The following is a 60,948-nucleotide window of genomic DNA, read 5'->3' as shown; positions in this document are numbered from 1 at the left end:
TGTACATTTTATGTAAAAATATATATAACTCATTTACGTACATTTTAAAAAAAATTCCACAATTAATATTTTTTTCTCTTGTTTATTGCTTGCAAATGTTTTCCAACAATGTGAAATTAACCCCTTGGAGGCCTACACTATTTTCAGTGTAATTTATTTTACTACCTTTACTTATAAGCACTTATCTTGGTCATTGTAAGGGGCCAGCTACATGCTTTCATTTCATACACCTTTTCATCAGGACAGTCTAGGCTACCCATATATCTGGGAAAGTATGATGTGAAAATACTTGCTTATGATATGTGGACATTAAAAATGCTTTTCCACACTGGGCACAATTACGGGGCTTCTCTCCAGTGTGTATTAGCATATGGGATTTAAAAGTTGGAAGGTTGTGCAAAACCTCTTCCACAATGGGCACAATTATGGGGCTTCTCTCCAGTGTGTATTAGCATATTGGATTCAAGAGTTGAAGGTTCTGTGAAACCTCTTCTTGAGGTTCTGTCCAGTATGTGTAAACATGAGACGTTTAAGAGTGTTCATATCTCGCGTATTGTTATTATTGATATCTCGCTTATTCTGTTGTTATTGTTGATATCTCGCTTATTGTTATTGTTGATATCTCACTTATTGTGGATGTCACATAATAAATGTTTTTCCACAGTGGACACACTTATGACGCTTCTCCTCAGTATGAGTGTACATATGGGTTTTAAAGAGAAACTATGCAGTATTGTCAATTTCTTTGCTGTTTTCTTGGTTTTCGCTTCTTTTTCGCCGGCGTGTATGTGTATTTAAATGCAGCAAAGCAATTCGTTACACTCGTTATACTTCCTGACAGTGAGGCCGTTGGCCGCCCCAAAGTTGCAAGGGTGGTTTTTCCACTCACAGGCGCTAGGGGGAAGCGAGACGGCCACCATTCAACCCGAAAAAAGTCATATAACCATTCCAATGACTCCGAAGCTGTTAAGTTAAGGTAAATTAAGCTAAAAAACCTGCATAGTTCGCCTTTAAGATTTAAATTTAGTGTGAAACCTTTGCCACACTGGATACATTATGAATTATCCAGCATGTGTTAGTGAGTGTGGTTTAAGATCTATGGCTCTTTCAAACGCTTTTTCACACCGGGGACATTGATGAGGCTTCACTCCAGTGTGAAATAGCATGTGATACTTAAGTCTTAAGTGGAAATTAAAAGCTTTCTCACACTGGGCACATATAAAAGGCTTCTCTCCCGTGTGTAACAACATGTGAAGTTTAAGTTGTGAGGATGTTGTAAAAGCTTTTCCACACTGGGCACATTTATAAGACTCTCCAGTGTGTGTAGGCATTTGAATTTTAAAGGAACACTCCACCCATTTGCATTAGGCTTTGCATTGTTAGAAACCCAGTCATACTTTTGAATGGTCATGCAACACTCTCTCATTTCCCCCTGAGACGGGAGAATTCCGTGTTCACCTCTTTACACTTCCTTCCACAATGACGATTACGAAAATCGTCATTTTGTGTCATTGTTGGAGGAAGTGTAAGAGGGGGGGATTTCTGTTGAGACTACAAGCGCTAGTTCCCACCCTTTCAACCCCGCCCATAGGGGGTTGGACCTAATGCGCTAACAGACCTATCACAGATCAGTGCCAGTGCATTTGACTTCACTGGCGGAGACCTGCAGAAACCTGCAGAAAACATGGCCAAAGGTAGGCCCTACCGAATACACAGACAGATGCAATATGGAGGATTGGGATTTTGAAGAAGTTATGGTAGAAACGGATGTTCGTGGCTTTATGAGCCACAATATAGCGACGAGCAGCTGAGGGCTATGGAGGAACTGGAGGCGTCTGATGCTGCTGCCACAACAGCCGAGGCAGACAACCTGCCTGCCGCGGACGAGGAGCCCGACGAGGGGCGGATTGGTGGTGCCTGTGCTCTCACTGTGCGCCAATGGACACAGAACAAGAGTCTGTCTGCTGCCAAGAATTCCAGCAGTGCCGATTTCTGCTGGACGAAATCACGGAATCGGAGGATGACACGGACGTGTGTGTTGTTGATCACCCCATTCTCACCCCATGGATAGTGGTGTCCTGGAGACCTACTTTAGAACACCTAAGGTCAACTGGAAACGGCAGCCAAAGCTACATGGACGTCTTTCTGTAAAGTAAGTTTATTTTCTTTGTTACTATGTCAAGGAGTAATCTTGCTAACACGCTAACGTGGCATGTTCATTGCACAAATAGCATGCAGTTATGCTAGCTACTGTGGCACGCTAGACCATCACTCACTTTGTGCTCAACGTTTTGTCCAGACAATTCAGCCTACCGGCACTTTCTTGAGTGGGTCCTACAAGGAGAGAGATTGGGCAGAGGTCGTCGTTACCTGCTTGTGTTGTGCTGGCTATCCGCCAGAAATACCCAGCTCCAGACGGCCAGTACTGCGGGCACCAAGAAGCGGAGGATGCTCAGGAGGATCTATAGTTTCATTGTTTGTATATAGTCATTCAACAGTTGTATTGTTATAGTTATTTAATTAAATGCTTAAAATTTTTTAAAATTACTTTCTTAGTAGTGGTGCTCCAAGTGTATTCAAGTTATTGAACGACCAACATTTCAAAACTGGAACTACCTAGCTACTGTTGCCTCAGATGACAAAGATAACAGAATGGTGGTCATACCTTTCAATTTCTATAAATTATTAAGTATTACAAGTATACATTGCATTATAAGTTTGATGCATATCAGTTACCTCCTTCAAAGTTTATGATGCTAAACTTTGTTGAAGGCAGACAGGAGAGCAGGAGTGACATTTTGTTTTTACTTCACAAAGAAAGAATTGTGTCATGAACATCAAAACGCACAAACAAAATTATCCACACTATAAAAAAAGAGGTATTGACCCTGTAATTGAGTATGTATAGTAAGGTGCTCAATGGCAGTGCAAACAGGTAAGGCAGTGCAAGGACAAGGTCAAAAGACAGGGGCAATGTTAGATGGCAAAGGAGGTTGTGGTTGGGTGAGTGAGGCAGTTGAGTCCTTGAATGTTATGTTTGGGTTGCGTCTGTTTTCTATGACCTGCTCAATTAGTGTCTGGATGAACTTGGTGGTGTGTGGCTTATAGATTTTCTTGACTATCCATTGCTTTGACTTTTTGCAGAAGACCTGCTTGACGCGTGGTTCTCCTATAAATGACAAGGATTATAATGATTACACAGATATTTGAATGAAGATTTGACTAGTAGATGTCTCTCCACAGGAATATAATGAACTTTTCAGCAAAGTATGCATTTTGAAGCTGTGAACATGCTTCTCGTGCCACAATGTTCTCATTATGTTCCATGATGGTGAGGTAGGCTCATTCCCTCGTAGGAGAAGGACTGGCGTTTAGGGAGGTACTTCAGGAGAGCTCTGTGAAAGATCTCCAGTGGCCCTGTGTGAAAAGGAGAATATATAGTACTAATTAAACATGTTCAATAGGATATGTTCAAAACATCTGGGTAAAAAGGGTGTCAGTTCTTACCAGTATGTTTGAAGAGGGCCATCTTCTGAAGATCTTTTAAAAGCCTTTTATCAAAGACGAGCGACGTCAGGTCCTGATATGCCACAGTCCTTCTTCAGCCACATCCTCTTCTTCTGCTCCTCAGCTGTTATAGGAGCATGGTCACAGTGATGCCGCTTTCCATCCGTGTCAGTCCATCGGTGTTCATTGACCACATGGTGTGGAATGCACTTCCACCTGTTTTGTAGTGCCTTTCATCTGTTCATCAAGAGGTGGGTAGGCTAAACTGCAGTAAGGAAAAGTGCTACTGGATGTTTTTAAAAAAAAAAAAAAAAAAAAAAAAATACATAAGACATTCAGAATATATGATAATAGTGAAGATTACTGTTTACTAGTGGTATGGCTACTAGTAGTAGATAGTTCCATGAGTGTATACACTCTATTAGGAAGTGCATTCAATGTGTTGAGTGGTGGATAAACTCTATCAAGAGGTGGATAAACTATTTCTGAAATTCAGTGGTGGGTAAACTGTGTTTACTTGCGATTAGCTAGGGTGACCAGACGTCCTCTTTTGCCCGGACTTGTCCTCTTTTTGAAACCTAAAAATGTGTCCGGGCGGAATTTCAAAGTCGTCCGGAATTTTGTTTATTCTCAACACGTAGCCTCAAACGTGTTTACAGCGAATTTGCATTGCTCTCTCTTTCAGTCATGTTTCATTCATGGATAGCCTATATATCTATGTCTTTCATTCACATACTAGTCACACCCTCCCCCTACAGTTCGCTTTGCATTGAGTGGAAAGTGTAGGGTGTTGAGCCTGACCTTAGCTACCGTCATTGGTCGATAGTAATCTCAAACATTTAATTGGTCAGTCAGTCACCTCAATAGCGCAAACTTCCTTGTTTAGTGTAAGTTCACTGACGAATTAAAACGTAAATTTCCATGTTTTTGTCTCGGTCGATATCAACATGAAGCTGAGTGCCTGACCTGCAAAGCAGGCACTTGCATGTCGGTCGCAAATAAAGGTGCCAACGACCGACCTACAGGTAGGCTACACAATATTCAGCAAAGCATCAAACGGCAGCGAGGGGTGAGAGCTCATCAGCTAAAGTGACAGAGTTTTTCGACCTTAACATTACGTCTCCAAAAACATTTTGATGGCACATCAACTCATAACCATAGACTGTAAAAAATATAACATGACGAACACTTCTGCCATTGTCTGAGTGGCCTTCTCTGGACGATTGCCGACCTAGCAACTTTCTAGCTTTGGGTAGGAAATTGCACTTTGGTTAACTGCCTTTAAGGGATAGCCTGCACACTGACAACAGCAGATGTCAATAATCCTCTATCTAGGCTACTGTAGCCTATATGCAGGTGAATTAAATATGTTGGCATAACATAGGGGATAGATGTAGGCCTATTTCTTTACAAAACAAATATCTAATAATAATGGATTGAAAAGAGGTAGGCCTAATAATAGACCAGACACGATTGAATAGATATAAGAAAATGGACAACATATCCACATCAGTCCCCATCAACACAACTGTTTTCACAGGTCAGGATTATTAAGCTCTAAAACAGATTGTTCAAAATTATAGAGCTAGGCTACTGTAAAAGATTCAGTTTGTATTTTCAGAAACACCTTGGATCAAATTTAGTTTCAAATTTTTCAAAATATTCTTTTGAGGCAGTGTTTTTCTGTTAGCGTTGGGCCGGCCAATCAAGCTCATTATCATACATAGTCACTATGTCAAAATTTCAAAATATTTTTATCAAATTTTTCAAAATAGTCTTTTGAGGCAGTGTTTTTCTGTTAGCGTTGGGCCGGCCAATCAAGCTCATTATCATACATACCGGTAGTCACTATGTCTGTTGACCCCCCCACACACACACTGAAGTGTCCTCTTTTTCACAAACCCAAATCTGGTCACCCTAGATCAGAGTCCTGCACGGGTTCGGGTACCCGCGGGTACACTCTCAAAAATGATGTGTTAAATAATTACACATTTTTTGTGTTATTACAATTTTAACACAATTTGTGTTATTTTGTGTTGTTACTGTGTTATATTACTGGAATATACTGCCCAACACAAAATGTGTTAAATTATTGGCCAATCCCTGGTGTCCTGGATGAGCCGTTACCCTGAGAGGTTCTTTTCTCAGCACTTCAATTTATCTTGGCGCACTGGAAGAAGGTGCAAGTGGCACACAGAGTGGATGTAAATGTCTGAATAAAAGGTAAGGTAGACCCATGTCTTAGACGTATTTGTTATGTTTATTTTAAAGACGGTTGCAACTTGCAATATTGTAAAGGTTAAATGATAATAAAGTCCAGCATCTATTTTTAGCCAAGTAGCTCTAGCAGCTAGGTTATTGATTAGCAATCGTTATGCTAGTCCATGTTAAGTCAATCCTGACCTTACATTAACACACTCTGAAAAACACTGGCATACATGTAGAAACTAAAATATTCTAACGTTACGTCATCTCGTATTACTATGTGGGTAAATCCGCATTTTGGGTAGCTGCTAAAGTTTTAGCTTTGGACAGCTAACGTTAGCAAGGTTTGTGGGAACTGGTATGACCTTGTAATGCTAACAAGGTAGCTGCTATGAAATGCTAACCTTAGGGCTCAGGATGACCAAACTACAAACTTCTATCTACGTTACACTAGGGCTGTCACTTTACGTTCGAAAATCGATTGCACAATCGATTGGACCAACCAACACAAGTTTCGAAAACTAAAATAGGGAATCGATTTTAACCAAATATGTACACTATTAATTTTAAACGAATTAAACAAATGAAAAAGATAGATGTAACAAAACTCAGGAACAAGCAGAAAAATAACAAAGAATTCCGAAGTGCAGTAAGCATTGCGAAAGCTAAAAAGAAAATTCCCACCAATTTTACGCACCGGAAACAGCTTTTTCAATCGGCTGCTGTGCTGCTGGTTTTTTGCCAAAAAATTGAGGACAACGCGATCAACCTGTGCGACATGAGAGATACGAGTGATAGGCCCTAATAACTTGAGGAGTTCGATATGGAAGCACTTCGGGGTTTGGGTATATCAGACTATGGAGAAGGACAAAGCGGTATGCAAACTGTGCAGTCGTGAGTTCTACGTAGGCGAAATTTGTTTGACATTTCTAATTGTAAACGCAGCCACGTTGAAGCCTGCAGTAATGTTTTTCACTGATGTTATGGCAGTCCACTCTGCTTATTGTTTTTCGAGAATGTTGCATTCCTGTTTGTCATTGTGCACGAAACTTCACGCCATTGTGCGTCTTCAAGCGCCCCCTTTACGTTCGTCCTAATGCCTGTTAGTTGTTCGTGGATTGTCCTATATTTGGTGTTGAAAATTAAAACGTCTTTAGACATGAAAAATCGATTTTACAATCGATTCAATGAACAATTATGTCTAAAGAATCGAACAGGATTTTTTCACAAAAGTGACAGCCCTACGTTACACATTACGATAAGTTACAACACTATCTAACTTACTATAACTACTATAAATCATGATAACCACCGTTATGGATTTAATTCACTTTTACTTGCATAGATAACGGTGACCATGTTATTCTGAACGTTATATATCCCGTGGTTAACGTTAACTTTACAAGCCATAATAGACATCAAGACACAAGGTCAGGTAACGTGAGTGTAGTCGTTTTTGGCCTATGCAGTTATATCTCTTCTGCTCCACGACATAACATTAGAACATGTTCACGATTAGTCTAGCAAGTTAACGATGATGAATGAACTTAATGCATTTAGAAGCTACAACGCTGCCAAGGGAAAACACATTTGCATTCCGAACGCGACACTAACGTTAACGTGAACACGGTTTGATTAAACGATATTGCAGTTAGACCCAGTGTTGAACTAGCTTCTACGTCTATGCACAACGTTATGATTATCTTTTAAAGTTTATGAAGTGTGTAGTTTGCTTTGTGGTGCAGGTTAAGCAATAATGTGACGCATTAATGAAACGGTAATCAATGCTGGCATTTTGATAATAACCTAAAGTAACAATTCGTTTCTGACCAGTTCGCTAACGTTAGTCACCCAGATTGTGTTTTCTTATTTTGGAAATGCTGAATGATTTAAAAATGAAACAGTATGGAAGTTGAAATAAGTTATGTGTTCACAATATGGTGTGAAATCAAATTTATAATAATCTATTTTGTTGCAGCTACAAGGTTGTGGATTGCTGCTAGACATCCAACGTTGGAGGTTTTTGCAGAGTTTCCACGCTTTGTGGACATGCCATATATGGTGAGTGCATATTGTTTTGGGACAATGAAAATAATGAAAGTTGGATGAATTGTCTTTAATCCCTCTGATATCATTCTAATTATTCAAATGACCTATTTGTAATAAAAATGGTAAAATAAAGATGAAAATAATGAAAGTTGGATGAACTGTCTTTAATCCCTCTGATATCATTCTAATTATTCAAATGACTGTATTTTGTCCATTTATGTACTTTGATACAGAATTTGGAAAGATGTTTCCTGGAAAAGCTGTTGTTCATCCGAAAATGGAATGTCCACAAGTGAACCTGCAGCTGCCTTGCCACCAGTTCCCGAGGATGATGGTAGGAGGAATTATCTCTATTAAGCTTTTGTGCTACAGTGAATGAATGCAATTGATTTTAACAAGAAAGTAAGAGTTTACTAAATTTGTTTGTTTTTATAGTTTCATGTTACAGAGCTCTTCATAAGCTTGTCCATCTGCTGCCCCACTGCATCAGGCAGGGGCAAAGGGAACACCAAATGCAGTGTGAAGTCAGCTTTGGGCTACCTTTTGGATATAAAACCGGTAGGCCCCTCCTATAGTAAATGTTTCTTTTGTGTGCTTACAGTACGGAACGCCTATATTGTATGTTTTATGGTGCAATGTTATATCTGGTATAATGTAAAATGAGTATTGTCAATTTGTAAATTGCTTGAAACCCTGCATATGTCTAATGACTTGTTTATGTTCTTGTTCTTTCTTTAAAATAACAGACTGGAACCAGCATTTCCAGTGTGCTGAACAATCATCCTGATAGATCAGTAGAACATCGCCAGCCCCACTTGGTGTGCATTGGAGATCCCTCCGCCTCCGCCCAATACATCATTGTTCCAGAAAACGACTTGCCATTTCTCTTAAGGAAAACGGTTTGAGAAGTTATGCACATTTTACCAGAAAGTGAAAATCAAAATGTTTTTCTTAAGGATACTTGTTACAAAGTTTTTCCATAACCATTTCCATGCAATTGCTGTCCAGAGAACAGAGGACTTTAAACTAATTAGTTTAAGAGATTTAATTGATTTTAGACCAATACATTTGATATTTTTTAACAATGATATTTTTGTAAACCCTCGCTATGAACTTGTGTAATGTTTATGTGTACAATATTTGTAATAAATAATACATAATTTCACATTAGGCTGTCAGGAATTCATCTTTATTGCACACACTATTTGGTTTAAATATTTCATTATTGTTTTATTTATAAAAAAAAAAATCATAATTGTCTTATCTGCTAAGATCCATAAATATACTAAAAATATAAATAAAACGACAACATGCACTTCATTATGCTGTGATTGAATTGACATTGTTGTTTATTATTGCTATTATCCTTCTAATAGTCTGACCAACATCTTAATTTGTTCCCTGTTAAATTTAAGTATTATATTGTCTTGTATTTGTATGTGGCTTTGGACAAAAGCATAACCATAACTAAATGAAAGTAACAATAACCAAATTGACACAAATTGTGTCAACTATAACACACAGGTGTGTTAAAATATAAACACAGTAATTGTGTTAACCATAACCAAATTGTGTCAACTGTAACACACAGGTGTGTTAAAATATCAACACAGTAACTGTGTTACATGGGTTTAACACAAAAAATAACACAAAATGTGTTGTCCTTACCTAAACACATTGATGTGTTAAAAATGTGTTGTTTCCAACACATCCTTTTTGAGAGTGTACCCGATGGGTGACCCGCACATTTTGATGAAACGGGTGAAAAATATTCTACTGTGTCGGATGCGGGTCGGGTCGGGTCGGACACGGGGGTGACACGGGTCTAAGTCGGAATTGGCCTTTCATAAACATCACGTGCATACGTAACAATATTTTCTACATAGTAACACATCCTAAATAATATGCCTGCAATTCAAGTTGATAAAAGCATTTGAAATGCACGTTTCGTATGTGCCTTCCCAAAACAGGCTCCTATACTTTCACTTTTAAAAATCACATGCGCGGGATCTGCCTGCAGTCTTTCAGAACAAAGTGGCTGCACATTGATTAAAAACGCCTAAAGATGACTCTTTTGACATGTTATGGTGGAGAGAGCATGCTCGCTTAATTCCCAATATTGCCTAGATTGTGAGATTGACATCCCTGCAAGCGAGCGAGATTTCTCCTATAGTGTCACACATCTTATGCATATTTCCATAAAGTTTCACAGGCTAATGCATAATCCGGTGTAGGTTATGACCGAATCATTCTTTCATTTAATGTAGGCTAGCCTACTACTGCTGTTAATAAGTTGTGTGTGCAAGGCCGTGTTTGAATTCTAAATTAGGCATTTGCGTGGCGATAGCCTTGTAGACGCATCTGCTTGAAAAGTGGTCAAATGTTATCACTCGGGTGTTGAAAAGTAGCGCAGGCTACCACAATACATCATGTAGGATATGCCTGTCAACTTCAGCTGAAGTTGGATCTGCAATGTTAATGGTTGTGTTATTAGTTGCTTAAACGTGTCTGTTAAACTCGGGTACGGGTCGGGTGTCAGTTTTATTTAATGCGGGTCGGGTCGGGTACGGATTTTAACTAGCTCTGGTGTCGGAAAACGGGTGGGATGCGGTTTTAAACATGACGGGTACGGGTGGGTGCGGATTTAAAAAATTGGACCCGTGCAGGACTCTGCCCTAGATTAGCCTCCACTGCAGCCATGATTAGAGATAATATTATGTAGGCTACTTACAAACTGCTTGGACAGAGGGAGGAATCTTGACTGGTGTTGATAACATTGGTGCTGGCGCTAAATAGGATTCACCCTCTTGATGATGAGGACAACAACGCTACAGTCGACGTCGTTTTAGTCTGAAATGTCATACGTTCAATAATGTTAAAAACATTTGAATAATGTCAGACTAACACAGTAAAACATGGTGGATTTACATCGCTAATAGCAAACTTATGCAGCTAACACACAATGGACACGATATTCATAAGTGTCTAACGTTACATTGCTAACTTTGCTTTCTCGTTGCTGACGAGTGGAGTTAGTTAGCGAGGCAGACACAAGATATTTACTTTGTAAACAGCCAAATCATATGAGATGTGCTGCTTTACAGCAGACGACTATATCAGTGTAGAGTCGAGTCAGAAAGAACCTTACCTCCAGGCAAATGCGTTTAGTGCAGCTAGCACTGCTAGTTCCAGAAATTCCTGGCTGTTCATCGACATCATCTGGCAAGGTAAATATCGACGGAATTGCGTTTTTCACAAGCACGGGTCTCTTCACTCCTAAGGGGTTGGGTTCGAAGTCTTCTGCCTTAAAAATGTAGACTGCACACCGTCAGATGTTTTAGTGCTTCAATGGCTGTGTCCTCTCCGAACTTCGGGTTATTGATAGCCCGTAGCCACTTTTTGCACAACTCCAACTCTTTGGGTAATCTATGAAAATGTACTCTGTGTATTTTCCTTGTGCTGGCTGAACATCCCGGTACCATGCAAGTGCACACCATTTCGAAACGAGGAGTAATTCACGAATGAGTTCGCAAACTAACTCTTCACTAGAAATTGTGTGAAATGATTTCCAGGTAGCGTAGAGTGGAGCTCAACGCTCGAGCCTTGGTTGACAGATTATGGGCGGAGTTGAACAATTGAGTTCGACAGTGGGAGTGGCCTGCGGAGCTGACCATTGCAATGCACTATGGGGATTGTTGTCTGCAATCCACAAGCACTAAAAAGTCATTTTCTGCCTTTTCTCGGTTAAGAAGGCACCAAATTAGAAATATATGCTACTATTCTACTACATATATGACCCACTTTCAATACATATTCATGTCTCCACTGGTGGAATGTCCCTTTAAGTTGTGAGGGTCTTCCACAAAAAGTCATTCCACACTGGGCACATTAATGCGGGTTTTGCCAGTATGTGTAAGCATGTGGCATTTAAGATATCTGGATAACTTAAACACTTTTCCACACTGGGTACCACACTGGTTTCTGTAGAGTATGTGTTAGCATATGGGATTTAAGATTGTGTGTGTGTACACATGTGACGTTTAAGTTTTGAAGGTATTTTAAATGCTTTTCCACACTGGGCACATTTATGAGGCTTCTCTCCAGTGTGTATTAGCATGTGCTGTTTAAGTTGTGAGGATCTTGTCAATTCTTTTCCACACTGGGCACATTTATGAGGTTTCTGTAGAGTATGTGTTAGCATATGGGATTTAAGATTTGAAACTTGTGAAAAACTTCTCCCACACTGGGCACATGTATGAGGCTTCTCTCCAGTGTGTGTTAGCATGTGGGTTTTAAGAGTTGAAAGAAGTGAGAAACCTTTTCCACACTGGGCACATTTATGAGGCTTCTCTCCAGTGTGTGTACACATGTGACGTTTAAGTTGTGAGGATCTTGAAAAGGCTTTTCCACACTGGGCACATTTATGAGGTTTCTGTAGAGTATGTGTTAGCATATGGGATTTAAGATTTGAAACTTGTGAAAAACTTCTCCCACACTGGGCACATGTATGAGGCTTCTCTCCAGTGTGTGTTAGCATGTGGGTTTTAAGAGTTGAAAGAAGTGTGAAACCTTTTCCACACTGGGCACATTTATGAGGCTTTTCTCCAGTGTGTGAACACATGTGGGTTTTAAGAGTTGAAAGAAGTGAGAAACTTCTCCCACACTGGGCACATTTATGAGGCTTATCTCCAGTGTGTGTTAGCATGTGGGTTTTAAGAGTTGAAAGAAGTGAGAAACCTTTTCCACACTGGGTACATTTATGAGGCTTCTCACCAGTGTGTGTACACATGTGACGTTTAAGTTGTGAAGGTCTTTTAAATGCTTTTCCACACTGGGCACATTTATGAGGCTTCTCTCCAGTGTGTATTAGCATGTGCTGTTTAAGTTCTGAGGATCTTGTCAATTCTTTTCCACACTGGGCACATTTATGAGGTTTCTGTAGAGTATGTGTTAGCATATGGGATTTAAGATTTGAAACTTGTGAAAAACTTCTTCCACACTGGGCACATTTATGAGGCTTCTCTCCAGTGTGTGTACACATGTGACGTTTAAGTTTTGAAGGTATTTTAAATGCTTTTCCACACTGGGCACATTTATGAGGCTTCTCTCCAGTGTGTATTAGCATGTGCTGTTTAAGTTGTGAGGATCTTGTCAATTCTTTTCCACACTGGGCACATTTATGAGGTTTCTGTAGAGTATGTGTTAGCATATGGGATTTAAGATTTGAAACTTGTGAAAAACTTCTCCCACACTGGGCACATGTATGAGGCTTCTCTCCAGTGTGTGTTAGCATGTGGGTTTTAAGAGTTGAAAGAAGTGTGAAACCTTTTCCACACTGGGCACATTTATGAGGCTTTTCTCCAGTGTGTGAACACATGTGTGTTTTAAGAGTTGAAAGAAATGTGAAACCTTTTCCACACTGGGCACATTTATGAGGCTTATCTCCAGTGTGTGTACACATGTGACGTTTAAGTTGTGAAGGTCTTTTAAATGCTTTTTCACACTGGGCACATTTATGAGGCTTCTCTCCAGTGTGTATTAGCATGTGCTGTTTAAGTTCTGAGGATCTTGTCAATTCTTTTCCACACTGGGCACATTTATGAGGTTTCTGTAGAGTATGTGTTAGCATATGGGATTTAAGATTTGAAACTTGTGAAAAACTTCTCCCACACTGGGCACATTTATGAGGCTTCTCTCCAGTGTGTGTTAGCATGTGACGTTTAAGTTGTGAAGGTTTTTTAAATGCTTTTCCACACTGGGCACATTTATGAGGCTTCTCTCCAGTGTGTATTAGCATGTGCTGTTTAAGTTGTGAGGATCTTGTCAATTCTTTTCCACACTGGGCACATTTATGAGGTTTCTGTAGAGCATGTGTTAGCATATGGGATTTAAGATTTGAAACTTGTGAAAAACTTCTCCCACACTGGGCACATTTATGAGGCTTCTCTCCAGTGTGTGTTAGCATGTGACGTTTAAGTTGTGAAGGTTTTTTAAATGCTTTTTCACACTGGGCACATTTATGAGGCTTCTCTCCAGTGTGTATTAGCATGTGCTGTTTAAGATTTGACATGCGAGTAAAACCTTTTCCGGTACATTGATGAGACTTTTTGTCTGTCGCCTGCTTTGACTTAATGTTAAGAGTGTGTGTCTGCTGGTGTTTCTCGAAATCTCTCTGAGCCGTGAAACTCTTGCTGCAGACGGTGCAGTAGTATGGTCCTTCATTCAGTTGCAGGTTGAGTTGATCATTCTGTCCATGGAACTGGTGTTGCATTATGTGTGGGTGGTCTGATGCACCTGGAAAAGTTACCATAGAGACTTAGAATTAGAATGAAGAGTTACTATAGAGACATAGAAAGAGAGAATTATAGACCCTTTCAAGAGAGTTCCATTATCAGCATCATAGTTGGCCCCACAACACTTCCTTTTTAACATTCCATATGTTATCTTAAAGGTGCTATTTGTAGGATTGTTACCGAACGTTCTGTAGGCCAAAATCAAAACACTGGTGAACGTTCTCAAGACTACCAGACGCGAGCCTCTTCTGGGTTGCCAGATGAAGGCTAATGAAGACTTGGCAGCTGCTTTAATGTTTCTCCAACCATGACCCAGCTACACATTACGGAAACAGTGAAAACAAAAAATACCTCTCTAACTAACGTAACATATTTAGCTGAAGTTAGCGATGCAGATGAAGTTTAGCCTAGGCTACCTGTCGTGGAGAAATATGGCGTCAGACTTGATATTCTTCGTTTGACGAAGACGTCACCATCTCAGGAAGCTCCTCCGATGGTGGACACTTAATTTGTTTATTGTTTTAATTTTGGAAATTTGCCTGCCTCTCGTAGGCGTTCATGAGTACAACTGACAGCTGTTGACAGTTGGCCTTTGCTAATTTGGCAACACAAATAGGAGGATGCGCTAGCCCATTATTAATACGCTATTATAGAATTAATCGTTCAAAACATAAATGAAAATTCCAAGAGATTCCGCCCCGTAACTAATTTTTTTCATGGGTTTTACGGGTTAGAGTAATGTTGTCAAATAAGCCATTACTTCAATTCATCGTGTTTCCTTACTCTCTGACAACATATGGTGATCATTTTTGGAATGGTTACAGTTTATTTTCCATTATTTCCTACAACGGCTTATTTGACAACATTACTCTAACCCGTAAAACCCATGAAAAAAATGAGTTACGGGGGCGGCAATATATACAATATACCTATATTACCACGACAGCTTAAATATACAGTATAAAGCCTATATGAAACATTTGGGTTTGATTTCAATTCGGATGAGGCTCTTAGAGACTGCTTCGAGTGCACTGACTGGAGTGTGTTACAGAATGGAGAGGACTTAGATGTGGTCACACAGTGCACAACTGACTACCTGAACTTCTGTATGGACATTGTTGTTCCCACCAGAACTGTACGCTGCTTTCCCAACAACAAGCCTTGGATAACCAGCAATGTCAAGACCCTTCTTAATAGGAAAAAGATGGCGTTCAGAGAGGGGGACATGGCAGAGCTGAGGCGCGTGCAAGGGGAACTCAAGTCAAGCTGAAGGAGGCTAAGGAGGAGTACAGAAGGAAGGTGGAACAGAAGTTGCAGGAAAACAACATGAAGGAGGCATGGGACGGCATGAAGACTATCACTGGCCCAGGGGCGCAGGAGATATTTTGAAAGTGAGGGGGACCAAATTATGAACACAAACCCATAGTGAGATCAGATTTCCAGATATCGGATCGCCACCTCTTGCCCACTTTCGACCATCATATTTTAAACTTGCCAGAATATTAAGATAATATCATTGATTGTTTTCAAAATATTTTTTGATTAAAATTGTCAAAACTGTGAGATGAGCACAACTCCAGATCTGCCCTCAGACCAGCTTCTTGCTATGTGCAATTCTACTTTTATTTAATTTTACACTACTACTACTACACTACAATGGTAGAATACTCTAAAAGCAACATGATGTTGATATTTTATGAAGCCATGAATGAATCATCATGCATATGATCCAAACATAGACTACATGATCAAATAGCCTAGTTAGGCCTACAGTACCTAAATTGTCTGGTATAAACCAAATCAACTCTCCACTATGTGTCTGCAGTTAATATTTATGCAATGTTAGAACATGTTGGCTTAACAAGTTACCAGTCCAGAACACACAGAAAATTGCAACAGAAAGTTGCCTTTATAATCAACTACTATTTGTTCCAACAGCATTTAAACAAAGCATTTATAAAATTGAAAAAAAATATATATTACATAAGAAGTAAAATAAAATACTGTTACTGTAGTAACTGTACCACATTATCCTCAGCTTCAAAGAGCTCTCCATGTCTGTGACAGCCAGACGTGACACCGCTAAATTCTCAGCTTGTTTATACCCCACACTGAACGCGTAAGAAAGGCCCATCACTCTGGGGTGTGGTAGCCTACTCTCTGGGATTTATGCACCAAGGTAACTGAAGTATCCAATTTGTGTCTTGAAATATGTTTGAAATAAATGTCTTAGAACAAAAACTTTGGGTAGACCTATATACTTGTATTTTATAGTTAGGCTATTGAAAACGAGTTGATCAGTAGGCTAGTTGAGTTTGTTATCAATAAACATAACAGCTAATGTCATGTTGAGCAGGAGATAGGCTACCATAAATCCTCAAATTATGCCCGGGATTGATTCTATAAAGGCAGGTTCCCATATTTGCCTATACCATACCAACAATTGCCATCAGTCCATCAGCACTAGAAGACATTGCTTCGATTTAAGTCAATGAAATAACATATAATATATTCATGTAATATGAATATAGCGATAATAAAGCCGTTTTCCTACCATGGGTCTCCAACACACGTTCTCAAGCTCATTGTCTTGCCGCCCCTTTCGAGCTAATTCTCTAGTCTCTGAAGCCTACTACATTTAACGCAATTGTTGCGTGACTCAAGGCATTCCAGCCTATGAATTTCATAAAAAGTAGCCTACTAAATCATGCATAATTAAACAATATCTCAATTTAGGCTACTTGGCTACGCAAAAAGGTTTCTATTACAGCACAACCCCTATTCAATGAATGGCTGCCTTGTCTCGCAATAAACAGCGGTGGAAATCCCGACACTTTTTCAACTGCATGAAACATAACAGTGAACCATCAAATATCTCCCAGAGTTCAGTGCCCATCAGTCCCAACATTTAGCAATATAATCAAACAGTCCAAAAGTAAATAGATCCCAAACCAAACCGAAAATGTTATGCTTTTGATGGCCTACCAGTATGCCGCTCCAAACGAAAAGCATCTCTAATGATGGTTGTTAGTAGACAAACTGGCTTCAGATATCCAACAGAGTGAATATGAGATTGTGCAGTCTTACAGTACTGTAGATGGCTGTGGTTAGTGATGTGATGCTGTTAATGGGGAGTTTTACATAGTTAGCACAAACCCTATAGGTTATTATTTATTTAGCGTATATACAGCTTTTTTTCCTTAACAAAAGTGAGGGGGACGACGGCCGTCTCTTCAGCACTGCGTGGGACATATCCCCCATGTCCGGGGGTGCGCCCCGTGCCTCCTGCGCCCCTGCACTGGCCTGAAGAAGAGCAGCAGCTCTGTGGAGGGGGACCTGGACAGGGCGAACCAGTTAAACCACTTCTACAACAGGTTTGACTGCCCTGCTCCAGCTCCAATGGCAGTGGTCTGTCCACCACCCCCGGCTGACTCAGACAATGCTCTTGTTTGCCCCCACACCCCCTCAATACCAGTGCAACACTCACCTCCACCATCACAGGCTATCTTACCCCCACCATCACTGGATATTGCACCCCTCCCCCACATGGCGATCACGAACAATGAGGTGACAACGACCTCAGTCAACAGCCATCAGACACACAGATCCCAGATGCACCCCTCCCCCTCCCATCCCCTCACACCCCCCATCATCACAGCAGATCAAGTAAGAGCTCAATTAAAGAAACTTCACACCAATAATGGGGCCCCTGAACCGCAAAAAAAGCAGTTTTTCCTAAATAACTACCTGAACCGTGGCACCGATGATGAAGAATCTTTTATGTTATGTTGGTCTCAAGGGCCCACATCAATCTGGCCCATAATCACTCATTTGTGATTTGCACCCCCCCGGTAAAAAATGAAAATGCAATATTATTCTGCTTTAATCGCCCCTATCTTCAGTTAAGATGTTCAGAACTGCACCAAATTTTATTTGTATGATTGACCTGGCATTCTCTGGGGGTATGCCAAGTTTCGTAGAATTTCATCCATGGGGGGGTCTTAAAAAAAATAGATTATGTGTACATTTAGTGACTGTACACTCATTGGCCTGTAGATGGCGGTGCACACATATACACATGCACACACACACAGGCACCCACATACTATCGGTATTAGAACGGCCGATACATAATTACAAATTCAGTAGGATTAAAAGAAAGTCAAAATATATATTCATCATCATCATGGCTGCATTTCCAGTATTGGCGATAAGTAGTCGTTTGTCTACTAGATGGCGCATCGTTGCAGTGAGACGTAATTTTGTTGGAAGTTAAACGTGGGTTGGAATAACAATGGACGCTTCCTACAAGGACTATAGTTTACCGCAGAGAACGTCTAATAAGGATAGGATGATGTTCACATGAAATGTAATTCCCATTTCTTCTTGAAGCCGAAATAAATCTGAGGATGTTTATCGGACATGCTTGGTTTTTACTGCAGGTACGTTAATCTTATAATATCAATAAAGACCTAGGTAATGTTACCGTTAGCGTTGGTTGAGTGATGATGGAGGCCAATTTGATTGATTGAATTTGTAGAAAACTATAAATGCGGTTATACCAAGCAAATTGATAGCAGCACTGTAATTGTATCTTTCGAGTGTCATTTGTTGCATGTGCTACAAAAATCATTCTGTGCAATGGAAGATTTACCAACGTTACACCGGTCTGATACAGTTTTGCCTATACATGTGTGAGACTGAGACGCCTGTTTATTTTGTTTTAAGTGCGTGCACGGTGTGAGAGGGGAATCGATGTGCTTTGATTCCAGCTTGGTAGTTGTAGTCTGTGAAATTAAAAAGCACGTGTGTGTGAAGTATCCAAACAATGACACCTTCATTTCATTATGGCTGCTTTAGCAACACACCTTAAGCTACTGTGTAGTGAGTCCCATTTAGAAGTGGCTACTTCATTCGCGCTTTCCTTGACTCATGGAGCTGCGTGAATTTTATTACAACTTTTCGCCACGATATGGCAGTTTAAGTCCGCTTGATACTGTAAGGCGTAAGCCATTGGTTTCCAAAGGAGATTTTATTTGTGTCGCCAGCATAGCCTATTGACAATTTATGTTGTAAATAGGCCTACCTTATAAGCCTACCTGTAGCTTAGGGAAGCTAACAGCTTTCTATTAGGATCTAGTGTGTTAGTTACAGTTTTGTCATAACTCCCTGATGCATTTTTGCATTTAGAATAGCCAGAGCGTGAACAATATCGGGTGCCTATGGACTAGGCTTGGTGAACCCAGCCTGATCTGCCCGCTATTTATTTTTTGATTTCTTAAAAGATTGAGGTTGGTCTGGTGAAAGCCAGACTAGCCATGGACCTCAGTTACACAATGCAAGGGAACATGAATCAGCCTATATTTGCACGAACAATAACGGACAACAGCTCTTCAACTTTGGCCCGTTAAAATGTGTATTGAACAGTCTAGCGACGCATTTCATCAAGGCCCATTTGGACATGTCAGTTATTTGCACCACTAGATGTAAAACATCATTTCGTTTCAGACTACTGTTACTTAATTTGTGCATTGACAATAAAGTATTACATGAACTAAAGATGACTAAAATCTTATGTAGAAGAAGAAACATTCACAAAAAATCCATCCATCCAAAAATGACCTTTGTTTTTGATAGCTGTTGAAAACGGCACGGAACTGACAGAGATGTTTTTGTTTATAAATAAATAAATAAATAAATAACATTATGCTGATACCTTTTGCTTTTCCCAAATACAATGTAGCCTACAGGTGTAAGTGACCTTTCATCAATCCAGTTGCAATGGATGAACTGTGATGAACTGCCCTACTTGAGGTTTTATAACAATGCTACATCTTCTTTGGCTATTCTACAATCTATTCACCTTTTCAGCACCAGTAGGCTACTTTCTGTGCAGCCGCACACACACACAGGCATGCCAAACAAGCATACACAAAAGTTTCAAGAGTGGGGGATGGAGTAAAATATGGAGACAAATTGAAGTGTGATTTATTTTCGCGGAACGGATGTACAGGACTGAGCGGCGGTCATATTTTGTACCGCTATGTGGTACATCTAGTTACATTTGGTTTAAGCTGGATGAGAAAGATGTGACATAATTCTATAGCATTAAACAGCTGACAGGAACGAAATTAACCGTTCCGGGAACAGTATTTTTTTGTTCTAACCGGTTCGGGAACGTCAATTTATTGGTGGAACTCATAACCGGAAACGTTATAATTCCGTTTCTGTTCGGGACGAACCGATTGGAAAAATCGGTTCAAAGCCCTGCTTAAGGTACTGTCTGTATAAATCTTCTTGTAAATAAACTACCAGTGCAAAGTTCTCAATGTCTCGTTTTAAATGTGAAGGCCCTCGGAAGTCTACCAATGAAGTATGGAGCTACTTTGAGCCTCGTAAATGGTGTAAAACAGTGATTTATTTGCATGGCTAGGCCGATGCCCGAGGCACCCCCAACGAAAAACTGTTGGTAGCATTGGCTAACTAGTGACAGATTTCTGAGTGCAGGGGACAAGCCGAGATGAGCTATGAGACATAAGTTTACACTCGGTATCATGTTTCAACACACTTTAGGTCAAAATCACATTGGAATTCTCCACCTATTCTACACCTATTCGCCTTTTGAACTTATGCTTCCCCCCCCCTTACACTCCTGTCTGTCCTGTTCTTTCTTTTGTCCTGTCTTATATGTTGTGTTATGTCTTATATGTCACTATGCCTGCATACAGAAAATTGCCCCTTGGGGATAAATAAAGTTTTTTGAATTTAATTGAATTGAATTTAATTGAATTGCGCAAAATGCCCCCGCCCCCCTAATTAACTACATAAATACTTTCGTCACTTTGCTTCCTCGAAAATTTTCCCAACACCTCGCTGATTAACGCATGATATTCTGAAAGGACTTACTTTCCACCAGATAATCGTTCTCCTGCTCATCATCTTCTTTCTTCACTTCAATCTCCACGGCTGTCTGTAGTGTTTCACTGTAGGTAGGCCCGCTGTATGACTCTGCGACGTCTGTTTGAATGTCCGTTTCAGTTTTACAGTGAAGCTCTGCAACGGGCTTATCTTCCTCATCATGAAATGAAATCACATGATCATATTCCTCCTCTTTTACATTGTCTTCTTTCACCACCACCCTCAGGTTTTCAGTCACGTAAACGCTGCTGTTAGGCTTCAGTGGCAGTCCAAGATCCATGTTCCCAGCAGACCAAAGATGACCCCATCGGAGGTTATCTACAGGTTAGAGTAAGAAAAAAAGAGATTGCCTTTTTTAAATACTAAAAAACAACATTAGTTGTTACATGAATAATTGAGCTCTGAATATAGGCTACATGAGTTAACTTTTCTGTCTAGCCTAGACTCAAGAAGTCGCTAACTACAGATAGTGTTAGTGAGACTTTTCAGGTTGCTTGCCTCAAGCAAGTTGGCTGCTCCTCACTCTGAGGTCTTTTAATATGGTGTTTGTTTAGATATGATCGGATCTAGATCTGATCTGACTCGCTTTAACGTGTTAGAACTCCCATCCAGTGAAGACTGAAGTAGACTGAGGAAAATGTCCCTGCTACAAGAAGTGTTGCCAGATTTGGTTGAGTGATTTCCACCCAATCACGTTCAAAATCCCGCCCTATTTAGCAAAAAAACGCCCAACGATTCGTCACAGAAAAAGAAATTAATCTTTGAATAAACATAATGTAATCCATTGTTTTTTTAATAATACAAATTCTGTACCTTTCTAGTGGGTACGGTTTTGTACCAGGATGTAAAGATACATTTTTGTCATTAAGGGGTAGAGAGATGTTCTTCTAGAGGTACAAACAAGAAGGTACAAAGATGTACCAATGATAAAGGTGCAGCCTCGTACCCCAGAGTACTGCTGGGGCGACAAAGCAACAGTAGCTTTTTAGGATCAATCAGAATCAGCTTTATTGGCCAGGTTTGAGTAAACAACAAGGAACCAAGAAACCAAGGAAATCCGGTACCTTTATTTCTCTGTGTGTAATAAGAGCCTCCGCTGAGAACGAGAATAAGAATAGGGGGTGATATACCATTGCTGAGTCAATTAGGTGTTGCTGCAGTGTTTGCACAAGTGGTTACGCTTCGCTGATGTAGGCTACCTTTTTGGGGGCCAAGCAGCGAAGCTGCGAAGGCACCCATTGTGTTTGTTAGTTTTCTTATTAGGGGTCCGAGCAGCGTAGCTGTAAAAGTCATACTGCAGCCTACACCGTAACTCCAAAACTCTTGAAATTTTCAGGTATGGTTACCAGTACCCCCCTCTACCCATAACCCAAGATTTGGGGTACTGCACCCAAAGGTGGCGCTATTGGAAAACAAAGTTAATTATGCTTATTTCTCCTTACCAGATTGACCTAGACTCAAAATTCTTTCATAATATTAATCTCTAAACTCAGATGCATCTTTTTGGCCCTGGTCTTATGGTGTAAAAATGTTTACTTTTGCCACAATTTCATGGAAAAGCCAAACATTATAAAAAGTTTTACAGTCTTAAAAAATTATCAAATCTTCTTCAAAGATCTTCAAATCAAATCTCACAGACAATGTTTAGACCAAGCCTCACAAAAGTTATTGCTCAGAATTTTGATATTTTGTTCCATTTCAGAGATATAGGCCAATAAAGTTAGACCACTTAGGCCTTTTTTCCTAGATCACCTATATTCCTTTAAACCGTAAGTCCTAGAAACTTCACATTTTCAAGTATTGTTACCAGTACCCCCCACTACCCATAACCCAAAATTTGGGGTACTGCACCCAAAGGTGGCGCTCTTGTCAAAAACACTTATTTCTCCTTACCAGATTGACCTAGACTCAAAATTCTTTCATCATATTAATCTCTACATTCAGATACATCTTTTTCACCCTGGTCTTATGCTCTAAAAATGTTTACTTTTGCCACAATTTCAGAGAAAAGCCAAACATCATAAAAGGTTTCACAGGCTTCAAAAATGATCAAATCTTCACCAAAATTCTCACAGACAATGTTTAGACCAAGCCTCACAAAAGTTATCAAAATAATTTGGATATGTTGTTCCATTTTAGAGATATAAGTTCGACCACTCAGCCCATTTCTCCTATATCACCTATATTCCTATATGAGTAATTTCTTTTTCTTGGATAACAACCATACAACCATCCAGGGGCGCAGGAGGCACGGGGGACGTGGGGGATATGTCCCACGCAGTGCTGAAGAGACGGCCGTCGTCCCCCTCACTTTTGATAAGGAAAAAAAGCCGTCTATACGCTAAATAAATAATAACCTATAGGGTTTGCGCTAACTATGTAAAACTCTCCATTAACAGCATCACATCACTAACCACAGCCATCTACAGTACTGTAAGAGTGCACAATCTTATATTTACTCTGTTGGATATCTGAAGCCAGTTTGTCTACTAACAACCATCATTAGAGATGCTTTTTGTTTGGAGCGGCATACTGGTAGGCCATCAAAAGCATAACATTTTCGGTTTGGTTTGGGATCTAATTTACTTTTGGACTGTTTGATTATATTGCTAAATATTGGGACTGATGGGCATTGAACTCTGGGAGATATTTGATGGTTCACTGTTATGTTTCATGCAGTTGAAAAAGTGTCGGGATTTCCACCGCTATTTATTGCAAGACAAGGCAGCCATTCATTGAATAGGGGTTGTGCTGTAATAGAAACCTTTTTGCGTAGCCAAGTAGCCTAAATTGAGTTATTGTTTAATTATGCCTTGAGTCACGCAACAATTGCGTTAAATGTAGTAGGCTTCAGCCTCTGGCAATTAGCTCGAAAGGGGCGTCAAGACAATGAGCTTGAGAACGTGCGTTGGAGACCCATGGTAGGAAAACGACTTTTACGAGTAAGAATGAACAGGTACGATAAGGGATCAGATTCCAAAAATAATTCAGTGGAAATGCATGGATTCCAGTTTCTTCCAGTAGCAGCAACTGGAATCCATGCATTATACCTGTTCATTCTTACTCGTTGCTCGACTTATCGTGACTAAATTCAAGATGGCTGCAAATGCTAAACTTCGTGAAGATACTGTCTGTATAAATTGTCTTGTAAGTAAACTACCAGTGCTTTTCAAAGTTCTCAATGTCTCGTTTTAAATGTCAGGGCCCTCGGAAGTCTACCAATGAAGTGTGGAGATACATTGAGCCTTGTAAATGGGTGTAAAACAGTGATTTATTTGCATGGCTAGCCCGATGCCGAAGCACCACTATTGAAAAAGCTGTTGGTAGCATCGGCTAACTAGCGCCACATTTTGGAGTGCAGGGGACAAGCCGAGATGGGCTATGAGACATACGTTCACACTCGGTATCATGTTTCAATACACTTTAGGTCAATATCACACCGGAATTCTCCTTTAACAGTGCACATTTTCAGATCTGTACTGTTTTTATAAAGCCCTTAATTCTATTGTCAAATGTATACTAGAAGCTTTCTTGATGTTGTGTGTTTGCCAATACACATTTTCACAATTTGAATGTGACTACAAAATATGTAGGATTGTCAGTGGCTCAGTGGGATAATGCCTTCTACTGCTGTTTCATAGGTTGAGAGTTCAAATCCCTGCTGGAGTTTTAGGATTAAGCTGCACATGCTATTGGTCATTTAAGATTCACATTGAACAGCACCTGAATGACATCAGGCAATCAACATACACAGTCATTAGTTGCCAAGAATCAGAATGCCGAGACACTCTTACATTTAAGGAAACTTTTTTGTTTACTATTTTTCCTTCATCATTAAGTCTATCATATTTATATTTCATCCATTAGTGTTCATCTCTACAAATGTCTAATTGCCCCAGAATTTCAAAATGTTTTCAGGTGTACTCTTTTAGGAAAGCCCTTCATTTTATTGTCAAATGTATGCTTGGAGTTGTTGTGTGTTTACCAATACACATTTTCACCATGTGAATGTGACTGGCCAACATGTAGGATTGACAGTGGCTCAGTGGGAAAATGCCTTGTACTGGTGATCCTTAGGTTGAGAGTTCAAATTCCACTTGAAGCATTAGTGTTAGAATACTGTTAGGTTATGGATGTTAGCATACTACAATAGACTGCTGTTGGGTTGTGGTTATACAGTTTATAAAAACTGTATAATTATAGGCTGTTTATCTTATTGACTCCGACACAGCTATAGCCTATAATTATTTGTTATTCTTATAATATTTGTCATTTCTTATTTAGTCGGCTCTTCCACTTGACAGAACAACTCTATATCGGTTAAGGATGTCACGCATGAAACAATGCTGCAGCAACACGAAAATACAACTTTGAGTTTAGTAGGCTATAATTTTCAGTTCCTGTTTATCTATTGCACGATGGGTAATAATTTAAAGGAATCGTGTTGCAGTCTTGTAAATAGTGACCCTGCAAGATCCCTAGTCATTGCAAAATCATAGTCTGTGACTTAAAACTCTACTACTTGTCTTTAGATGTGAGAGGGTCTGAGACTGTAGTCTTTCAAAAATCTTTTCCAAATCTTTGCAAATCTTTCCAAAGTCTGTCAGTGTAAGGAGGGCTTGAGGTGAAAGTGCTGTGGAGAAATTACAGGATTGTTTGGCTCTGCCACCTAACCACACCCAGTTTACCTGCTGGGAAACCCTGTAGCTCCGGAGCAGGGGCTCAGACCAGGATAAATTGTTTGCTCGCCCTCAGTTCACTCTTTTGTTCATCTCAACCCAGCAGTGTGTCCTGCTATGTGCGTCTTTGAGTTAACGTAAGTAATCACTTTCATGACCCTCACTATGACTTTTGTGATGTTTATCAGTTTGTAGAGTAGCTCTGCCATCAGGTGTTAAGTTAAGGTCTTTGTTTGTTGGTGTGGTGTGTTGGAGTCCCATGTGAGAGGGTGAATCTCACGAAGCCTGTCAAATTGACATCAAAATATTATCTACCTCATTTGATTGATTTGATTGAAGTGACTGAATAGAATGTTAACTTTTATTTTCTGATAAAAGTATTATAGCAAAACAATTTAATATAACTTTATTTCAATGTTATGGTAGCAAGATCCAGAATAATTCTCATTACCGATATGGTAAATGCCAACGGAGACCATTAGTAAGAAAACTATTTTTTGATTTTTTTTTTTTTTTTCATTTACACAAATAAGTACATTAAATGAACAGTACTGCACATCAAAATGTATATTTTATATATTTTAAATTCCAGTTTAAATGAATTAACTCATTACCGAAATACAATGTGTATTGTAGAGTTCAATTTTTCAAATAATCTCTTTGTTATAGATATATTTTGAACTAAACCCACTCGTGGGGCACAGTTAAGGAACATATAACAAAATGAAGACATTTTTGTCTCTGAGAAACAACATCTTTACAATATCTATGCATTTTTATGCATTACGGTAATGAAAAGTCTGTTACGGAGGATGAGAATTTATGTTACGGTAATGAGAATGATTCATTTTACCAAATGAATTTCAGATACACACAGGAGAGGTGTTAAATTGCTAGTGTCACAGGAAGGGGATATACCAGAGTGGCCGGTCAACAACCAAGAACTTTTACCATCCAAAAAATCACCAAAAGAGTAGCTTTCGAGAGCATTTCACTGGGCTTTCAAGCAGATACCTTCCGTCGTCTGTGTTTTGTTGAATTAGAACCCATGACACCTCCAGAATGCTCAACAGTGGTGTCTGGCTTCCCAGATCCACCCTCCTCCACACTCCTGATTGGTTACCAACAAATACCAACAAATTCTTTGGGCATTTCTGTTCATTGCTGTGGCTGTTTATGATCTAATCAGCAACATAACCAGACAAACCTCAAGCCCTAGAGTAGGCACCAACAACTACCACTCTGGAAACACAGCAGCAAGATTTAACACATCTCAGTCAATTCAGGTTGCTATGAGGGCCTCAGTCATGACCACTGAGTTCCTTTTTCAGCTCCTTTCATTGACCATATTTGAATACTAAAATCTAACAGAAGTGTTGTGGTCGACTTACAAAACCTCAAACACCTATCTTCACTGTGTGTGCTTGTCAGCCACCTTCCCTTACCTCTGAAACCAGTTCTGCATACTTTAACTTTCAAAGGCTTTCTCCATCACATCATCAAAAGAGAATAGTTAGCGCAATAAAGTAGACAATGTGCTTACTCAATTGGTCTCAAAGCAGTCACATCCCTGACCCATATGTCTCTCCAATTGCAGTGGCATCCATGGCCCTAGCTCTCTCAGTTGATCTTCTCCACATCATGCCAGTTCATCCATTTTCCTTGTTTTGCTTGAGGCAATGCTGTTGAATGTCTAGTTTGCTCCTCTTGTTCTCAAAACAAGCTGGTTACCATCTGTCTTTTCTCCTGTGCTGTAGACTTACAGTACCCCACACTTTCCAACTGATACCAAGACCAAACTCTTTTCTTCTTTTCTGGTCCTGCCCAACAACATTGTACCACCTCCCTAAATTTGTCATGTTTTTCACAATAGACGGAATCACCTCGCCATCAATATACAACTTGTTTTCCACTAGTTTCCCTCCCCTAACAGATACACCTGTACATTTGCTAGGTTATATCCTTGTTATCCATTTTATCATTCAACTTGGCCTACGGGTACATGGAGCCGACGGATACATGGCCACAAGTACATTGGTCATGTCACCCACATAGGCCCAGATGGAAGGTATCTGAGTGCCCACATAGGCTCAGTAGGGCCACATAGGCCCAGATGGAAGGTATCTGAGTGCCCACATAGGCTCAGTAGGGCCACATAGGCTCAGATGGGAGGTATCTGAGTGCCATCCTGCACCTTTTACTGTACCTCCAACAACCAATTTGACAACCCATTATGGTGCCCTCATAATTACCTCCATTGCCATGGTGAAAACCAATGGTAGTTAAAAGAAATAAAAAGAAACCCAAGCAACTGATTAAAACACTATCATTGGTCTTAATGCCTGTGTTGTGGTATGCCATGCAAGTAAACCAAAAAATGAGACAGAATCCACAGTCAAAAACACAGAGCCAGTACAGAGCAGACCAGACAATCGGGGCAAAATTATATCAAGGGACCGGGCGAAACTGTAGATAAAACAGTAAAGTTAGTCAAAAATCCAAGAAGATTTAACATGAAATAGGCTACGCTTGAAAAAATGATCATCTGGGGAGGACAAAGCGGTATCACATCAACTGTTTTAACGCCTTTTAACAACGGGCTGAGAAACAAGTTAGTGGAGAGAACACTAGATGTTAGGTGAACCTGACTAGTAGAGGGAACAGGTCATCTTATATCAAGATCATCACCACATCATTACCGCAACTCAGCTCCTCATTACCGTTATTACCCTTTAAAATGCATGGTAATGAGAAATTGGAGTAACAGGAATGAGATGTCCTTGACTAAGTTGGCAAATAACACAAAATGCTAGCAAGCTATGTAACCTTAACTTTTACAAAATATTGCAGTCTTACAAAGTCTTATATTGTCTATCATCATAAAATATAATTTCAAATATTTTTAAAAGCATTGAGTATCGCAGCATATCGGTAATGATAATCAACAGTGTAACAGAATAAATATTCTATGACATTTACACAAATATCATGATGTGAGAGAAGAGAGAACAACTGAACTTGATTCCATTTTAAACCTTTTGTCCCAAGTGTTGCATCATGGGTCTGCTTGTTAATTTAATGGAACAGTGTACTTTTTATAGGCAGGCAAGTCGCATTACGGTAATGAGGAACATTTAGTGTGGACACCATATTTTTACAATAAATGTAACCTTTCCTTTTGCAAAATATCATAAATATAAATATTAACCATAAATATAGACATTTTTACACAACTTTGCATAATCTTCTTCAATTTATGTAAAAAGGATTTTTCATGAAATTAAAACAAACAGTAGAATAATGGATCCGGACACATTGCGGTAATGAGAATTCACTGTGATTTTTGGTTAAATTGCTATGAAATAGTGTTATAATGATAGTAAAAACCATCTGTCCCTATAGTATTCTTTACTGTCTTTGTAGAAAATATCATAGTTACTATTAATAAAATATTTTTTTCGGAAAATAAAACCTGGACATGTTAACCACAGCTTCATGAGAATCACCCGAGAGATGATTAGGTGATGTTGGTTGACTTGGGATGTCAAGTATTGTTTAGTTGTACCTTATATAGCCATATGATTTCAGTTTATTGTTCAAATGTCAATTGGTTTGTTTGTGAGTTGGGATCTGTACTAATTTACCCCATTTCACTGATTACTCCATTTTCTGTTTGTTTCCTCTTTGATGCAGCACACATACAAGTAAAGAACAAAAGAACAGATGAATTGAAACTCAAATAAAGTTCACTTGTGTTGCACCGAAACCTGCCATCTCCGTGTCATCACTCCATACCATTGAGCCTTCTGACTGAGGCTCTGCCTGCTCGCCACACACTCACTCTACCTCGACCCACATCGCCCCGTACAGTTCCTTCAGTTGGGTTGTGGAGGTTAGCATACTAGAATAGAATACTGTTAGAATACTGTTGGGTTGCGGAGGTTGGCACACTATAACGTTAAAGGTACTTGTCAGGACTTGTCGTGCAAGGCAAGTATAACTGCGTAATTATAGGCTGTTCATCTTATCGACTCCAACACAGAACCCACCCCCACCCCCCTTCACCTACCACCACAAATACAATTCCATTCTGTGGGAAACACTGCCTTCCATTATCATACCCTTCATCTTATCCATGACAAATGCATAGTCCTGTAGAATAGAGTACTGTTAGAATACTATTGGGTTGTGGAGTTTAGCGCACTAGAAACTACTGTTAGAATACTGTTGGGTTGTGGAGGTTAGCACACTAGAATAGGGTATTGTTAGAATACTATTGGGTTGTGAAGATTAGCACACTAGAATAGAGTACTGTTAGAATACTGTTAGGTTGTGGAGGTTAGCACACTATAACGTTACAGCACAGGGTAATCCTAATTTTATGGATCAAATTTATTCCAATCCAAATCAAAAGTTTTGAACAACACAAAGTGAAGGTTTTATCCAGATCAAAACCAAGAATAGATTATGTGATCTAATCCAATTTCAGGATCCTTGTTTCCCTTTGAACAACCCATTTTCAAGATTTGATCCAATCCGATAGCCAAAATCCGGAAACTGAAATCCGATAACCGAAATCCCATCACGTTTCTTTTGAACAATTGGGCCCAAACAATCAAAGCATATGTAAAACTAAAAACCTATGCTACCTCATGTTTGTTTTGCTCGGACCCCGTAAATCACCGCTTTCGGTTATATTTATTATTCCTCTGGCATGGGAGCCTATGGCAGCCCATAGAACCGTCTGGTGAAAAGTTGTAAAAATTTGGCACACTAATTAGGCAAAGTCCCATGATTTAATTTGACCAAGATTCAAGTCGGCACCTTGAGCGCTCTAGCGCCACCAACAGGCCAAAGTTGCACATGCGTTCACGCACGTAACTTCTGACCCATTGGCCTGATTTCGAAAAATGTACTGTTGGAATCCTTGGACCAAGCCAAGTTCAACCATCTAGGCACCCTATGACGTCAATTTCCGCCATGATGGATTTTCCGCCATTTTGGATTTTGTCAAAAACCTTTAAAAAGTTTCACGCCTCACATAGTTTGTCCCTTTTCGTCTTCGGAACTAAAACCGCTCTCCCGTAACAGCCAATCGAAATTTGTGGCGAAGCCGCTAAACAGGAAGTGAGCTCATATCTCCGCAACCATTTCATGTATCATAACCGAACTTAGTACGGGGACTCATAACCCCATCAGGAGGATGTTCAAAAACATTGGTGACCTTTCACCTCTAGGGGGCGCTGCAATTAGGAAAAATGTGTTTTGGCCTGTAGCTGCTGTTGTGTCTGGAATTAAAATGTACTAGTGGGGTCTGTTAATACTGTTGGAGGTCCATAGGCTGACCCAAGCCAAATTTTGATGTCATCGTAATTGATTCGGCCGCCATATTGGATTTAATCAAAAACAACTAAAAGTTTTCACAGGTCACAAAGTTTGTCCGATTTTCACGAAACTTGGTGCAGATGATCTTCAGACCAAGCCTCAAAAAAGTTATCCCTTTTTGTCTTCAAATCTAAAACCGTTCGCCCGTAACAGAAAAAAAAAATTGTCATCAAAGCCGCCAAACAGGAAGTGAAGTGATATCTCCGCAAGGTTTTCTCGTGTCAAGACTAAACTTACTACATGTGCTCAGGACCCAATTAGGAGGAGGCTCAAGAAATTTGGTACATTTTGACCACTGTGTGGCGCTATAATCACAGGAAGTGGGTCATATCTCAGCAATGCTTTCACATATAGAAACCAAACTTGGTATATGGACTTGGGATCCCATTCTGAGGACACACAATACATTTGGTGACCTTTGACCACTAGAGGGGGCACTAGAGATACAGGAAATTAGCTCATATCTCAGCAACGCCTTTACATATCGAAATCAAACTTGGGATATGGACTCGGGACCCGATACTGAGAACACACAATACATTTGGTGTACTTTGACCACTAGGGTCGCTATAATTAGGAAGACTTTTTTGCATCGACACCAAACTTGGTACGTTAATTTGTAAACACATCCTAAGGACCCACAATAAATTTGGTGACATTTGACCACTAGGGGCTGTATGACTAGCAACACTTTCACCTATCGCAACCAAACTTGGTATAAGGACTTGGGACTACATCCTGAGGATGCACAATTCATTTGATGTGCTTTCACCACTAGGGGTGCTATAATTATCAACACTTTCACCACTTTAAACCAAACTTCGTATGTGGACTTAGGAGTACAATAAATTCGGCGACCTTCGAATCCAGTCCAGTCCAATTCAAACAAGTCCAGTCCAATCCAATCTAACACAACACAGTCAAATCCAGTCCAGTCCCATCCAATCCCATCCCAACTCCTGCTTAACTGCTTGGCCCCCTCATTGCTGCTTGCAGCTATATTTATTATTGAATTTGTGATGGAGAAGAACTGTGTTATTTATTACCATCGAGCACATGTGCACTCTCTGTGTGTAAGTTTTTGCTAATTTATATAACCAATTTGTTCCTAAGGTCCGGCCTGATTGCATTGTCATGTTTAAATTCATGTAACTTTTTTTTTTTACTCCGCACATAGCACTTCACATCAACCAGAATTCTGGAGTTCAGAATTCTCCCCCCTAAATGTAGACCGGTGTTTTTCTTTGTTCAGTGGCCAGGTTCAAATAAAGTAACCTGCAGGGAGCCCCAGCCGTGGCGCGGGCAAACCGGGTTTGATTCCCGCCCCGGGGTCCTTTCCGGATCCCACCCCGACACACTCTCCAACTTGCTTCCTGTCATTCTCAACTGTCCAATTAGCCTGGATTCTATGGACTTTGTTTTCACCTCAACGAAGGAACCAATGCCTGAAGGAACCTGAGTTGCCATGGCTGAAAATTGGAGCTGATATCTTTGAGCTTCATGGACAGTCATACCTTGTGATGGTGGATTATTTGTCGAAATACCCAGAGGTGCTCCACCTACCTGACAAAACTGCCTACACAGTCATATGCAAGATGAAAGCAGTCTTCGCCAGACACGGAATTCCGAAAGAGCTGGTAAGCGACCATGTTCCATTTGCGAGCTGTGAGATGCGAGAGTTTGCAGTTTCATGGGGCATAAAGCTTGTCCACTCTAGTCCTGGATATCCACAATCAAATGGCCTCGCAGAGAGGATGGTGAAGACAGTAAAGCACACACTTCAGAAGGCAACACAGTCGGGTACAGACCCACACTTAGCTCTCCTAGAAACACCCCAGTGACTGGCACAGAGTTTTCACCAGCACAAGTTCTGATGGGAAGAGTACTACGAAGCACCTTGCCGAGCTCTACAGCTGTGCAACCGGCTATCCCAGATGGATTTCACTCCAGGCTAAAACATCTACAAGCCAGACAAGAGCACTACTATAACTACAACTCAAAACCTTTGCCTGAGTTCGCTCCTGGTACCACCGTTCACATGGCAACACGGCGTGGATGGGAACCAGCTACAGTCTTAAGCAAAAGAGTAGAACCACGTGCATATGATGTACAAACTCCCAGTGGTGTCACTTTCAGGAGAAACAGACGTCATCTGAGGAGAATCCACCCCAGTCTGCAGAGAGAAGATAATGCTGAGCTGCTGGAGGAACCAGTCAGTTCACAAAAAGAGGATTCCGAGGGTCACAGGCCATGCAAGACCAGGGCACACCCGCCTGTGAAGACAACAGTCCTACTCCAGCTACTCCCATCTGCAGCACCAGAAGTGGGAGACACGTAAAGCTTCCTACAAAGTTCAGAGACTTCGAGTTAAGCTAATGCTGAAGTTTAGCCCACTGATGTCAAGTTCAGGCTCTGTGTGTATATGTGTGGGAGTTTTCTGAGTTGTGTTTGACTTTGAAGGCCCTTTTCTGGTTTGTTTTGGATGAACTAGAGTGGTGGACACCGACATTTTGACGATTGGTCCTGTCTCGACTTTTCTGACTCGTTTTGAATCGCCTTTGACTGCTCAGGGTGGCTGCCAACAGGCATACTGTAGTAGGCTACTCAAACATGTCCTAACCAAACCCTTAACTAGTGTTAATTTTGTCACCTATTTTTAATTTAGTCTTAGTCTTAGTCTTGTGACGAAATGTCCTTTTTAGTCTTTGTCATATTTAGTCATTCAAATATCATTTTTGTTAGTCAAGTTTTAGTCGACTAAAAGTCTCGTCATTTTAGTCTAGTTTTAGTCAAAAGGAAACTAAAGGTATCTTAGTCTTAGTCAGTCTTAGTCAACACATTTTAGTCTTTTTTTTATAACAAATTATTTCTGATTACCATGAGTCAAATAGTGTTTCACACATCTCAATTTTCCAACAATATTGTGTGTCCACAGGGCTACTCTGTTATAATTACTCATTCTGATTTTTTGTCAGTCAGTATGTTTACATGCACAGGTAAGTCGAGCTACAGTTATAGCTCGGCTGGGATTTGACCATAGACAGTAAAAGATTTGACTGGACCACGGTCATATTCGTAGACCAGTGTTTCTCAAAGTCTGTTCCGGGGATCACTGGTGGTCCGCAAGCTATCACAAGTGGTCCGCAAGCAGACGTGGTAAAATATAATATAGATGAGTTGTTTGCAATATAACTTGTATGTAAATCCAAACAGTTCTGCAACACTGTCTATGTAAGATATGCCAGTTTAAATCATACAGTATGAATCCTCTGACACAATAAGCGAAGTGCAAAGACAATAAGCAAGGTGGTTCAGTAAGTAGGCCTATTGTGTAGACTAATTATAGGCTACTGTTGAAGTAGGTCTAATCTTTTTTTTTTTTTTAGCTAGGGTTAGTTAAGTGGTCCTGAAACTGAAAAAGTTTGAGACACTGTCGTAGGCCGAACTATTAATGTTTTACTCCGCCTCGCTAGATGGCAATATGCGCCCAAACACAACACATTCCCCAAACAGACTCTCCATCTTAGCCATAGCTAACTTGCTAGCGAACTTTCCATATTAGCTTACTTGCTAGCAAACTTTGCATCATCAGTCTAACTAGATGAATATTTGACATTACATGCTGAACATTTTCGTATGGACATTCTGGGGGATGTTAATTTGTATGAGAGAAGCTTCAACTTCTGGGTATGTAGCATTGTGGCATAAAGCTTAGGTTGCTAACTCTGGCAGAAATCTCCAGTGTTCTTGTTCCATGTAGTTTCGTGTTGCAGCCACAGGGTTGCAGCAGCAACACGTAGACTAGCCTACAGGAAAGCTGTTGGTAGGAACTCATTCGGAATATTTTGAAAACGTAACAGCTAGATATTCTGTCTTCTCATTTTGTAGACGAACATGAAGGGAGATTTTATCTTAGTTTTTATTTTTATTTTACATTTTAGTCTCGTCTTTTTTCGTCAACAATAATGCATCTTAAGCTAGTCTTAGTCAGTGTTTCAGGACATTACTGCCGTCTCGTCATCGTCTCGTCTTAGTCATGAAAAAAAAGGTCGTTGACGAACATATTTCCTCTCGTCTCGTCTGACGAAATTAACACTACCCTTAACGTGGTCAAACTTTCGGTGTCCACCACTCTAGTTCATCCAAAACAAACCAGAAAAAGGACTCAAAGTGCTAAATACCGGAATTTTCCTTTAATTGTATTTCCAATGCAAAAAGTCTGAAGATATTGTTTTTTTGTGTTTCTGTCCTTATATGGTAGAGTCCCAATTAGTCCATTTGTTAACTCTTTTTCTATACTAATCCATTTTGCCTTGGGGTCAGACCTCATCCATTTTATTATTATCAATACTAGTGTTGCATAATAATAATTTTTGAAGTTTGGGGCTCCCAAACCTCCTTTTTCTTTTGCTTGAGTTAGTGATTTGTATTTAACTCTGTGTTTTCTGCCATTCCAAATAAAATTAGCTGTAATCTTGTTCCAAGAATTAAAAAAGGTAGGGTAACTGGTAATGCCTGAAATAAAAAGAGGAGTTGTGGGAGGACCACCATTCTAATTGTTTCCACTCTACTATATACTCCATTAGGGATTAATGTCCATCGTTTTAGATCCTGTCTTATTTTCTTTTCCAACTTGCAATAATTATTTTTATATAAATCTATAAAAAAAAGTTTTTACTAAAATATATACCAAGGTACTTTATCACCTCTTTATCCCACTTAAAATTATAGCATTTTTAAAGACTTGAATGTATTTGTGGCCCAATTGTCAATGATTCACATTTATTTTATATCCTGATACTAAACTATAGTCCTTAATTACATTCATCAAGTATTTAATGAATTTTTCAGGCGAAGTTAAATAAATAACTATATCATCTGCATATAGTGCCAGTTTATGTACTTCCTTCCCAATCTCTACTCCTCTAATGTCTAGATTTTGTCTTATCGCTACTGCTAAAACGTCAATGTAAATAGCAAACAAAAGTGGGGAAGAGGATCACCTTGTCTGGTGCCTCTTTGGATACTAAATGTTCTCGATAGCGTACCATTTGCTTTTACTTTGGAAACAGGTTTACTATACAGAGCTTGTATCCATTGACAGAATCTCTCATTTAAGCCAAAGCTCCTCATTGTCTCAAACATAAAGGTACAATTTACTAAGTCAAAAGTTTTTTCTGCATCCAAAGTCAATAAAAGGAGGTCTGTTTTTTCTAATTGTGCGTGATTTATTACATTTAGAGTTCGCCTAAAGTTATCGGACCACATTCTTCCTAGTATAAATCCACACTGGTCCGCTGTTATTATATCTGTAATGGTGTCTTTTAATCTATTGGACAGGATTGAAGAAATTATCTTATGATCAGTATTAAGTAGTGATATAGGTCTGTAGGATGCACATTCTGAGGCATCTTTTCCTTCTATATGTATAAGTGTAATTATCGATGATGCCCATGTTTGTGCCCATGTTCCCGTGTCTAATGCGTAATTATATGCTTTCACTAATAAGGGGCTAATTTGATCTTTAAAAAATTTATACAATTCATTTGTAAATCCATCATCCCCTGGGTTTTTTTTTCCTAGTTTTAGGGCTTGTATTTGTTTTTTAGGGCTTGTATTTGTATTTACCTCTTGTATTGTAACTAATTTTGTTAGCTTCGCATTATTTTCCGCATTGGTTAGCTCAAGTTTTCTCAAATAGGCCTGCGTAGCTCTTTTATCCTCACTTGCCTCTGGCCTGTGTAAGTTTTCATAATAACAAGCAAATTCTTCTACAAACTTATCCTTATCGGTTATTATTTTTGATTGGTGGGTCCTTAACTTTGCAATATGTGAGTTCTTCATTTGTTTTTTGAGTTTACTTTGGTCCACCATCATAGCCTTCTTGTTGTGTGAATCACATTAGTTTTTCTATTTCTGTTGTACGTAGCTTCTCTAGTTGTGCCCGTTTTGCCTATAGCTTTAGTTTATCTGTATCACTATTTGTTATACTGTGTCTATTTTCCGTATCCTTTATTTCTTCAATTAACTGTTTCTCTTCTGCCCGCCTTTCCTTTATCTTAGCTGAATAATATGAAATGATGCATTCTCTCATTGCTGCTTTAGCTACTTCCCATATTATAACTGGGTTTATATCACCTGTGTTGTTTATTTTTATATACTCTATGAACTCTCTCCATACGTCTACGAGTCCTATTTCTAAACAGGCCTTCCTCAATAAATTTGCATTTTTCTCTGCCCGATGTACCTTAGTGCTAGATGAGTCCAATTTAGTGTTCATTACCAAGTTGAGGTCCCCAGCCATTATTAGAACTCCTTTAGACTTTGTAACCACCAAATCAATTAATGTGAGCATCAATTCTGGACCCATATCTGGTGGATAGTATACATTGCACAAAGTGAAATCCATTTCTCCTATTTTACCCACTACTAAGACATACCGTCCTCCTTTATCTGTAAAGCAGTTTTCCATTTCAAAGTTTACAGGTTGTTTAACTAATATTGCTACTCCTCTTCTCTTTGAGTTGTATGAGCTATACCATACCTGACTGTTTCATACTTTCTTTAACTTCTCGTGTTCCTGCTTTTCTAAGTGTGTCTCTTGCAAGTATACTATATCGGCTTTGTCTTTATCCATTTCTACCAGAATCTTTTTTCTCTTGATGACATTATTCAGACTATTTACATTAAGTGAGATTATCTTTAAGTCATCCATAGAGCAATTCAGGGGTTTGAATACTGACTCTGAATGAGAATGAATCTGTGCACATACAGTTGGTTTAATCCTGCATAATGTAGATGGATATTGCTGTTGATGTGTCTGTGTGTCTCTGCGCGTGCATGTTAGTATGAGTATGCAGTGATGGGTGAATAACATGGAGTGTGTGTCAATGTGGTATTCCTGGAGCTGCGTTTGACTTGAAATAACAAAAGGGACATTGAGACCAAGACTACAAAAAACATTAAACATAGAAAGCCTGGGTTCCATCTGTATCACCCCCATTAGGTGATATCTCAAGGTGACTGGTGTTGTGAGCATCTTAAAGATCAGGGTGTCAGCCCACAATGTAAGCATGTACCTACCCAATTGTGACAGCTTGTGTTATGTGACCCCCCCCCACCCCCATTATAATACATATTTCCCTAGAATGTATTACTCTTTCTCCCATTTCATTTTCAAAACCATATTTTCTCTCCATTTAAATGGGATTAATCGGTATTTAATAAGACAAGTTTTAACAATTATTACCACCATTTTCCCCCTCTTCTTCCCCAACCCCCCTCCCACTTACCCATTTCCCCTCCCGTCCTACACATGTACACACCATATACATAAATACATACTCACACAGCACTCACACAAGCACGCCCCCACCTAAGGAGCTTCGTATTCTTAACTTTTATTATTATATTTTTTTCATTATCTATGGGGATAAAGATATTTATACATGGGTAACAAAACAAAGGAGAGTAGATTTCAATTAAGTTTTTCCAAGAATTACATAATAACTTAGAGTTTCTTACTCTCTCATTCAAAATCATAATTTATCTCCATTTAAATCAAGTTAGATATTTAAGAAAACAAGTTTTAACAATTATCATCACCATTTTTTCTTTCTCATCACCCCCCCCCCCCCTACCCATCCCCTCCCATCTCACAGACACACACCATATACATATTCACACAGCACTCACACAAACACTCACTCACATCACACACACACACACCTGCAGCTGGTAATGCTGTATTACCACTCCATATGCACACATGCCCACTCCATCCACTTCCTTACTTACATTCATACAAAAAACACTCATCCACCCACGTCCACACACACCTACCCACTCCATCCACTTCCTTACTCACATTCATACAAAAACACACTCATCCACCCACACATACCCACACATGCACGTACAAACCAAAACAAAAAAAAGGGGAAGACAAAGGGAAGAAAGAAAGTTAAAGAAAAAAAAAAGAATAAAGTTCTCATCTCTCTAACCTGGACAGTAAGGCTGTCATTGTCCACTAGTTAGCTTGAGGAGTGAAAAAGATGTCCCGTCTTCTTCATGACCTACAGGCCTTGAATAGTCTTTTCATGTCCATGTCAAAACCATTGACCATTTCAACACTCAGATAAGGGAAAAGAGAAATAACAATGTGGAGTTAGAGGGAGAGGGGAAAGACGAGGGCGGGAGACATGCAAGAGTTAAGTGCAAGAGCGTACTGCCATCCGCTTTATAGAGGCCCTTTTCTTCTAATTCCTTTGCAGCTGCTGTCGGGTTTGGAAACGTAGTGGTTGTCCCATCGCTGTTGTATACTTTTAGCTATGCCTTATGTTACCAAACGAGGGAATCTGAAGTTTCTGGTCAATATCTCAAACGGTTTGCCTGTGGCGTCCATTTGAATTTCGGGTGCCACAGCCCTAATTGACACATTGGAATTTCACAGCCCATAACGTCTGTTCTAATAGTGGTAGAAGGCTGGCAATGGGTGTGGTAGTTCATTGTAGCCTGCACTACACAATGTTCTAGAGGCAGAATCAACATTCCTTACTGTTTGGGTGAGAGGCGGGTCACCAAAGTCCTAAAAAATGTTGACGGTATGTGTGATTTTTCACTTTTTGGGTGGCCCTAGCACCACAATTAATGATCATATTCTAAACAGGATTATTTATGTGGGAACCTTGCTCTTGCCAAAATGAATTTGAAGGGTATAGTACCACTGGGGGACTTCCAATTGAGTGATGGAGGAGTGAGACACAAAATTCATGTAAATCCGCTCTAAAGATCCTTGGAACGACGAAAAGAAACACACACAAGAGGAACATTAAGACAGACAGAGAAAAAGATGTCAAAAAAGGGAAAAACCAGGAAAAACGAGGAACAAGAACTAGGCCCTGCTCAGTCCTCGGACTCGAGTGACACAACCCAGCCACCCGGTGATATGAATGATGACGCAGACCCTCCAAACCGTACAGTGCTAGCCGCTATTGCTGCCTTACGAAGCGAAGTTGCCCAGATTAAGGGTGATATATGCTCGTCCATAGATGCACGAATACAAACTGTTTGCACCGAACTAAGAGGCGAACTTGCTTCAACTAAAAAAAGAGATTCAAACTTCCATTACAGCACTCGAGGGGAACACATCCTTGCACGAGAAAACTATTAAAGACCTAGAGAGTTCAACCTCACTCCAGTCCAACCTCACTGCTCTCCAACATCAAGTAACGCAGTTGAATTCTGAGGTGGAGAAATTAGTTAATAAATGTGCGGACTTAGAAGGAAGGTCAAGACGACACAACATTAGAATCATCGGAATCCCAGAAGGAGCGGACCTACTGCAAGAAGTGCTATCTCTAGAGGCGAAGCCACTTATTGACCGAGCGCACCAGACCCTCCGTAGAAGACCTGATCCGCAAGAGCCTCCAAGACCCATCGTCCTGAGACGTCATTACAATCATGTGCTAGAGGGCATACTACGGAAAGCCATCGTGGCGAGACAACTCTTCTACGAAGGCAAGAGAATACAAATCTTTCCCGACTACCCTCCGGCCGTAGCTAAGCGTAGGGCGTTATTCAATCACGCCAGGGAGCTGCTACGAGACAGGCCTGGTGTGAAGTATGGTCTACTATACCCAGCAAGACTACTGGTTACATTCAACGGAACACAAACTTCCTTCACAGACGCCAAAAAAGCAGAAGAATACGCCAAAGGACTGTTTGCTCCAAGACCGTCGACTTCGACAAATGACATGGAATCTCAGGAATAGTTTTTGCTCTGTCGCTGGCGGATAAGCTTGGTGACTAACGCATAACACTGCCTGCAAGAGTAACCGTACCTGACTACTAACGTTAGCCTACATGATGGTAAGACTGTACATTTTCTAAATTGTAGGCTACCGGGATTCTCCAAAGGGAGGTTTGTGCCATTTGTAGCCTAAACCTACAGGAAGACTGTATTTTTTTAAGTCTGGTGCGCACCTTTATGTAATACAAACGTTAAGATGCTACTTTTAAATGTGTTTAAGCGATTGAGTGCAGCCTACCTTGTTCTGTTTTGGGTTATCGATCAGTAGACCTAGACTAGGCTATAGCCTATTTTCTGTCTCAATACAGTTTATCAAAAATGTTTTATGTTATCCTTGTTTGACACAAATGTGATGAGGGGGATATGTTTGAAATTTACCTATACATCTGATTGTTCCTAAATCAGATTTTATCTGAATCCGAATTGTTTAACCTGTAACCTCCTATAGTATACTTTTCCTCCTATAGATTTGCTAATTGGGTGTAGGCAGGTGTGTAATACATCTGCCTTAATGTTCGTTTGTTTCCTTTTCTCCAATCAAGTTCTTTGGAATTAAGTTTCAGAGCTGTTAGAACTTAGAAGCAGGCCATGTGCACAGAAGTAAGCATAATAGAGTCCCAAAGCCATGACGTAGCGTTGCCAAGGCAGCAATTTCACTGGATCTAAACAAATCAATCTACCATTAGAAATCACCATAGCGGTGGCTTTCTTAATCTATTTCAATAATTTTACAACGTTTCTAAGACGTTAGTATATATTTTTTACACTGTAGGAATCACATACTATAACATATATTCATACCAACACGATCAAATTCGTGACTACAGAGTTTTATTTAGCACGTTTCCTCCGTAAAAGAGACCTGGATGTAACTTCACAGCATGCGGTTAAAATCCTTAAATTCACAGACGTGTTTTGCCTTTATTTTTTTGGCAAAAAAATGCCGCCAGTCTTTAAGAAGCCGTGAAATATCCACTGGAATGTTCTTTCTTTCTATTACACCTGCCATGGAATCCGTGTTATGTGGCTAAGCTGCTGCCTAGCAGGTAAAACACGTTTAAATGGATATATTTAAGCAATATAGCACGAGCGAGAGTGGGGTTGGTCATGGATATTCCCACGGGTGTTGTTCGGCCGTAGCCACGAGGCCGGAGGCCGAGTGGCGCAGGCAACAACAGCCGTGGGAATATCCATGACCAATCCCACGATCACGAGTGCTATATTGCTTTTATACAACAATTCTACCACAAACTAAATAATCTGAAAACACCCCATTATTGTTTATTTTTAATTATTATTATTAATTAATAATAATTATTATTATTAATTTCGACATCGTTCTTACGCATCAAAACATAGTTCCCTTTTCTATAGACAGCGTCTTGGTTGCTAGGTAACCAACATTCCAGATCCCTCGTTACGGGTCTTTGTGGTTTAAATGTCTTCTTGAAAGAAATGTTAAAAGTCGGGCTGAAATCACATTCATATCTAGGTTTGCTGCATGCATGTTACAAGGACACTGGGCCATGTCATGTAAGGGACATGGTACTGCAAAAAAACGGAAACATAGTCTACATTGCAGAACCACTCAACTTTATTCATTTATGGTGAATAAATGTTACACTACTGTGCACAGCCTGACGTGACGATGCTAGCACGTTAGCAGCGGTTAGCTAATTATGCTAACGTTAGTTATCTACAAGTCTCCTCCAAGTGACAATTATATTATACACAATGCTGGCAATGCTGAGAGCATCCTCGTTTATCTTACTTACATTGAGTTGACTGTGTGGCTTAATCCACAGATGTGGTGAAGCACTGTTTCGTTATGGTTTGCTAAGGAGTAACCCATTGCTTGAAATAGTGGAGAGCTGGGATGAGAACATTGTGTCAAATCTTCGCATTGTATCGTGGAGTGATTTATTATTAGCTGTGCAAAGTCTGAGTTGAAATGTCCAGGGATATTCCAACTCATGGAACGTCTCTCGGCCAATCAGAAACAAATAAATAGTTCCATAGAACCCAATTGTTGTATAATTATTTTTATTAGCTAGAAATGATGCCACATGTCTACATTCAATGGTATTTATGCCACTTCTAAAGTTTGTTTAGATCCAGTGATTCTACCGTCATGGAAACGCTACGTCACACTTCGGGACTCTATATTAACGTTTTTCATGTGACGTATTCTAGGTTCTATAGCTTTGTTTACATCCAGCTGGTAGGCAAGGCACAAGTTGAACCCATTGAACATCGTTGTCTGCAGCTGCCTCTCGGTAGGCTACATCTCTGTATTTCAGCAATGTCAACATTTCATGCATCAATAAAGGTGATGATGAAACGTTATCCCATTGATCAATATTTGATAGCCTGTCACAGGAACGTTGTTTCGCTAAAATCGCCCTGATTTGGTGCATTGATCTGTATCGATAACGTTATGGGAGAACTGCATGTAGCCTAATGGTAGCCTAACTTTTTTTCTCTGTTCAAAACTCGGTTTACACGAAGACAATAGCCTTTCTTAGAAGCTGTGACATTTGACCAGAAAGGAACATGTCTTCCTTCTGAAAGCTGACACAAAATCAAACAATATTTGATCATTTAACTTCAACTGAACAGAGACAGGTCTTGGTAGGCAGACTCAGCAGACGTTAAAACGGTAGCCTACTGTTATAGCCAGAGTCAGTCAGCATCATGTAACATTAATGGCGTTAGTCATGAATCCTGTAACATATTATATCATATAACAGCGATGGCTTATTCGAAGACGATCTGCATGGATATATAACCACCCAGAAAAACTCAGAATGTGAGTGATAAAGTTCATTAATTGTATGAAACTTTTTATTAGTTATCCATTGCAGCATCGCCTATATTAGGCTGTTATGCTAGCTCAGCCTTTAAATATGTTGTTATTTTGGTCATGTGGACTTGATTAAACGGGTAAAGATAATTCATAAACTGCTTATTTCTTACATGACTGAAGCAGTAGCCTAGGTTCAACAGTGGTGTTTGAGGTTGCTGTGTTAAGTTGTTGTGTGTGATCGCTAAACAATTAGGATCAAATCAGTTTATTTTGACATACGGGAGTTAGCATGACCTGTAACGTTAGCCTATTGCACATAAGACTATTCTGTTTTCATTTATTAGCATTTGTTGTGATTATATAATCAAATGACACTCATGATAACTTGAAATAGAAGGACAGAAGATAGGTGATTGATGTCCACAAGCACGAATTTCACGAGACAAATTAGAACAAACTGTTCCGGTAAAAATAATCTTGCCGGTAAAAATAATCTTGCCATGTTTAAAATGCTGCACTTTTTCCCTTCATAGCCTATCTCTGGCAATTCATTTTTGGATGACTGTAGATAGGAGTATTTTAGCCTACGTCTTTGTAGACAGTAGGCTACACCATTAGGCTGTCTTGAGAATAAAAGACTTCACAGCTGCTAACGATCATCCTCCACAACCACGAGGATAGGTAGGCTAAACGGTCGTTCGTCGCCTTTTTGCTTCTTATTGTAAAAACAACTGTTAGGGCCTACACAAGTGGTCGGCATCCCGGTCAATATTTGATATTAAAATTTAAATTTTGAAGCTATTTGTAACTATGTGTAGCCTATGCAACCCGACTGTTGCAGGCTTGCCTACCACTCTCTGCAGTGCCTTGCCTACCATTCTTGCCTACCACTCCAGTTGTAAACAAACGGTCACATGACATTATGACGTAGGTGCAAAACCTTAATAGACCCTTTCAAGAGTTCCATTATCAGCATCATAGTTGGCCCCACAAGACTTCCTTTTTAACATTCCATATGTTACCTTAATGCAGAGGAAGTAGATTGGGGCCCAAATCTTCAAGCATTGTTTTTGTTTTTATTGTTGAAAGGGTCTATACAGTATTTGTTCTTTTTTCTTCTTTTATTTTCTATCTGCATTTTTATTATTATTTGTTTGCACTAAGAGGACTCGCGCCTATCACTTAGACCTGGCTAGAGTGATTTGGTTTGTCTTCTTTTATTTTATTAATGTGTGGTTCTGGTTGACATGGGGAAAGAGGTATGGGTTGGGGGAGGTAGTGGCCATTGGGTGGCATGCTATGAGGGGGTGGGAGGGATATGAAGACTCTACAAAAGGATCTCACAGAATAGCAGTGTTGCTATATATTCAAATTCAAACAAACAGTGCTTACGCAAGATACTATAAATGACAACACCAGGGCAATAGGGAACCTTAGATTTTCTAGCTGGAATGTGCGTGGATTGAATCACCCTGTCAAAAGAGGGAAGGTTTTTATCTCATCTCAAGATGAGATATTATGTTTTTGCAAGAAACGCATTTGAATAATAACTCACACAATAGGCTTAGGACAAAGTGGATAGGAGAGGTTTTTCATTCTGCTTTCTCATGTAAAGCAAGAGGTGCAGCCGTTTTAATTAGAAAGGGTGTACCCTTCTTAGCAAAACAATGTCTGATAAAGAGGGTCGCTATATCATAGTGATTGGAGAAATTTACAACATCTCACTCACCCTTGTCAACATATATGCTCCTAACATAGACAACCCAGCATTTTTCCAGAAAGTCTTCTCACTAATACCGGATGTTTCACAAACTAATTCGATTATTGGAGGGGATTTTAATATGGTCCTAGATGTACATCTTGATAGATCCTCTACAAGGAATCCCCCCAAAAACGTCTCAAGTGAATTTTTAAATTATTATATAAACAATGCAAATATATTAGACATATGGAGAATAATGAATCCCTTAGGTAGAGACTACTCATTTTATTCACCAGTGCATAACTCATACAGTAGAATATTGACTTCTTTCTAGTGGATGGTAGACTTGCACCCTTTATACTGGACGTTCGATATCACAGTATTTTGATTTCAGACCAGGCCCCTGTTTCCTTTTCCTTGCATTTAGACCACATGGATAAACCGCATTCCTCTTGGAGGCTAAATCCCCAACTTTTTACAGATCAAATCTTTCGCCAATATTTAAAAGAACAAATTTCCTTGTATTTTCAGAAGAATGGCATACATTCTCTCCTTCCATTCTCTGGGAAGCATTTAAAGCTTTTATTAGGGGTAGTATAATCTCATTTGAAGCATCAAGGAGGAAACAAAACATGACCAAATTTAAGGAGCTGGAAGAGCAGATCAATAGCCTGGCGGGCCATCCTATATCATTGAAATGTATAGTCTGGAATCGAACCATTCACCTCGCTTAATCCAAGGGGTGGGCAGAGAATTGTCTTTCAAACTGCCTAGGCATGCAATAGGCCAGCGCTACGACCATATCCGTATCCGGTCGGCAAAACGGCAAATACATCCTTCTTCGAAAGGAATGACTTAAGTGCATTGTGTTGCTCAACTTTCAAAGAACAGCACAAGTCCAACTCCTCCAAAGTTGACGCCAACGCCGATTCAAACAACCGCTCTTCGTTCGCCATAGCCACCTTCCTTGTTGTTCACCGTCGCAGGACTGTCGTTATCCTGTTAAGCCCGCCTTAAGACTCTCTAACAAAATAGAGCGCTGTGATTGGATGAAGTCCACGGCGTCAGCCAATAGAAATTCCTATGGTTTGATACTAGACGTACAGGCTGAGCAAATTAATTTGCCGCCGCTAGGGTGCGTCTAGATTTCTAGGCTAGCAGATCAAAGCTGTGGATTACAAAAATGCTCAGTCGCCATCTATGGTTTTTCATAGAGAAATAGCAACACTAAAATACAAATACAATCAAATTATGTCTGAGAAAGTAAGTCGGACTTTTCTGTATGCCAGACAGAGGTTCTTTGAGTTTGGCGACAAACCGCATAAACTTTTAGCTCGACAACTCAGAAAAATGGAAAATGATAGGACTATACACAAAATAAAAGCCAAAGATAACACAATGCTCACAAAACCTAAAGATGTTAATAACGGGTTCCTTGAATTTTACACTGATCTGTATACTTCCAAATCCACCCCAAACCCTAGAATAATTAATGATTTTTTGGATAAGTGCAAACTCCCCAGATTAGACAGGAAAGATTGTGAATTGCTGAACAATGAGCTTACAGTTGTAGAGATTCAGGTAGCCATCTCCTCGCTAAAGGGCTCTAAATCTCCAGGCCCTGATGGACTCTGGGGAGTTGTACAAGGCTTTTAGTGAAGAATTGTCTCCTTATTTATTAAGAGTATTTGAACACGCCCAGACAACAGGTGTTTTGCCCCCAACTCTAACTGAGGCGGTAATAACAGTAATTCATAAAAAAGGAAAGCTCCAGAGGTGCCCTATTTCACTCCTCAATGTTGATGGGAAATTATTTGCTAAAATACTAGCTAACAGACTCAATCCCTTGCTAGAGAGACTAATTCATCCAGATCAGATAGGTTTTGTACCTAAAGGAAACTCTACCTTCAATCTTAGGCGTCTCTTTAATATTCTCTATCAAGGGCGTAGGTTTGGTCTCAGCTTTGGTGGGGACACATCCCCAACTCCTGTTGTCACAATACCAACATTAGTGTTTTAATACCAATACTAAGTGAAGAATCTCAATTTCGATACTTTTGCGATGTTTTAAAACTTGATTTGGTTTGTGTGATTTGTGAGATCATTCACATCAGTGGCAATCATAGAATTTGATTGACCCTCCACACACACACACACACACACACACACACACAAACACACAAACACAGACATACATAGAAAGTGATGGTTGTCATCAGTGTTGGGCAAGTTACTTCAAAATCGTATTATGTATTACTCATTACTGTCATTTCAAAGTAATTTGTTACATTATAATATGTATCTGAATTGTAAGGCATTACACTACTATTGTATTACTTTTGAGTTTCAAATACAAAATAGTATTTTGTCATTTTTATTTTATTGGGTTGAAGGAAATGGCTCTGTATTTTGTATCAAAATACTGTATTGGTGTGTATTTTTGTATTTTAAAAATACTGCAAAATACTATATGTGAAAAACACTAAAAAAAAGTAGATACTACACACAGGTATAATGAATAATTGGTAATTAGGCAACAATGGTTAATGTTTATCGCAATCAGCTAATGTGAGAACAGCTGTGTTCAACGACATTCACAGCTTTTCAGTAACGGCCTTTGCTGAAGCATCAGCTCTGGTCTGAAGTATAAGTATAAATACTCTTTTGATCCCGTGAGGGAAATTTGGTCTCTGCATTTATCCCAATCTGTGAATTAGTGAAACACACTCGGCACACAGTGAACACACAGTGAGGTACCCACTAATCACGGCGCAGTGAGCTGCCTGCAACAACAGCGGCAGTGAGGGGTTAGGTGCCTTGCTCAAGGGCACTTCAGCCGTGCCTACTGATCGGGGTTTGAACCGGCAACCCGCCGGTCACAAGTCCGAAGCGCTAACCAGTAGGCCACGGCTGCCCTGAAGCACTGGTGTGAAGTCGTACGCAAGTAAAGATGAGCAAGGTTACCTGTGCAAGTTCACATAAGGACACCGACAAAGGCAACAATGTCCTTTTGTATCCAAGCCAATTAACAGAAAAAATGTCAGATATCTCAATGAATCACAATGACATCAATAGATGGTAAGGTGTTGAGTGTGTTTGAATTCCCTTCCTTGTAGCATCCTTTTCTGCATTGCACAGTGGGGAGAAGTTCACCTTGTTTAATTAAATAACAATTCTATTTCCTTATTAGCTGCATACTTAAGGTTGGAGATATTAAGGCAAGTCAAGTTTCTCACATACTGGAAGTTGAAGATATACAGCCTTATGATTTTCTTATTCAGTTCTACACTGGACTTGAATTACGAAATTCGGCACAGATACACAATTATGATTTTGGCCTATTGATTATAATGTGGTTAATTGTAAGTATAAGTATATTTTAATCTCTGCATTTAAGAAAATATAATCTCTGCATTTATCCCAATCCGTGAATTAGTGAAACACTCAGCACACAGTGAGGTGAAGCACACACTAATCCCGGCGCAGTGAGCTGCCTGCAACAACAGCAGCACTCGGGTAGCAATGAGGGGTCGGGGTTCGAATCGGCAACCCTCCGGTTATAAGTCCGAAGTGCTAACCAGTAGGCCATGGCTGCCGAATTGAAAGCTCTGTCAGTCATTTTGGATAAGCATCAACTAGATGTAAAATTATGGAATTACTAAATGGAAATGGAAATTCTTGAATTATTCTTAATTCTGATCACACTACATGAACTTGCATACGGTATATCCAAAATGGCATGACGGGGGCCAAATTGTATTGTTTTTTACTGTATAGTTTATAGGCTCAATGTTTGGGATAAAAAAAAGCTTTTTTGCAGTGCTTTCATACTTCCTTGAAAAAAGTATTTTGAGTATTTTCTAAATACAAAAATACAGTATTTTATTTCGATACATAAAAAATGAGGGTAGACCTATTAGGTATTTTATTTTGAAATACATTCTGATGTATTTTTACCCATCCCTGCCTGTTCCCAGCATTAGCACAACACTTTGCGATGGTTAGCTTGTCACCTGTGACGATATATGCTAGGCCTAAGTGACACCTATATGGGTGCGTTTGGAGATGCCTGATGAAATCAGACATTGTCGACACACACCTTGCATGTAGCTGTTCGCTTATTTCCTCTGTGCACGAAGTTATTGTAACCGAAAGTAATGATAAAAGGCACTCCGGGAGGACTTCTTGTCGCCATGGTCAATGCATTTTTTATCTGTGAGTGTGCGCACATGCGTTACGTTGCACATTATGGCAAAGGGGCCATGCCGCTCGTTATACGTTTTCCAAAGTATACTGTATGTTGCAATAAAATAGAAATACATGAATACATTTAGATTAAAAAAAGCAATAATTGCATGAAATACAGCTTGTTCAGGAGTCTCGAAGCGTCCGAGTCTGAAGTCTTTGTTTTTGGATGGCCGTCGTGGCCGCCGTGAAATTCCTACCCTGGTTGGAATATTCCATCTTTAGTGTTTTGCTACCCCTTCCGTAATTTTTTCGCTTTCAAATGACCCATCGTCAGTCTTCAAATCAGAATCGTCGTAGCCGCCGTGAAATTCCTACCCTGATCAGCTGTACAAATAAGTTCTGCTTATTTTTTGTCATCTTAAAATTTTGATTAGGACTAGTCCTTAGCGTCCCACCCTCAATCTACGCCCATGTTCTCTACAACAAAGAGAGGATTGACCTCTGATCTTGTTATACTTGCACTTGATGCTGAAAAGGCATTTGACCAGATAGAATGGCATTACTTATTTGAAGTCCTTAGAAGATTCAATCTTGGGACAAAATTTCTGTCATTAATAAAACTCCTTTACAAAAACCCCACTGCCAGAATCCTAACTAATCGAACATAATCTTCCCTACTTAAATTGGACAGGGGGACAAGGCAAGGTTGCCCCCTTTCACCTTTAATTTTTGCCCTTGCTATTGAGACGTTGGCTCAAAGTATTAGACTTGACCCCCAGATACATGGTTACACAACTAGAGGAACAACTAGTAAAATATCCCTGTATGCAGATGATATTCTGCTCCACATAACACATCCACAAATCACTATACCGCTACTTCTGGACAAAATCAGTTTCTTCGGAACCTTTTCAGGCTACTGAATTAACTGGACCAAGAGTGTTTTAATGCCAGTCAGCATGAGTGATGACACGCCTAAGCAATTTCCCCTTTAAAATCGCCTCAGAAAAATTCACTTACCTGGGGATAGAAGTAACTAAACAATATACTGTACCTCTCTCTTTCAAGAAAATGTTCTCCCTCTCATAGAAAAACTACAGTCCAAATTACTTTTCTGGAATTCTCTTCCAATCTCTCTGATCGGAAGAATTAATGCTATAAAGATGGTGTTTCTCCCTCAGTTGTTATATCTTCTCCAAAACATTCCAATCTTTCTTAAGAAGTCATTTTTTAAATGTCTGGATTCTTTAATTAGTCCTTTTCTGTGGGAGCACAAAACCCCTAGAATAGGCAAGAAATATCTTTGCAAGCCTAAACATGTAGGAGGATTAGCACTCCCAAATTTCTTGTTTTACTACTGGGTCTCAGCAATTAAGACATTCACTTTTTGTCTTAATACCACAACACATCCACCTAAATGGCTACTGATGGAACAGGAGGACTGTCATCCTTATTCACTGTCTGCAGTCCTGCTTGCCCCAACTAAAATAAGTCAATTATTATATAATAACAATCCTATTATTCACAACATGATCTGTATCTGGAAACAAATAAGATCCCGTTTTAAGCTGAAACGTATTTCTCCTGCATTATCTATAGATAAGAATCCCACTTTTATCCCTTCCAGAATGGGCGGAGCAGTCTCTGTGGAGTCAGAAAGGTATTAAATGTGTTGGGGATTTATATATACAAGGTATTTTTGCCTCATTTTTGCAACTACAGCAGAAATTTGAGTTAGGAAATAATAATTTCCAGTATTTGCAAATCAGTGATTACATACAAAAACATGTGAAGGAGTTTAAGACTGAATCAAGAACATCTATAGATGATTGTCTGAAACTACCATCAAGACTACTAAAATTGATTACACACATTTATCACACTCTCTTATCATTAAGCTCTCCATCTCCAAACATACATGCAAATGGGAAAAAGAACTTGAATCAATCACTGTCAAACGAGTTATGGGACAGTGCCCTGGAAAAGATTAATACCTGTTCTTTCAGTGCAAGACATTGTCTTATTCAATTTAAAGTTATCTATATGCTGTACTTCTCAAAGGAAAAATTACATAAAATTTATCCTGAAGTATCGCCCATGTGTGATAAATGCAACTCCTCTGTGGCAACTCATCTTCATAGTTATGCCTTGTGCCCAAAAATGTATTCTTTTTGGTGCAATGTTTTTTGGCATTATGTCTGAGGTCATGGGAACAGTGATCGACCCAGATCCTGTACTCATCATTCTTGGTGTATCTGAAACCTTCAAGACATTCTCCAAAGCACAACAGCGTTTCATTTCATACAGCCTCATAATAGCAAAAAAAAACTGATCCTCACATTATGGAAGAGTGTAAACTCACCAACATCTAAGATGTGGCTTGACAGTCCTACTAATACACTCCATCTTGAAAGAATAAGGCACATTCTGAAAGACAGACTTCAGCATTTTGATAATACCTGGCAACCATTTACATCATATCTTGCAAATACGAACTCAATACAACAGCCCATCTCTTAATATATAGTAAGCAGCACTGATATAGTTAAGAGTAGGTCTTCAGGGGTGGGGAAGAGGGAGAAGGGTCCTACTAGTCAACCTAGTATGTTCTTTGTGGTACATTGTCTGTTTTTTTTTTGTTTTTTTTCTGTTTCTTTTTATCAAAATATAATATCCTCTTACATTTTATGAACACACTTGTAAACAAAAAAGAGCCTGAAATGTATTAAAGAATGTATCTGTATTATAAATAATAAATAAAAAAAAAGGGTATGGTAATATATATATTATAACGTGAAAATATCATGTTATTTCAAGATATGATATTTTTACGTTTTTACAAGATATATATCACATTATTACATGAAATTATCACGTTTCAAGATAATGAAACTAAACGAAACGAGAGGCAAGAATAGGATATGCTCGTTTACACGACTCAATCAAATTCTATTTTAAGCTCGCAAGACATTCTCGTTATTGAACATGGTGGATGATATTGTTATAGGCCTATAGCCTATGCGAACACCCAAGCATTGTCCAGAATGTTCTGCACCTGTGTGCAGTAGGCTAACCTAGCGGAGTGGCAATCGGGAGAGGCGGGAGGATTCACGGTGGGGCCGCTGATTACTGTAGTGTGATCTCAAAAAGCGCATGCTATTGCTTTTTGAATATTTTCTTTGCTGTGCTCTCCAGTTAGCCTGGCGAGCCAGACCCACATTAAAATGTAGGGTCTGGGTACTCACCGTTCGCAGTGCTCAGTCCGAGGGGCGGGATAATCAGTTGTCTTTCAAATTCCCTCTGCACGCAATAGGACGAAATAGGATATTTGTTTTCAAGTAGCAGGGAATTCGAGCCAAACCGTTGCACCTCTGCCATCAATCATTATGTTAAGCCCACCAAACGACTCTATACACGATTTCAATGTCCTGATTAAGTTTCGATTTCTGGAGCTCACAAGCCAAAGGAGAGTTGCTAGACTAGCCCTGGCCGCTAGGGGCGCGTCTAGATTTCTAGGCTACTCTCCAGCAGCCTGCACTGTGCGACTGCAGCGCTTCACTTCTCACTCCCCGCGTGCCTTCCCCACAGCCTTAGAAATGACAGCGATGACCTGACATGCAGGCTACCGAGCCAGAGCGCTTTATTCGCCCACATTGCGTGAAGATTTGCATATTTATCAAAGCCCTTTCTCCCTCTTGCATCAAGTTAGCGAAAGTTTTATTTATTGTGTTGATAAGAAGATAAAGCAGAACTATCAGGCTGTGTGAGCTATCCTGCACAGAACCTCTCTATCGGCCTCCTTTTCAGCAGCTTTCTGCCGATACACACACGTCCCTCTTCGCTGCTCCTTGAGGCTTCAGTCAGCTGGGAATTGACCACACACACGTAGCCTACACACACATACACACATGCACAAAAACAAACACTCATCAAGCAGCACTGTGTAATAGCAGTCAGGGTGCAAGTTCATAGACACGACTAGTTATCATTTATGCCAGCCATGAGCTCTCGTGGCCTTGTTTCGTTTAGTTAAGTTATTTTGAAATAACGTGATAATTTCATGTAAAAACGTGATAAATATCTTGTAAACCTTTCACATAATTACATAATACTGAGCCTTTTTATTTATTTTAGTGTGGCAGCAATACGCTTCCGTAAGAAAACAACATTAATTGTAACATGAATAATGCAGCTCTTATCCATCTTTCGTCTACAGTGAATATATAGCCTAATATTCAATATATGAGTTAATGAGTTAACTTTGTCAAGAAGTCGGTTTTTTAGGTTGCTTACCTCAAGCAAGTTGGCTGCTCCTCACACTGATGTCTTTTAAGATGGTGTTTGTTTAGATATGATCGGATCTAGATCAGGGGGGTATTCCAGAAAGGAGGTTTAACAAACACCGGTTACCAGTTAGTTCAATCAACCCTGTGTTAGATAACCTAGAGTTGTGCGCGTTCACGGCGGAACTTATAAAGGCATTATCTATTGAGAGTCGAAACCATGAGTGAAACCGGCGAAACGAGCACCATATTTTTCAGAGGCGGAGTAGCAAGTTCTCCTCGAGGCTTACGAGGAGGAGAGAACTGTAATAACAAAAAAGAGCAATACTTGACTATGTTGCTGTCAATCCCCTGCTCCATATCCTAACCACCATTGAGCGGCTGTCGGATGAAAATTCCTCTTTAGACACTTCCCACCTGAATAATTAACGCAAGGCCATTTTGTCGGCTTCAGCACCGAATGTTTAAAATGTAGCCCCGAATAACTTTTTAAAAGTAGTCGGTGTAAAACAAGTAGTTTATTGTTTTGTGACACAGCTAAACACTGGTACCTCTCTATGGACCCTTTTAAGAGAGTTCCATTATCAGCATCATAGTTGGCCCCACAAGGCTTCCTTTTTAACATTCCATATGTTATCTTAATGCAGAGGAAGTAGATTGTGGCCCAAATAGAACGTTCAAGCATTGTTTTTGTTTTTATTGTTGAAAGGGTCTATAGAACGTTGATAACATATTGATGTGATGATTAGGGTGGCAACTCGCAAAAGTAAAGCAGATAGAAAGAACTCACGCAAATCTATCCTACAACACGCACAGACAGTGCAGGGGAGTGAGCACGCACACAGGTCTTTTATGATTGTTTGCTTGATGGTGTCTTGCTAATTCACTGAAGAAAGACATATGATTATGGATAGAAAGGATATTCTGAAAAGGAAAGGATTAAGGCAATGAGGAGCAAGGCTATAGCAGTGGAAGACTCATGTTGCTCTATCAGCAGATGAGAAGGACCTGAGAGTGCCACTGACGACATGACTGCTTCATAGGCTGCTCACAGGTTGGTGAAGAAAAAAAGCTACACCTAGCTAGCTAGTTGAAACCAGTGACTATGCTTTTGTGAGAAGGCACACGATTCGTGAAAGTAAGAATATCCCTGGCAGACCTTTACAAAATATGACACCATAGGCTACACACCTTTTGGCAATATGGCAAAGTTTGAGAACCACTGCCTCCACTTAGCCTACTGTTGGCTATGCACTTTTAGCTGGCAATCTGGTTGGCTAGGCTATATCTCGTTTTTTTAACGACGTGATGTCCACACACAACGCAATATCTGTTTATAACAACAAAGCAATGTGTTTTTCGTTTAGTTTGTGGGTTAACATATGGCCATGTCAATTAACCTTCTGAGTTAAACTGTTTTCATGTCTGGATAACGGGAGAGCGTTTAGGAGTCAAACAGCGGATCATGCATGCGTGTTTTAGGCATAGTGTAGGTCCTATTCTGTGACTGAAAGTGCGCAGAAATTGTGTCTTTACTTAACAGCATTTTAGAAACTTCCTCGGAGTGACGCCCATGGACTCCCGCAAACTCTATTGACTTACTACTTTCTCAAAAATCGTATGGCAACAATGCAGGCCAGTTGGTGAAACTACACTTTAATGATCCTCGTGGGTTTGTGTCCAGGAAAACGAATGAAGTTGCGCAGGAACTGGTTTAGCACAAGGCAAACTTCACACACCGACCGACAGCTTGCAGATATGCTCTGCTTCTCCAACAATACAAAAACTCCCAGTCGGAGAGCCCAGGAAAAAATGAACTGTAAAATTTCACAGTAAAATTTACAGTTCAACTTAAATTTGTTATAGTTCTACCATTGCCTTTACAGTTCGACCATGAATATATCATAACTTGACTATGAACTCTCCCATTACTATGAACTTGGTCGCACATCTGATGCGGACTTTAAAGTTTACAGTTAATAAGTAAGATGATGATTGACTGCAATTCGTTTATAGTCAGACTGAGGTCTTCATACTTATAAGGTTTACTATGAAGTTTACAGTTCAACTAAACATTTTCAACTTCAAAAGTAAATCACATTTCTGGAATAATACCAGACTGTATGAAATAAAACAAGAATTCCCTCTTTTTATATCCTTCACATTCCTGTGCTACCTCTACTTTTAAGCCTATGTCATGTTTGATGTGGTCATCAAATAGGCTATGTTTACTTACTCACATGTTAGGCTACTTTAATCGACTAAAGTTTAACAACATGACAGAAAAACAAACTTTTGATTAAAGAACACAGTGTCATCCATTATCACTTATCATGAACACATCAAAAGCGGTCATGGTAGTGTGGTGAATTTCTGGAGACGAATGTATGGCCAGGCAGGCACCATGATGCATGATGTCATGCATGAGCCAAGACAGGAAATAGGCCTGCTGTATGTAATCTAATAGACTCGTCTGGTACCAAATAAATGGTGCACATTATTTTTATGGACAATACGGTAAACTTATCCACCAGTATGAATAATTGGGTAAACGCTGATTAGCTAAAGAGGTGTCTTCCATTTGCATATGGGGCAGACACCTGGTCAAGGATTGGCCAAAATCACTGAGAAGGTGGTGTTCTATGACATCTTCAAAAAGAGACTCCACATTTATAACTCTGAGTTACGTAGGGCCAGGCATTCTTCATTAATTGTAATATTATTAACACATTAATAACTCCTGTGCTCTTTTTGCCATTGTTGATAAGTTAATAAATTCCCCAACAGAGCTACCTCAAGATTTCAAGTCAACAAAAATGTTTAATGACTTTAGTTCTTTTTTTCATCACAAAATTGAAAATATTAGAGTTCACCACAGGCCTAGACAAAATGTAGCCTCCTTATCTGAATTTACTGCTATGATGGCCAAACCCTTGAAAAAACTGTGCTGCAACTTAGTTCATCTACAGTACCTGCTGTCTTGACGCTCTGCCTACAAACTTCTTTAAAAGTGTTTTCAGCTGTTTGGCATTTCAGCTTTTGCAAATTGTGAACCATTCACATCTCAGGCATTTCCCCAGCAGCACTTAAGACTGCAGTTATCAAACCTCTCCTGTTGTGTTTGCGGTCAAATGTGACCGATTGACAATTCTTTTCTCTCAAAAATATTGTTACCTTATTCTGACTACCATGAGGTGCCATGACTTAACACAAGGCATCTGAACACACAAAAGAATTTTTGATAATTTTCATGACTCCATTCTCTCAAACAAATATAGTTGCACACGAGTCAACTTTGGCGAATTCGCTTCCTTTGAGTATATTGCCCTCACTCTGAAGGCTGACCCAGCTGTACTTCTATTAACCTTATACCGCCCTCCTAAACTATGGACTGGCTTTCTCGACCAGTTTTCTGAACTTATGTCGCTCATCATCACTAGCTATGATCGGATAATTGTAAATGGCGACTTCAATATTCATGTCAATAAGACAACTGATGCTAAAGCCAGTAAGTTCCTTAATGTGTTGGACAGTTTAGAGCTAAAGCAGCATGTTACAGGACCCACCCACAACCTTGGCAACACCCTCGATCTAGTCATTTCCAGAGGGATAGAAGTCACAGACTTATCAGTAAATGATATAAATATGTCTGATCATCATTGTGTATCTTTTAATATTGTACTACATACTCCAAAAATTCATCCCGAAATTGCAATCAAATCGCGACTCTTGGACATTAGAGCAGAACAGCAGTTCATAGCTCTTATAGACTCCATAAATTTAGATATTTTACATCATCCCATTAATCAAATGGTAGAGGCTCTCAATCGTGAATTAGGCGCTCTGCTTGACAGAGTGGCACCCTTAAAGACTAAAAAAAGGCCCTGTAGCAAACTGACACCTTGGATGAACGAAAATATCCATGATCTAAAAAGATCATGTAGGAAAGCTGAGAGAACATGGAGAAAAACTAAGTTACAGGTTCACCGTGCCATTCTAAAAGAAAAAATTGCAAATTATAATAGAGCTATTCGGAATGAGAGGAGGAACCACTTCTCTAAGGTAATTGCTGAAAACAGTGGAAACTCTAGGGTGTTGTTCTCTACCATTGATAGGCTATTGCATCAAACACCTTTTGATACACTCAGTCAGGCATCCTCTCTAATATGCGAAGAATTTGCAGAATTCTTCAAAAACAAAGTCATTTCTATAAGGGAGGCTATTGGTAACACAAGTAATATGTTTGATAGTACACCCAAAAACAGCCCCCCAAAATTAAGGTCCTTTAGCACTATTACTCAATCTGAGCTTGGTAAAATTATAACTCAAACCGGCTCCTCAACATGTGTTTTAGATCCAATCCCTACTACATTCCTCAAAAAAGTATATGATGGCTTAGCTCCCTTTTTTCTCAAGGTAATAAATACCTCATTAGAAACAGGTATATTTCCAACTGCTTTTAAAACCGCTGTTGTGAAACCTTTACTTAAAAAGTCAAATCTTGACCATACCAATCTGAGCAACTACAGGCCTATATCAAATCTATCGTTTTTGAGCAAAGTACTTGAAAAAGTTGTTTGTAATCAGTTAAATACCTTCCTCAACGAAAACAGTATCCTTGAAAAATTCCAATCAGGTTTTAGATCAAATCACAGCACAGAAACGGCTCTAGTAAAAATAGTCAATGATCTCAGACTAGCTACCGACTCAAACAAAGTCTCAATCCTTATTCTTCTGGATTTGAGTGCGGCATTTGACATCATTGATCATAGCATCCTAATTCACCGCCTTGCGAAGTGGGTGGGTCTCTCTGATAATGCTCTAAACTGGTTTCAAACCTACATTACTGGCAGAGATTTTTATATCAGTCTAGGAGATCATGTATCTGAAAAACATGACTTGCCTTTTGGTGTGGCCCAGGGGAGCTGCCTTGGTCCCCTGCTATTTTCTCTATATATGCTTCCATTGGGAAACGTCATAAGTCAGCATAATGTAAACTTCCACAGCTACGCAGATGATACCCAATTGTATCTTTCTGTGGAGCCAACTAACCCAGATGGCCTTTGCTCCCTCACTGCATGCCTAACCTCCATTAATCAGTGGATGAGCAAAAACTTTTTGAAACTAAATGATGACAAAACAGAGGTACTTCTGGTTGGACCAAAACCAAAGCGAGATATTATTCTTAGTAATCTGGGGAACTTGGCACACCAGGTCAAACCAAAAGTAACAAGCCTCGGTGTCATCTTAGATGCAGAGTTAAGTTTTAAGCCCCATATCAGTAAAGTTACTCAGACAGCCTATTTCCACTTGAGAAACATTGCCAAAGTGCGGCCCTTTTTAACTCAACAAGATGCAGAAAAACTAATTCACGCCTTTATCACTAGCAGGTTAGACTACTGCAATGCACTTTTCACTGGTCTTCCCAAAAAACATCTAAAGAAATTGGCACTCATACAGAACTCTGCGGCTAGACTTTTAACTAAGACTAAGAAGAGAGAACACATCACCCCTGTGTTGGCTGAACTGCACTGGCTCCCTATTTCCTATAGAATTGATTTTAAGGTTATGTTAATTACTTACAAAGCTCTGAATGGCATAGCACCTTCATATATCTCTGAGCTTTTAATATCTTATCAACCACAAAGGAAACTTAGATCATCCAATTCTAATCTTTTAATCGTACCCAAAGTGCTCCACAAACAAAGTGGAGAAGCTGCGTTTATCCATTATGCCCCCAAACTATGGAACACCCTGCCTCTGTACATCAAGCAGGCGAGTTCAGTAAATATTTTTTAAAAAGATCTGAAAACATACCTGTACAGGAAAGCTTTTAGTTAACTCATCTTATCCTGTAGACTACATTTTCAGATTATTCTACATCTGTTACTATTGGAGGGCGCAGCCAGCCAGAAGCAGATGGGCTCCCCCTATTAAGTCAGGTTCTGCTCAAGGTTTCTTCCTGGAATATGGGAGTTTTTCCTTGCCACAGTTGCCATATGGCGTGCTTGTGGGGGGTAAGAGGGTTAAGGCTCCAGTCTTATGACGTCATTTTCTATATTTTTGATATGTTGCTGAGTATATCATAAACAGCAAAGAAAAGTGATTGATAATGACTGACTGACTATTATTGTGTTACATGCTTCAAATGTAAAGCACTTTGAGCTGCATTCTGTGTATGAAAGGTGCTATACAAATAAAACTTTATTATTATTATTATTATTATGACAATTTGAGTGTTTTATTTAACACCCATGTGTATTCCCGGTCTCAAATATGACCGGCCAATAGAAATGAATGGGTGAGAAAATGGTCAGTGTATAAAATTGAATCCAGACACATACTTATTGATTAGATGGACTGTATGTGTGCTTCTGTACATTAAAACACCTTCACTCCCCCTCTTTGCTTCTATGCCAGCCCCCACTGGAACCTTTCCCCAATAGAATCTTCCCCTTTCTGACTTGCATGAGCTCAGGTCAATGAGGCCTACAGGCCATAAATAGCAAATGGAAGTTCAATAGGTTATATCTATAGAACACATTTTCATACAAAGGTCTATCAGACAGCACAGACAATCTCTACTCTTTAAAAACAGCCCCTACAAGATTCTTAGCAATTCTGACCTTTTGACGATCGAAACTATCTCAGCAACAGAGATATTAAACTGCCCAAAACAGCCCCTACAAGATTCTTAGCAATTATGACCTTTTGACGATCGAAACTATCTCAGCAACAGAGATATTAAACTGCCCAAAACAGCCCCTACAAGATTCTTAGCAATTATGACCTTTTGACGATCGAAACTATCTCAGCAACAGAGATATTAAATTGCCCAAAACAACCCCTACAAGATTCTTAGCAATTATGACCTTTTGACGATCGAAACTATCTCAGCAACAGAGATATTAAATTGCCCAAAACAACCCCTACAAGATTCTTGGCAATTTTGACCTTTTGACGATCAAAGCTATCTCAGCAACAGAGACATGAAACTGGCCCAACTGGTCCTTGACAATTCAAGAACTACAGTCAAAGTCCTTTTAGGCAAGTCCCTCCACTCGGCGGCCATATTGCAACACTTTTTGGGCACTCGTAGGGCATCCATTTCGGCAGAAATGC

The 60,948-nt window shown here is 39.7% G+C and overlaps 1 protein-coding gene and 3 long non-coding RNA genes across 5 annotated transcripts; 2 read left to right on the top strand and 2 right to left on the bottom strand.

Moving 5' to 3' along the window:
* Window positions 1-3,199: 3,199 nt before the first annotated feature.
* Window positions 3,200-11,687, bottom strand: LOC121702075. 2 transcript variants are annotated; one of them, XR_006028503.1, is made up of 4 exons: window positions 10,910-11,687; window positions 10,493-10,611; window positions 3,508-3,793; window positions 3,200-3,417 (listed from the first exon to the last, which is right to left on the bottom strand). It is a non-coding gene; the product is annotated as an uncharacterized LOC121702075 (long non-coding RNA). The 2 variants fall into 2 exon arrangements; XR_006028509.1 differs by having other exon boundaries at window positions 3,508-3,772.
* On the top strand, window positions 5,469-8,043 carry LOC121702064. Its single transcript, XR_006028492.1, has 3 exons — window positions 5,469-5,730; window positions 7,691-7,773; window positions 7,995-8,043. It is a non-coding gene; the product is annotated as an uncharacterized LOC121702064 (long non-coding RNA).
* On the top strand, window positions 8,238-8,926 carry LOC121702053. The gene is made up of 2 exons (XR_006028481.1): window positions 8,238-8,319; window positions 8,508-8,926. It is a non-coding gene; the product is annotated as an uncharacterized LOC121702053 (long non-coding RNA).
* Window positions 11,688-11,770: 83 nt separating the features above from the next.
* LOC121697023 (zinc finger protein 493-like) lies at window positions 11,771-53,561 on the bottom strand. The gene is made up of 4 exons (XM_042078283.1): window positions 53,328-53,561; window positions 20,961-21,290; window positions 13,880-14,055; window positions 11,771-13,621 (listed from the first exon to the last, which is right to left on the bottom strand). The coding sequence occupies exons 2-4, from the start codon at window positions 21,250-21,252 to the stop codon at window positions 11,771-11,773; spliced, it is 2,319 nt and encodes a 772-aa protein (XP_041934217.1). The 5' UTR covers window positions 21,253-21,290; window positions 53,328-53,561.
* Between the last annotated feature and the right edge of the window lie 7,387 nt (window positions 53,562-60,948).

The sequence above is a fragment of the Alosa sapidissima genome, chromosome 2 (genome assembly GCF_018492685.1).
Source record: "Alosa sapidissima isolate fAloSap1 chromosome 2, fAloSap1.pri, whole genome shotgun sequence".
Taxonomy (NCBI): Eukaryota; Metazoa; Chordata; class Actinopteri; order Clupeiformes; family Clupeidae; genus Alosa; species Alosa sapidissima.
This window is presented reverse-complemented; position numbering and strand designations above follow the sequence as displayed.

Bases quoted from the DNA above. Each gene is read 5' to 3' on its own strand.
- LOC121697023 (XM_042078283.1), bottom strand. From the start codon at position 21,252: ATGGATCTTGGACTGCCACTGAAGCCTAACAGCAGCGTTTACGTGACT. The intron at 14,056-20,960 runs GTAAGTCCTTTC...TAACTTTTCCAG, and splicing joins GAACGATTATCTGGTGGAAA to GTGCATCAGACCACCCACAC. The intron at 13,622-13,879 runs GCGACAGACAAA...CATGCTCTACAG, and splicing joins TTAACATTAAGTCAAAGCAG to AAACCTCATAAATGTGCCCA.